The following is a 62,239-nucleotide window of genomic DNA, read 5'->3' as shown; positions in this document are numbered from 1 at the left end:
TTCCAACCTAGTGATTCTATGATCAATCTATCTGTTGAAATGGTCCAATTCCTGCAGGCTGCATCCGTTACAGGCAGCATTTTGTCAGCAGTACGAGGCCAGATGGACATGACGAACAGTGATCGGGAAGTTAAAGTGTCTGTGATGGCCATAGATTTTCAACATCACAGATTTGCCCTGCAAGTATGTAGGTCTTAGTGGATGACGAAATGCAGTTGTTAAAGTGGTCGAGGGACAAAGAAATCTAGTAATCATGTGTTTCATGGAGGTTGTGTTTTGCCTGTATTACTCTGGCATGCTTGTTTCTCCCTCTTCCCTGCTTTTCGGTTCATGTTAATGAGATGGAGGGTCAGAAAGAAGAAATTTAGCTGAAGAGATTCATTGTGTGTTCTGGTAATTTTGTGCTGATAAAATTTAGCCCTTTCGTCCTATTACCACCTAATGGTTGGTCTAGATCTACCTTAACTTTTTGTAGCTTGGATGCCTCAGTAATCTAATAACCTGAGGTGAATTTTTCATAAGGATTAGAACAGCAAGTCCCAGATCCATGGTTCCTGTTCTGTAACAGTCTTGTTTTGTGACCACAGTTTATTCAGTTGGTCTCCTTGTAATCCACTTTGTCCATCTATCTTGACATGAAGATTTATCAAGATGACTGTAATGAAGTTTGATATCATGAAGAACAGTCCAAGAGATCTCAAGAATTAGACTGCCAAAAGCCAACATTTGGCATGATTTTCATCCTAAAGAATGTGTTCTGCTGTTCATATTTGCCTTATATGAAAAACCTGAGAAGTTTTCTGGAAGACTTTCATGTTTGGCTGCAAAAGTTTGAAGGAACATCATCAGTATGTCTGTGTATTCTGCACATTCTTCTGTACTTCAATTTCACCTTAGGGGTGAACTCACTGACTCATCAGTATTTAAAATCACATTTGTTTACAGGCACATCTTAACCAGAATAAGGAATTAGTGACACCTTTTCAGGCCAAAGACAGCTTGGTATTGTTGTGCTGGTATTGTTGGAATTCCCTGACAGAACAAATGGCAGGACTTGCACAAACCAGCAAATGACTTTCCTGTGGAGGAGAAAATGTCCTTATGCTGTTATGGAAAGAACACTGTGGCCACCACTGGGCTTCCAGAATGACCTGATCAAGTTGAATCGAGTGAGTACTGAATACAAGGCTTTGGGGGTTTTATTTTTTGTTTTGTAGGTGAATGCAGTTGTCGTTTTTGCTTCAGTAAACAAATAGCGTGACTGAGCTGACTGTTCTATTTAAAGTTTATTCTAAAAATTACTGTCTTGGTCTGACTGATCTCTAACAGAGACAACTGAAAGAAAAAAATTGTATCATATACAACATAAATGTGTGATACTAAACTTGTGCTAGACCCTCCTGATGGAAATGAAGAAAGGAACAAACTTGCTACAGCTGATTTATACCAACTGATATACACAATTTCTACAGCTGCTTTGAGAGATAGCTTTTAATGTTGTCTTACTTATTTTGTCCTATTGTAATGAAGACAAAATCTAATATTTTGAAACAACAGAATTGTCAACTGACATTGTCTGGAGATAAAAATATATTGGCATATTTTACTTGGGTCAATATTACATTCGAAATTACCAGCAAGCTGTAGGTCTGATACCTTCTGATATCCAGGAAACACTTGGCTTGCAGCCTGCATAATTCAACAAAACTTTTTTGAAAATTGTTCAGACCAACTCAAACATTTTTTTTCTGTCTGTTGTGCTGCTGACCAGAGTTTATTTACTTTCCTTTTAACTTTGGCTTTTTTAAAAAAGAAATAGTTCTGCAGATGAAAAGAGAAACAACGAGGGCAAATTCAATGTTGCAAGCAATGCAGAAGTATTTCCTGAGCTATTTCATTGTGTCTGGTAATTCTTTGCATAATCTTCTCTTCAGAAATCTTACCTAACCAATGGTATCCAGGCAACATATTTTGAGCCTTTAATCTTCAAAATCCACAGTGTGTGAAACTTAAAAATTTCCTAAACAGTGGATTAGTGGTAGAATTCAATACAACTGCAAACAAAGCAGACGCTTTTCATGGCACTGACCCAGGCTCCAGGTTGGAGCCATGTCAAAAGCTTCCTGCACCCTTGGCGGAAATACCTGGATTGGCTACAGGAGAAGTGGGAATGACCATGTGTGTGTCTCCTCTACTTAACCTTAGTAGACAGTGGATGTAGACTTTGCTTTTTTTTTTTCCCCCAGTCCTACTTTTCCATTTCTGTGCTGAGGAGTTGGAATTCACCAACACTTGCAGTTCTTAAGGCTTCAAATTGCCCATAGTTGATACGTTTTTAATTTTGCAAGTTGAAACAAGGGAAAATCCAATTCAATATAAGGCAGAAAATCTTCAGAATGGGAGGTCAAACACTGGGACAAGTTGCCCGGAGAGAGCCTGTGTAATTGCCGTCCCCAGAGGAATTCAAAACTTGCCAGGGCAAGGCCCTGAGCAGCCAGCTCTTGACTTTGAAGTTGGCCCTAGTCTGAGCGGGGGCTGGACCAGGCGACCTCCAGAGATCCCTTCTACCCCTCAGCATTGTGAGTTTTTTGTTCAGTGATTAATTAAAATCTTCTGACGGCTGGTGAAATGAGTCCAGGATAAGGAAGGTAAATATGGATTCTTTGGATTTACTTATCATTACTTCTGTAAAAAAGCAAGCATCTTACTACCAGTCACAGATGATATTTTCAGAGAAGTATGCATGAAAGATGAGGAAGGCAGAAATCGGTAGAAGACAAAAGTTTTTCTTTTAGTGATTTGCTGGTAAACACAGAATATTACTGCAAAAAGTGCAAAGCCAGGGAGAAAGACTAATTATCTTCCTAGAGGAACTTGTATTTGCTGGTTTTATTCAGTCTTTTCTTGGGATTGGAAGTGTTTCTGTAGTTACATTCTGCATGTGCAGACCGTTCTTTGTCTCTGGTTTTGGTAAGCAAATCCATGCCTAGCAGGAGCCTGCCCATTGTATGTGCTAGCAAAGCTTGTATCAAGAGGATATTCAAAGTTTTTAATCTTGTAGAGAAGTAGGTTACAAATGCATGCCCAAGAATTCCTGCATGAAATGGCAGCATGTCCCTGCAGACTTGTTTGCTTCCTGGAAGCTCAGCTGAGTTCTCCTTTCAGCTCTGGCTATGACGAGGTTCTTCGTATTAGAAAAATATATGGCTATTTTGTGACCTTCTCTGGGATTAGTGGGTTTTTATCTGTGTGTACACCAGTTTCATGTGATTGCCTTTGTATAGATTCAGGGTGACTTTCTTAATCTGAAATGTTTAAGGAAGGAGTCAAAAGCAGACAGTATGGAAGTTATGGAGTTACCTATACTGTTTAATAATACCTTCTTTCTTCCACCTGGACAAGGTGATAAAGTCTTCTTCATTAACTACAGGACTGAATTTGGCTTTTCCTTCTCTCTTAAATCCCTTAAACTGACTGATCAGTCATCAAATGACAAATCCATAATCAATGACAGCTCAAATGACTACACTAATTAGCTGTGTTACTCTGGGTGGCTGTAGGAGTTGGAACAAAGTGGAATGGAACCCAGGAGCAGAGAACAGGCTGTCCATAACCAACTCCTAACAGCTGCAAAAATAAACGTGTCCCTATAAAATGACACTGCATCTGCGAGCAAAAAGGAGAGGATGAAGTAATCCTGGTTCAACCTCAGCAGCCCTACCGTGTCCTCGCAGCTAACGCTCCATCAGCCCAGCTATTGCCAGCAGGGCTTTGGGAGAGCGCACCCGGAAGGGATACACGTTTTGATTCAGCCAAGGCATGTAGCGCTCTGCTGGAGATCAGCTGTGATCTTGTTTCTGTTGTCACCAAGAGACTCTCTCTCAATAGTGGGGCTGTCTGGGCGCAGAGCACATTTTCTTCGTTGTTGTAAGAACTTTCTGCCCTTGAGTGTCTCCCCTGCAGCTACTAAATAAACTCCTTGGAGTTCTGCGTTTCTGACCATTATTTTTACCACCCATCCTTGACTGAGATTATGGCAGATAGGTCAGTGCCCTGTTTTTATTGCTGGGAAATAAAAAGGGTTTTCTATGCAAACTAAAATATCTTCCTTTGTGCTCTAGTCAGCTTAGACCTCTATATATTTTGGGGTATAGGGTTGGAAAATCTTGGCTTTTCTTTTGGTTTGATTTATGCCTTACCTGCCTTAAGGTTGGGGGTTTTTTTGTGTGTATTTTTCCTGCTGCTTCCATTTTTTAATTATTTGAACACTCATCTGTAGCTCTGACATCTGAAAACTCAAGTTCTGCTCCCTCCCTTTCTACATACACTTTTTAGCAATGGGAAATGAAGAGCCCCGAAATAACTTCTGGTTGACAATCCATATAAATGTGCACTGCTTGCAGAAAAGAAGTACTGAAAGATCTCCACACATAGCTTTAACTTTTAACTTGTACCTTGAAATTGTTTGTATCAGACTGGAAAACATGCAGCAATGTGAGCCTGGGGAATTAATGCAGTGAAAACCTTGGGCATAGGTGCTAGTTGTCTAATGTACCTGTTCAGAACAAGGTTCCCGTGTGGACACTTGAGTTTTTCAGAGGTTAAGTGAGTTGACTCTGCTTTGAGAGTACAAGTTGTTATGCTCGAATACCAATTCAGACTAAATTCTGAAATAATTGTGTTCCACACTCGTGCTTTCAGTAAATTTATAATAGCTGAAATATTTTTGAATAGGGAATAAGGCAGTTCAGTTTCTCCTGTCCAATTAAAGCTATTTATTGTCATTTTGGAGTAAGGTGGTATCTGATTCAGTGATGGAGGAGCGTTTGGAGTCCAGTTCAGGTTTTAGTTGTATAAGTAAAATCTCTATTATTTTAAAGAGTCAAAAAAAAGACTCAGACTTCCATGAGAAATTTCCAAGGAGAAGGCAGCATTAATGTAGGGCATGTATGTGACATGGTCATTCCTGGACCATCTAGATGGCTGTTAATAGTGTAGTATATTGGTTGGTGTTAGGAATATAGCATTTTGTACAATACATCTGTATGAAAAAGAATAATATATAGGGTGTTTTTCTGATGGCCATAATCTTTTAAATTTATCTCTCTATTTAGTTTTGCCTCACACAGATAGCTGCTTTAAAAGATTATTCAATTTCACACCTGATGAGGAAACTAAGAGTAAAGATTTTTTTTATCATCCATCCCTCATTGTCTGTGCAAGATGCCATCAAAATAAACCTGCCCAGAAGTTCCTGAATGTCTCTGTCCTATCTCTGCCTACCCAAGCTCCATGCTGGAAACAGGGTAATCAATACCTTTGATTTGGAATAGGTTTGGGGAGGGATGGATGGGTTCAAGCTACCTTTTTTTTAAGATCCATTGGTTGGGACTTGCAAAACATAATGAACTGCCTCACCATCTCTGATTATGGGTTGCAGTCAAAAGAATAATGTATATGCATGTGATTTGGGTATGGTAATGTAATAAAAAAAAACCTTATGGAAACTCCAGAGAATTTAATTTACTCTTATTTTCCTGTCTCCCAAGTCTTTGCAGCACCGCTTCACCATTTACAAATTATAATTGGATGATATGACCTTGGATGTAAAATACTGGATTTGATGCAAAATCAAATACCGGTTGCTCAAGCTGAGTGTCTTGGTCTTCTGGGTGCAGTTCATCCCTTCTGAACTTTAGCGGTGTGCTTGACAGCTAGCTGAGACGAGATACTGCCTCTTGCCTGTTGTTAACAGAGAAAAGGAAAAAACCTGGCAGCTCTGAAAGCTGATTTCTTCCCACTTTACAATAACTGCTGCATGAATTGCCCTCTTGAGAGGTCTATTTATCTCTGTGAACTACAGAGATTGCCAGTTTCTGAGGTAGTAATTTAAACTCAGTGGATGCCTCCCTTTATGCCACATTGTTGGCTGTTGTCTGATTTTAGATTTTAAGTTGTGTTAGATCACATTAAAGGCTGCCTCCTCCCCCCAGACTTCTCCTTTTCAGCCATTTGATTTTGCCAACTTGATCACCGAGGGAATAGCGGCAGCATGTGTCTACCAAAAGCTAACTGTGCCAAGGCAGTAGAGACAATTAAATCATCTCCTCAAGTCTTGGGAGCTCAGCCAGCACCTGGTTTCTGCTCTACAAGAAGACTTCCTTGTATCTTTTATCTTAAAAGACCAATGTCACCATGCTTGGTTAAGCATGGGGATTGATGACATTGGTGACTCGAATCCTCTAGCGTGTTAAAGCCAGCTGCTGCACTGGGTGCTTGTGATGCCCAGCTACTGCCATGCCTCTGAACTGATGGGCACTTCCAGACAGAAAAGGGTTTATAGCCTTTCAGGTGTCAGTCATCTGCTCAGCTTCCCCCAAGGGCTCAGTCTGGCCTGATCTGGAGCACTGCTAAGTGGGGAGGACACTTTCTTTATGCGCGTTTCTGGCTAGGAGTTGACACAGGCTGAAAGCAGACATGTCTCACACAACGCAGGCACTTTCCACTGTGAGGGAGAGCGGGTTCCCACTCAGACAAAATGTTTTTGGGCCTTGGACTCTCTCCATTAATCCTTTGAGGAATCAAATGTTCTAGGGTTTTTTTGCTATTCTCTTAATTGGGCTTCCTGGTTATTTGTAAGAAAAATGAGGTTTGACAGCCCCATTATTAATGGAGCCTGGTTTCCAGTGAATCCTGTTTTGAGGTTGATTGACTACTTAATTAATCAACCAGAAATATTATAAGACTCTGGTGGCAACTCATGCCTTGTAAACACTGAAGAGTCCAGGAGCAAGAGTGACATTTGTAATGTGCTAACACAGGAAAAGTTTTGCTGAGTTTCTCTTTACCAAAGAATCTTCACTGAGGAGAAAACACTTCATACCATTTCCCTGCTGTATGTCATACGGTATCTAAGGAGGGTTTGCCTCAGGTCATTTCCTTTAGCAGGCCACTGATAAATGCTCTCCAACCTGTTGTGTTAGAGGATATATTTGCCAGTCTCTGTCATCTTTCGTCAAAATTGATCAGGGAATGCTGTTATTAGGAGGGACTGATACAGAGGCACAAAGCCTTCTTCCATGCAATGCCAGCTAAAATAAACAGGTTTCTTGCCATAGACCTTCCTGGCATTGCAACAACAGCTTTTGCTTGCTTTGGGGCTGCAGTGCTTGCTGTCTTCAAGGAGGAGTGGGGCACCCCGTTGTGCCCAGCGATGGGATGCTCTCTGCCGCAGGCGTGGTCCTGCTGCTGGTTATGCGCACTGTGGCCCAGAGTCAAAAGGGGAGAGAAGAGGACCTTGGCAAGTTCAGCGTCACACAGCATAGCCGTGTGTGGCTGTTCGGTGGCAATGAGCGAACAGACTGCTGTGCTCTGCCAGGTTCTGCCGTCACCTCTGTGAAGGTTTCCAGCTTCTCTGTCATCGCTGCCCTAGCATCTCACCTGCTCTCTGCTTGTGAGATAAAACTTGTGATTTCTTGTGACAGCAGGTGGTTTGAGGGTTTTATTCAATCTTCCTACCAGCAAGTGTTCTACCAAGAGAGTATATCATAAAAAAATACTGTGCTTTCTCTGTGTTTCCCCAGGCTGGGAAATGTCCGCAATCAGCAACCAAGTTGGTTAAAATCAAACTGGAAGTTTGATTTTTACATTCATGCAGTCTCTTTTTTTGCCATAAGTCTCTGGATTTTGGGTTGTACACCTAAGACTTTCCAGTGCTCTGGTTACCTAAGACATGACTCGACTTCAGGAACAGTTTTAGAGCAAGGCTTGAGTTGCCCTGGATAATGCGTTGTTTCAGTAGCATCAGTGTTTGCAAGATTCGTCTCCAATATAACTTCTCCCATCGCTGTCACAAATCACACGTCAAACGCTTATTTTTAACTCTTAAAAATCAGGTGGCAAGCGTGCAGCTGAGCAGAAGCTGGTGCTTGTTTGCGCATGGTATACGAATTTGTAAGTGGACTGGATTTGATTTCCAGGCTGGGATTCCCACCATCCCACAGGATTTATGCTGATGTTGTTGTTGAAGTAGGAGCTCTGTCCAAGGGGGCAAGGGATGAAAGAAGTTGAAGCAGATCTTATGTTATGCTGGAACTTGACTTTGCACTGCGTGCCATGACCTCCCCTTTACTGCAAATCGTGTTTGAGGTGACCATATACGCTTGTGTGTATAGGCTTTGTTTTTAGTATAAGCACGTTGCAAGACTGTTTGCTGTTTTCAACCTCGAGGGGGGCTGTATTTTAAAATATTTTTTAAAATCACATAACAATTTTCTTTAATCCAAGTGTTTGGATGGGAAATGCAAAAGCAATTTAGGAATGAATCCCAAACCATTCCTACAAATCCACACCTCTGAATTGTAAACAGTGTCAGTACTGTTTTGAGTATCAGATTAAATTTCCCTGACAAAGTAGTCTGAATAATACATATATGCATATTTGAGCTGCATGTACTATTTTATGCACGTGGAGAGTAGGAAGAATTAAAATACTTCTCTTAGCACGGTGTCGGTTTTCTGCTTCACTTTGTGTAGATAACACAGATGCCGAATAAGCAGGGGGAACAAAACATGGGGAACTGGGTGGGAAGGGAAGGACTCCGGGCATTTCTTAAACCTGGGAATTCCTAACTTTCCACAGCAATAAAATATTGCATGTATCAGTATTTCTGACATAGAATATGCTTCATTTCTGACCTCAGAAACGGACAGTAACTCTTTCAGATGGAGATAAAGGCCTTGCCTTTCAGGATAGGAATTAGAATCTTGTCCCCACTGTCGCATGGTGTAACACAGTTCTGCTGCTGCTTCATGTAACGTTCGCTTTGCAGCACTGCGTGTTGGAGGCGTGCTGCATTGCGTTTGCGTGGCAAGGTTTTGGTAACAGGGAGGGAGGGAGGGCTACAGGAGTGGCTTCTGTGAGAACCTGCTAGAAGCTTCCCCCGTGTGTGATAGAGCCAGTGCACCAGCTGGCTCCAAGTCAGACCCACGGCTGACTGTGCCCTGCAGCCATGGAGGGTCACGGGGGAGCAGAGACCCACCGGCAGCCCAGGGAGGACCCCACGCCGGAGCAGGGGGAGGAATCGGAAGGATGCCGTGACCCTCTGGGCAGCCCATGCTGGAGCAGGCTCCTGGCAGGACTTGTGACCCTACAGGGTACCCTTGCTTGAGCTGGCTGCTCCTGAAGGACGGCACCCTGTGCAAAAGACCCATGCCAGAGCAGGGGAAGTGGGTGAGGAGTCCTCCCCCAGAGCAGCAGAGACAACGTGTGATGGACTGACGACAACCCCCGTTCCCCGTCCCCCTGCGCCGCCTGGCAGGGAGGAGGTAGAGAAATGGGGAGCAAAGCTGAGACCGGGAAGAAGGGAGGAGTTGGGGGGAAGGTGTTTTGAGATTTCTTTGTTTTTGTTTTTTCCCCCTCATTACCCTACTCTGACTTCTAATTAGCAATAAATTAAATTAATTTCCCTGAGTTGAGACTGTTTCGCCTGTGACAGTAGTTGCTGAATGGTCTCTCCGTGTCCTTACCTCGACCCATGAGCTTTTCCTTGTATTTTCCCTCCCCTGCCTGCAGTGACAGAACAGCTTTGGTGGGCACCTGCCCTCCAGCCAGGGCCAACCCACCACACGCACTGTCACGTAGAAGCTGCCGTTCTGTACTTTCTCATCTTTAAGAAGAAGGTACAGTTTGAAATAGTTTATTCCTAATAGGGAGTGCATTTACACGAATGTATTGTTTTTATATAGGCTTTTCAATTTTTTGATCTGGTTATTGTCAGGATAAAAGCTGGAGAACATGTTTTCAAAAGCTGAGATTCCAGGTTTATAAACTATGTCTAAGGTCTTTAAATATTATGGATATATTGATTGATTTATTTTGATGATGACTAGAAATACACATGTGGGAACACTTCTAGCAGAATTTGGTGGTGCAAACTTTCTCTAACCCACTGAGAAGAAACCACCTAAACTTTTTTCTGTTGCAAAATATTTGGAGCCTCTGTGTCTCTATTGGACTTCACTAACAGAAACAGGTTTTGTCATTAATACTGTGAAGAATTTGCATTTTGACATTTGTTTTTTCCTCACTGAGTCAAAACTTGAGAACATAAAAACTCACAGAAGTTTCCTCCTGTCCTTCACTTCCCCTGCTTCTCCCTCCAAATTTACTTTCATTAGATATAGGCTGGATTTTGTTCTGCTTCAGAGGGTTTCATTCACTCTGCTGGAAATTGGACCCCTTCACTAGAGGCAAACTTCATCCTCTGCTACTTACCACAGGAAGACTGTGTAGCCTAAAATTAGTAGTTTGAATTTTGTGATGGACCATGTGGCAGTTGACTTTATGATGCAGAAATGGAAATTTAATGTTATACTATTTAAGCTTCTGGTTGTTACTGTTCATTTGTATTTTGCCCAGCGATCTGGGATACACATTTTATCCCATGGAAATGCTCAAGGCAGACCATGAAGGAGCCTGGCTGGGAATAACGGTGACGGTCTTGACATCACTGGCGTTAGAGGCCGGATCATACCGTGCTGGCATTGCCTGGCGACAGGCTGACTGTAGGGCCCTTGTGCTGGAGGTCAAGCAAGGGCTGAGGAGCGTGTTTGGAGGCTGTGCTGTTTGCTGTGCAGTGCGTTGCTGTTGAATCGGACTCCTGATCACTGCTTCCTAGGAGGTACAGTATATTGTCCAGGGCTTGAGGTGTGTTTTCCTTCCTCCTGCCTCTCCAGGCGGGGTTGCTTGGACGGCTGTACTGCTTGCAACCCAAAAGCGAGACAGACTTTTTTTCATCCCAGCAAACATTGGGACCGTAGCCCTGCAGCGCTGGGAAGTGCAGGAGCAAGGCAGAGGAGGCAGTGCCTTGCTTGAAGAGATCGGCATTTAAAGATGAGGTGTGACACGTGTGTGTAACTGCTGATGGGAATAAAGTAGGAAGGAAAGGTGAGAATAATAGTGGAGGACAGTGAGCAAGCAATTACATAGACTTAGTTTTGTGGAATTACTCATCCCTGACCTACCTAATTGGTTGATCATAGAAAACAAATCAGACAGTAAAATAGAGCTAATCTCTGCTTTTAATTTCTTCATAGCGGTTACCGGCAAGGAAAGCTCTGTAGGTTTTGTGGTAGAAGCGGAGCACAGGCACAAAGGGGAATCCTTAAAAAGGAATATAGTCAGGGCATCATAAGCACAGGACAGTAGGAAAAAAACACTTAAATCAAATGCTTCTTTGATGCTGCTGAAGGATAGTAGACTAGTAAATAGTGCACCATGGGAGAATAAATAGGAAAAAAAGTCAGTGTTTGTGTCTCTGTTTTAGATCTGATATTTGTGTAGCCAATACATGACTGGTATGTGCAGTGTTGATGAACATGTTGCTGTTGTGAGAGCAGTCAGGGCTTTCCTCCGTGCATGCCCAGGGTGGTTGAGCAGGAAGGCGTGAGCGGACCCAGGAAACGGCATGCGTGTGCGCAAGCTCCCTTTCCTCCCGCTTGAGGAGCAACTGTTGAGTGTCAGGAAAAACAATGACGCTTCTAAATGTGGTAGCCCATGCCAAAGGAGCCTGCTTTTCATCACAGTGCGGATTCAGATGCTTGACTTCAGGCAGCTGTAATTACAGCAGAGGTTTGCTTCACCATGGGGTCGAGGGGGGATGGAGACAGGAGGGGCCACTCAGTCCGTGTGTGCTTGGACCTGCCTTCCTCACCTCTCCCCTGGGGGAAGAAGCAGCCCTGGTGCTACGAGAACATTTTAGGAGATTTGGGAAATGGGTTTTAGTCAGAAGTGTGGGGCTGAGGCAGTAGCGTAACCCATTTTCCCCTCAGCCATGTTGTTCAGGAGGATCTGCTCTACCACGAAAACACTGGTCACAGATTTCAAGGTAAATATACCTGCTCATTCTTGAGCCTCATGGGCATGCCAGCCACACACTTCTGAGTGTGTATTTTAAAAAACATTTATTTATAAATAGCAAGATCATTGGGGATGCCGTAGGAGCAGGGACATGCATGGCTGGGAAAGGAGCTGTTGGTGGCCTGTTGGGTTAATCTTGCTGGAAGGTGAAATGTGACTTAATTGCATGAGGTTTTCTGTTGTTTTTTATTCTCCTGAAGAATGTCTTGAGCTTTCCATCTGAGCACAGCAGGCATCTGCACAATTGCTGCGGTGTGATGCAAAGGGATGGGGGTGGGGGGGAGAAAGCATTGACTGGGGGATCCTGGCAAACATTATTTAAACCGTCGGAGAAGCGCAGCAGATTGACTCCCCGACCATCGCTGCGGATAGTGCTGCTTGTAGAGCTTGACAGCATTCCAGCTTCACATTTTTATAACCATTTAATTACTGCCTGTATTGGATATAGATGGAATTCACCACTGCAGCTAATGCACTGGAAGTGCACGATAGGCTATAAGAAAGTGGAGAATATCAAGGAGGCAGCCAGGCTGTAATGAATTTGTTCATCCTGTTGGGTAATGTCTCACTAACAGCCCCAATAACCGTTCTGTTTGCTCTGTGTTTGGGGTTGTTTTGTTTGGTTGGTTTTGAGGATTCTTTTTTTTAGGATACAGTGTCCTTCATTTGATAAAGTTTTCTTTTCCATTAAATCCACAATCCATTTCAAAAATGTAATTCAGCTGTACATTATTACATATATTTTGGCTTTAACTTTCTCCTAGCTCCCTCTGCATGTCAGAGAGGTGGTGGTGGGCCATGCAAGGGTCCAGCACAGGCACCACATTGCCCTTCTATTGGAGGCTCCTCTTTGCATGCCACAGCACAGACCTGCTGCCGCAACGTGATCTGACCGTGGTGGGTGCTGAGCCACTGTGAAGTGATCTCAAAGTACAGACGAGTAGTGAGTGCTCTGAATGCTGTGAAGAGATGTTGTCAGGGAAGCAATATTTCTGCATAATGGTAGATAGAATTTCTGGCATGAACGTGTTGGCGTCATTCGCCGTAGCTCAGCATGTAGCTCACAGGATGCTCCTGCCCTTGCTGCTGTGCTTTCCCATGGGGACAGCTGAGCAGGCTGCAGAAAGCACCCAGGAGCCTCCTGTGTCACCTGCCCCAGCACAGCATGCTGCTGGGGCTGGTGCTGCTATCCTGTGTGCACGTGTGTGTGAACTCGTGGGGGAGCAAAGGGGGTGTGGGCCAGGGCAGGCTGGCCCCCCAGCAGTGCTAATCTCCATGCCTCCTCTTTTCCAGCAGAGTTTGGAGTCTGCTCCTGTGGAGGGGAAGGGTGAAAGGGCAGGTGAGGAGTTCTGGTCAGGACAGGGGATAGATTGGAACTCGCTGGGTTGGGTGAGCGAGGGATGTGCAGAACTGCGCTCATGGAAGGGAGGTGGGGAAGGATGGGATAGATGCTGGCATGAAGGGGAGACTGCTTGTTGCTGAGCAGTTCGTGGCAGAAGAACAAATCTGAGATCAGGTAACAGCTTCTGAAGGAGTGGGGAGCCGGAAATCCCTCGACTCCCCATTCCAGCATCCTAGGTCATGATGTAAGTTGAGGAGAAGCATGTATATGTGTATTTGCAAAGGTTCATATATTACTATATTGGCTTGTGTATATATAGTTGGTCTGTTGCTACTGAATTGTCTCCCCAACACTTTTGTTGAAGAGGGCTTTCTGCTCATTGATCATAAATGTCACTGCTTGCTAAGCATAAACCCTGTAAGCCGCAAAGCATGAGCCAGGTCTAGTGGTTGTAAACTAAACTGAGGTGCAGGGATTGTGTTGTCAACCTGGATGAATTCTGTAAGTCTTCCAGTCCTGACTGCGGAGGAGACGATGATTTGGCCTTTTGTTGGGCTGAGACAAGGCAGTGCAATCTAAATGGTGTGAAAAACAGTCTTAAGGAACCTGAAGTGACCTAGAAGCGCTCTGTTTACTGTCACATGCTTCTGGTCTGCCCTCTTTGCAGTTAATAGGCTTGTACACTCTCTAATGTACCATGCTTTTAATAAAAGGGTTACAGAATAACCCTTGATTAAACAAAGAAGGTATACAGCACTCCAATATTCTCATCTCCTCACTTCTGGTAACTATTGGGCCATTGTTTACCAATCCAGGGAATAAATTTCTGGCACTTCCTAGAAGACGTGTAAATATCACAAGCATACCTCCACCATCAGCTATCTGAAAATCCTCTCCCAGCTCCCCATCTCTCAGCTCCTCTCCCAGCTCCTCCTCCAGCTCCATCATCCTCTCCCAGCTCCTCCATTGCTTAAATGCAATAACCAACCAGGCAGATTGGTCTTGGGGTTCCCCAAAAGTTTTGCTTTACTTCAGCCTCTTACGGCCTCTGCAAGGGGAGGCTTCACAAGTAGTCTTAAAAGGGTTGGAGATGAGTATGGCATAAATATTGAATTATCACTTTCTGACATTTGCTGAAATCTAGAGTTTCACAGTTGTCCTTTAAAAACTGGAGCACAAACCTACTATGGCAATAAGCCCAAAGGTCAGCTTATTTACGTGAGTGATCTCTCCAGAGACACGTTGATAACATTCTGATGGCCTTTGGTGTGCAGGATGAGAGAAGAGTCACCCTGACTGAGGGGACACAGGCAGCTGTTTGGGATCTGCGCTGCGCTATGGTCCTGTGTGGCTGAGGCCAAAGCTTTTTTCTGGTGGTTCCATTTGGGATGTCTCTTGGTGAACTGGTGCTCAACAGCTACTCATGGAGCTACCTGCCAGGATTAGTTTTCTTTCTTCCCACTTACCATTCTTTCCCTCTTTATAGCCTATTCACATCTTCAGCTTTGACCATTGGACCTGAGCTAATTCCCGCTGAAGTTGAACCCAGTGGCTTTGGCAGAAGTGATCCTTAGATCAGAAGCTTTTTGAGGCAGAAATTGTTCGTGATTCTTTTTTTTCTGTGCCCATCTGTGCTGCTGTTAAAAAAAAAAAAGAAAAAGAGAACTGATGGTCTGATTGTGCTCCCTGCAAATAGCAAGAGAGACCTGCCCTTGAACTAAATAAAGCAAACAAGCCTCAAGCAGATAGTTATTCCTGTTGTGTATCCCCAGGCCCCTGTAAAAGCATAGATGATCTGGATGGGAAAGCTGTGCTGTTGGCTCCTCTTTGCAAAGGTACTCCCACACTGGAGCATAAGGAAAACCAGTTATGCTAATGGTGAGCACGCACATACGCCATCCTTTGCTTGCAGCCTGCCTGCGCCTTGCAAGCTTGTTCACTTTTGCAACAGGATTATTCTCAGGATTTATGGGAAAAACATATAGCAAGGGTTTTTTTTCCTTTTGTGTGAATTGGCCTGAACATGTGAAGCCAAGCCTTTCAGCAGAGCTGCAGTTCATCTGCACAAGTTGGAGGACTCCTCTTTGCATTACATGTGTCTCAGGACCAGTCCCCCTGTCTCTACAGGCTCTGGTGGGTGTTCTTATCTGGCTGTTGCTTCAGACAAACCATTTTATATTTTTATCGTTATCTATATCTGCATCTATCTATCAGCAGAATTCAAGCAATGACTGCAGTGCAAAAACCTGTTAGGCCTGACATGGTGCTGAGAGTTCAAGTCTCAATGGAGTCCCTCCATGGGAAGCAGCAGTGATGACAACACAGGGAAAGTTCTCACCACTACTAATTACGAATGCACCCTAGCAACTGTATCACCCTACTCATATTTCCTTTTCTTCCTCATGTTTTTCCAGTGTTTTTACAAACAGCACCTGCTGCAGCTGTCTCCCTTACAGGCAGAGTAACTGTAACAACACGGGGAGATACACGCGTGATTTTTACCGCAGGCTCCTCTGCCTGCTTATTTCCTTGTCATGTCCCTATTGTCTCTTAACTTGATTCCTAAGCTCCTTGGAAGAGAACCAGCTTTTCGTTGTGTTTGCACAGCATCTGAGACTGTCATGCCCTGGTTCTTTGCTAATCCTGGTAAATGCTCCAGTAGTACAAGTGGCAAATAAATTTGAGATGCAAACAAATTAGCATTCTTCTCACCAATTAAACAAACAGTTTCTCTGTGATGATTTGAACCACAGTTGCATTTCATTACAGCCCTTTGAAGCTCAGCTGGGAATTGCCAGTTTCTTTTCCAACCCCTGTTATCAGCCTCCCATACTAGTTGACCAAAAAGTACTTGGCAGGCAGTTTGCAGACTCCGAAGAACAATAGGTTGTACTATTTTAACCTGGCTTTGACCTAACCTGGAACAGTCAAAACTGGCATTTGAGGTAGTGAGCAAATGTGTTTTGATGTGCCGAGTCAACTGCACTTGCTGTTCAGCAGCTGCCGAGAGCAACCTGTGTCTGTCTTGTCCTATGGAGGGGTGGGAGGGCCACACAGGCCCCAGCACTGGCCTGGTACCAGGCGAGTCTCTGTAATTCCCTGTAACAGGGCCTGAAGGAAGCAAGGAATTACTTTGCCCTTAAATTGAAGATTAATGTGATTTTTTTTTTTCTGGGACAGAAAACATTGCTTGTTTTCTGGAAGGATAATGTGTCCACTGAAACAGGATTATATTTACATTATTATTGCAGGGCCATCTGTGAAATAGGCTTTCTGTACTACAGTAAAGAGCTGTGACCCCTCACAGCGTTATCTTTTAAGCTGCATGCTAAACCCACGGGGGGCTTACAGCTCAAAGCTAATGGGGATTTAACTTCTCACTGAAAGGAATTTGAAGCCTAACCCTATTTAGATGCTCTTTACTCTCATTGATTAAATGCCCAGTCACTGCAAGGAACCTAATGGAATCATAACTATATGAATTTTCCATCTGACAAAATGGATGCTGGGGGACACTCCATGCAATATTTATTAGGAATGGTTGATCAATGAGGTTGATTTTAAAATAACATTTTAAATCAAAATGTCAATTCAAAGTACTACTTTGTTTGCAGAGGAAGAAATGAATTTGGGTGAGAACGTACTTTTCAGACCACTCTGCAAAACCATTCCATAGGAAAAAGTTCAGTTTCCTTATTGTGATCTTTAGGATTTTTATGAGGATTTTTACTGCTTCCCTTGTTCCTGTGGTCACTAATTAATTTCTGAGATCCCAAGTGCAGAACAGTTTTAAATGATGCTATTTAAAAACAATAAACCTGCCAAAACTCAAATATTTTCACCCCCAAATAGCATTATGAACTGGAGTTCCAGGAGGACCGTATTCCATTATGGATCACTGGCATTTTTTTAAGATACAGTAACTACAGCTTCTTGGAGATGAGAATAGAAAAGCTGTCATTTTGGTAAGGAGACTCTGAGCTGCAAAGAGCAGCACATGATGCCATGGTCCTATGCCAACAGTTAGGTTTCAGTCCTGAGATCTTTGGGTGCTGCAATTCTGAGAATTTCCTGTGTTCCAAGTGCTGGTGCTTTCTGAATACCTTTTAACAGGTGCTAATGACTAATGTGCTTGTTCTTTAATTGTTGTAGGGTTTTTTTTAGGGTTTTCGTGGTTTATTCCTGGAGAAAACCCTTAATCCCTAGGAGGAAGGAGCTCCATTCAAATGCAAGCCCAAGCACTGAGGCACAAGGATGTGGTGTGGAGACAAACCTGATTCCAGGTCTGCCGCTTACCTGCTGGGTCGTGTTGCAAATGTTTTCAGGTGGAGAAGAGGCAGTTTGGGACTGTATTTAGACTTCAGAACCAGAAAAAGTTGGGTTTGAGCTATCATTATGACACACAGAAATAAATAAAAGTATAGTTGCTGTGTTATGCCCATATCTGATAAAAAAACCTCATCCCACTTCCCAGTGATTGATTTAGGGACCTCATTGGATTGGTCTTTCCTTTTTTTTCTTAGTTATATAGAAGTCTTAAGGCTATTGTACAGATTTTCTAATGTCATGTTGGAGAAGCTGTTGTGCTTCTCCGGTTGAACTGTGATGGTGCAGCAGCATGGAGGTTATAGTGCTTGACAGAGAGAAGTGGTTCTTGTGGGCTGGCAGTGTAGAACTGCCTGAATGCTTCTCCAAATTTACCTACTCAGTCATTCCCAGTTTAAATGAGAAGGGGAGAGAGAGGCAGGCAGATGGGCACTCATAGGAATTTTCAGTCCAAGTTGATGAACTTGGTGGTGTTCACATTGTGTTTATCTATCTACCTACCTGTGTTTGCATGTATCTGTGTTTTGCAGGTATGTCGTTAGGCGAATGCATGCTCCGAGTTTGTTCATTTTGAAAGTTCTTGGTGTTGTTCAGTGAAGAATGAAAACAATGCTATTTGAAATTTTGGAAGCGATTGCAGCCCTGCTGTTCAAAATAAATCCTGGGGATCTTGAAAGGTCTTCAAGGTCTTCCACAGGGAGAAGACTGTAGACATTATGAATCCAGTTTCCACTGGCACTGGGATCTCTTTGGATTGTTTAAAAATAAAAAATCATAAAGGAGTAGAAATTAAGTTTAGTGCTGAGAACCCTGTCGCTGACTTACTGCGTGACTTTGAGGAAAGCATTTTAACTTGCCTGTGTCAGTTTAGCCATCTGTAAAACAGGTACAGTCATACACAGCATAATAATTTCCCTCAGTGAGTGCCATTTTCAGTCTATCCTGTACTACTTAATGATTTGTGTGACTGCTGAAATAACAGCATGCTCTAAAACCGTAATGCCCTTATGTATTTTTCACATAATCACTAGTGGTTGAAATATTTGTTCTGACACTTGAGATTACTCATGTAAATAGAAAAATTAGAGCATGCTGGTGATGCCAGACACCTTGAATTCCATCTGAGTGTGTGGGTGATTTGGAGCAGGATCTATAAATACTAACAGAGAGGGGGAAACAACAAGCATGAGCGGCATATGAGAAATTCTGATTCACCTTATTCCAGAGATTTAGATAAAAGACTTTAAAATACATCAGTCTTGAGTAGGAGATGGTCCTTAGGAAGCTGAGTACTGCAAGTCCACTGAAGAAATGTATTTTGCTCCATTTCCATGCTTTACGTGAAGCCACATTTTTCTGTTGTGCTTTGAGTAGAGTTACAAGGAATATGATGACCTAGTCCTAATACCATGGGACTAAACCCTCTTTTTTAAAAAGAAAAGTAACTTACAAAGCATTCTGCCTTGGAGAGAACCAGAAGCTCCAGTTTGATTATCAGTGAGTGACTCACAGGTCCACAATGCTTTTGTTCAAAATGTGACTGCTAATTCCCATGTTCAGCTCCCAAATTGCCTGTTTCAGATGTTTTCCACTTCCATTATGAAAGATTTGCTTAGTTCTAATTGTAGAGTTCATAATGTCACGTAACAATGTAGCAGATGAGCTGTGTCACATTTTACATAAAGATATAGTAAGTTATATAGCTGCTGCTTGCAGGTTTTGACAGTAGTCTTCCTGAATTTTTAGTCTGTTGGATAAGGGAGACTCGTGCAATATAGCTGCTCCCTGCTCTCCACTGAGTTGTGTTTCTTTCGCTCTTCAGGATAGTGCCGGTGTCTCCTTCTAGATGAAGCTGTAAGCATCTCCTTTTCAACCATACATTGTACTTCTGGGGTTTACAGAATATTTACAAGTTAAATTTGTTTTTCAAATTACGAAGAGAGACATACCTCTGCATTTAATTTGGGAAGCATGTAACGTTTTTTGAAGGCAGATGAACAGTTTATGGGACCTTGCCACTAGAATGTATGCATTTATCGTTAGTGACGTGTCAAGAACCAGAACTGAATACATCTAATTTATTGAAACAGAAACTTTGAAATTTAAAAGAAACTAAATCACTTGAAGGGAACTGTAACACATTCAGTGTAGTAGGTATAAGTAATGGAAATTATGATGGGAATATGAGGAACATCAACTGTAAAGACTCTGTCTTTAGTTTATTATGAATTTGCCAGTTTGAAATTTTTGTATACCAGATTACTGACAACCTGTGACTGGTGTTGGTCACTCCATCAGCTCAAGTGCTGGTGTGTGTCATGTATTTAGAGCTCTGAGCCAAGCAGTCATCCAGCCTAGGGTTTGACTATGATCCTGTGTGACAGAAGTTCACATTTGTTTAGTTTCTGTTAAGCTATTTTGGACAGACAGAAGATCTCACCGCAGCATTGAAACTGTCCTTGCTGCTTCCTTGGGTGTGTGTGCTGTTAGCCTCAAAGATGGACTTTGTTCATAGAACCCGGTAATGTAACTCACAGAGGAGCTGAAAGGGGATGGTGAGCAGTGACCAGCTCCAGGTGACAGCAGGGAGGAGTGGATGGGAAATGCTGGAAGTGAAGCTTTCAGGCTGTCTCATAATGACTGGAGGGGAGTAGGGTGTGTGTTTTGCTCATGCTTGTGCTATATGGAGTATAAAACCATGGCTTTGTGGAGAAATGAACATTGATTAATATTCTCTAGGTTTTGCAGTTGACAAAATTGATACGCTGTGTAAGATAAGACTCAGGAAGAGTTGAACCAAGTTCTTACTATGGGCAGGACATCAGGCCTAGGGAATCAGTGGCTGAATCAGCTCACATCACAGGCAAAGTCTCAGGAAAAGTAACTTTCTGAAGCTTTTTTGGTGTTAACGGAAGCATGGAATGGCCTGGGAATGTAGTCTCCAGCTCCATAAGTACTGAAGTCAGGGTGGAAAAAGAAGGTTCCTGGTGCAGGTGGAAAGGAGAAGACATCCGCAGGGGCTGCCCATGTCTCCTGCCAAGACTCGCCACTGAGTTTCCTCCTACAGTTTCTTGACTTCTAAGACATCTTTGGTGGCAAGTTATATTTTTGAGACCTGCAGTGGGTAACCCAGTGTGTCTGGTCACTGTGCCCTGTTGAGGTTATCAAAACCATGAGATTTCACAGACTACACCGTTGCATGGCTTCCTTAGAGCAGCCCGTTTTCTCCCATGTGATGGGGGCCTGGACATGCTGATCCCTCATTCTGCTGACTGGACCACAAGTGTCTTTACCTCATTGACAAATAAATTCCCTTAGCCATAAACTGCTGATTGCAAGGTGCTTTGACAGGAGCTGCCTTCAATTTTTTGGGTGCAAGCATGTGGTGGTGCTTGCAGCACTACCTTTTTGATACAAACAGCTGCTAACTTAAAGGAACACAATAAAGTGTTCTTTATATTTTTAAAATATGATTCCTGGTCTTTTTCACCCAGCCTTACTGAAAGCTCGTACCCAACTTAAAGACTGGTTGCTTACCAGCAGCCTTTCTGCACTAATTGCTAAGGTCATCTGTTCAGGTAAACTTTATCTGAAAGGTGTGTTTGTCTCCTGAAGTTTTTCTTTCAAAACACTCATTCATCTCTTCCAAATAAAAAGTGTATGTGCATACACTGCATGTATTTTTTAAAAGGATTTAAAAAACCCTACAGTTCAGATCCAAGACTATCTCTTTAAGGGTTGAAGCAACATACACTGAAGTCAGCCAAATTAATTTTAAACCAGCAGAAAATGGTAAATTCAACTTAGCACAGTGTGAGAAATGGCCAAAGCATAAAGTGGATTTGTATTCTCACAAGGTGTTTATTTTAACTAATTTGTATCATTTCCCAGAGGTGGAGATCCGATGCTCTTGGCAGATCAAGGGGTTTACAGTTTCAAATCCCTTTCAGCACAGAGGAAAGCAGATGATGTTAATGGATGTTAAATGTCTGATCGTAGTAACAGATGTCTCTGTAGGAAATGGAGTGGAAACACACACAAGCAGGGTTGTTGACTGGTTTTTGGTTTATGCCCACATTAAAGCTGTTGAAAGGGTCACGCAACACATCTTCATAGGTGATCTGATTTGTAAACTCTTTTCTTCAGGTATTTGGGTCTTAGTATCAATGATGGCACCAACAGCTGGACAGATTCTCACCTGATTTTTATACACGTGTCTTCACTGTGGGGTGTGAAATTTGCTTGAGTTTAGTGGGAACTTGGTCTCTAATATAAAACCTAGCAGGCAAATTCTGGTATCAGGATAGTGAATAATTTTAATACAGTAGACCTTTCTCCAGCTCTGTTAATCTTGGCTTAATTGACAGTAGTGTAAAATACTCGGGATATATGTTGGCATTGCTTGGCACAGTTTATAAATTTTATGGCAAGAGTTCTTTCAGTTACAACTAGCATTGAAATAATTTGGGGTGTTTTGGTTTGTGCCTTACCAAAACATCTAGACTGTAAATACATTGTTTTAATGTTTAATCAAGCAAAACGACATAACCATGCTGAGTGATTGATGTGCTTAGCTGATGGTCCCGTCTGAAGGCCACATAGCCAGAGTGATTACTTCTAGGATTTGCTACAATCCACTTTTTCTTGGGACAGTATCACTTCAGCAGCTGTTAGATGGCTCCGAGTTGTTAACTTGGACTTGGAGTGGTCATATCTACAACTTCAGAAGTGTTGGTCTTTGTTTGTTTTGTCCTTTCCAGGTGGGAACTGCATACTTGTAGGTTGGGTCTCCTCTAGTTCTGCATTAGCAGCTCTTCTCAAACTAACCAAGAATCATTTATGCAGAAAAAATTTTGTATGCCATGCTGCCCACCAGACCCTTGCAGCTGGTGTACTTGCTTCAGCACAGATGAGTCAAACAGCCTCTTCATGCTGAATAAGCTGATAAAAGCAATTGGCCTCTTCATGGTCAGTCTGTGGGCTGAAGCGACTCCAAAGGTGGAGTCCTACATGCAGTCTTAAAACATCTTAAGTATGGTGGAGGACTTCCCTAGCTCCTCTTCTTTGGGCCATGTTTCACCCTGGCAGAAACCAGGCCAGATGAAGATGGATTTATGGGAACTTTGGAACACTTGTCTTTTTTGGGTATAGGTAGCAGCAACTTAATGTGCATCCATTGAAAATAGCCTCAGGAAATTTCTGGGTGATGTTTTCTAATTACGTTTGGTAGTTGTATCTAAGTATGTACTTAGGAGAGAATGAATGCATAGAGGAGACTGCTTTTCCTCTGCAAAGGGGAATTCCTTGATCATCTTTCTTTGAGCAGAGTCAGGCATGTTTTCCCTTTTGCTTTCATATTGTAAACCTACGCATCCTGTCCTCATAGTAACGAAAGAGCTTTGCTCGGCAGTGCTGGCTTCTCTTCAGTGGTCTTTGTCCTCCCTCCTAGGAAACAGTTTGGATGTGTCAGAAGAGTCCCAGTTCTTCAGAACTGCGTCTGGCCAAGAACCTGACCAAGTTGGTCTGCAGGATTTCTCTTGTTAAAAGCCTGATTCTTTCCCCCCAGAAAACCAAAGTCATCCGTGAACAGTAACAAAGAATTAATTGTGGAGACTTGGGACTTGGCAGGAGTGCCTATAAATGAAGGGCTTTTTGGAAGCTACATTGCCAGTCTTGCAGATCAAAAAATAAATGCAAAGTATTTCAGCGTGTATCAGTGGATTAATTCATTTGATTGCCACTTGCCTTCCTCTTCTCTTTGCGGGGAGGGGTGCTCCGGAGATTGGAATTTTAATTGCTTGACCGCAGTTTCTAATTAGTGGTGCACCAAAAGGGCACGGATCATTAATTAGTACTGAATATAAAGATCTCTGATGTTGAGCTATAGCATCAAATGGTTGAGTTTAGACAACCCTCGACTGAAATTGCAGTCTATCAGTAAATTGAGTTATAATAATGAAATGGTTAGAAATTTTTCTCAGTTCTTGCATGTTGGTTTCTGTGTTTGCAGAGTACATTTTGGTGGTCTTAAAGTATTTTTATATAAAGAGATGTTTAGTAGTTGTATTTATATTATGCATATGTATCTATCTTGGAAGTGTATATATACATGCCTATGGAATAGTTATGTATAACTGAGTTGTTATACAATGGCATGCCTTATTTAATTTTATTAAATGTCTAGGAGTTTTAATTCATTAAGTAGTTTCATTGGCAATATATAAAAACAGTGTTCTCTACAGCCACTTTCTTTTTCAGTTGGTACATGGATTTGTGCTGCTGTATCCAAAGGCAAATCTAGCTCTTGAGTGTAATGGTCTGAGAACAGAATATTATCCACATTATTAATTTAATGTCCAAGAGTCTGTATCGTATTTTTTCTTGATGATGAAAGTGAATTGTATAACTGCAGTTATACATTAACATTGCTGCATTCAAGATTCTCAGATAGTGCAGTGTGGAATAGGAGTATGCCTATAATACATACCGGTATCAGTTTGTTTTCTACTAGGTGGATTGAGAACTGGTTAAGGGACAGACTGCAAATTGTAGACACGTGTGGGGTCACCATAAATTGTGCTGTGTTTAGTAGGGTGACTGGTGCATTTGTATAAAACAGAGTATTCTGCAGTATCCACATACAGAGGTTAGGGGTAAATAAGAAATAATTGCTGATAAAACTTGTGAATCATCTGAACATCATGTGCCTTTTTCCCTCTAAATTCATAAACTGGACTTTTTTTATGGACATGTAATTATGGATGTTGATGGGGTAAATGGAAAACAGTGGCTCTGAAATGTAAATAATACAAAAATGTATATAAGTGGATCAAATTCTGCCACCTGTTCCACTCCCATATTGCATTTGTGCATTTATGTGTATCCATTTGGGGGCTTTTAAAATACGAAACACACCTGAATATGCAAAAGCCTTAAAGTCTAGTTTGTAAAACCCAGCAGAATTCAGCAATGAATCTAGAGAGCTGTTTGTATTTAGTGGGAAGTAATTAGTAGAAAATCACTAACTTTTTTTTTTTAACAGAAAACCTGTATTCACTTTATTTTTTGATTCTCCTTTAGAATTTTGTAGGAAGATGGTGTTCAGCAGTTTAGCAGTATGTTATGGGTATTTATCCATGTAAGTCTTAGGGGCTGAGCAACCATCTCCTGTTGAGAGTCAGTAGGAACAAGATGTCTGGGAGTGCAGAAATTGGCAAGGGTTTTCGTAGGACATTTTTCCTCAAGGTAATTTTATTGGCTTTTGCTGTGTTTTGAGACTCAGTTTGTGGAAAGAGCGTTGTGTTTCTTCTCTTTCCTCCTGCTCCTGCTTCCTCTTTCACAGGAGTTTCTGAAACAGTGCAGCTGCCTGCCATGAATTCACTGGTGCGTTGCATGGAAACTTGGCTTCTTGGCACATGGAAGAGGACAGCTCTTTTCTTCTGTCGCCATCTCTGGGGAATTAAATTCACATTTTGTGTTCCTGCTTAAGTTGAGAGCCAAATTTTTCACTTCAGCTTCCTTCCTCGCTCTGCCCCTCTTTCCTTAATTAAAAGATGCTCAGGTCGAATGCATATAGCTACAGCTGGAAAAGGATGAAAATAGCACAGATGAAATAGCTACACTGGTGAGACCTGGACCTTTATTTAGCATCACATTTTCTGGCACGTCACGGTAAAGGATTTCAAAAACTTACTGGATTCATTTTTTTCAACAGATTAATTGATAATCTCTAATTTTAAAGGGAACAAAATTTTGTTTTCAGTCAAACATGACTTTACAGCTTTAACTGTTCTTCTCATCTCAGTGAATGACAAAGTCATGTTTGTTCAATATAAACAGGAATAGATTTGCCACATCTGTGTGTGTTCAGTCTCTCTGTTTCCCAAAGGCTATGAGTACACCCAAACTGAGATGCTGACTGCTAAAACCAATATCTATATGGCACTGGCTAAAACTTGTTTTTGACACCTTTGAAAGTCAGGTCATTTATGGAATGTCCAAGGATGAACATTGTTTTTGAGAGTTAGGTGACACGGGTTTTTAGAGAATGGGCTCCAGGCAGGTGTCTAGAAAAAGATCAAAAAATCAGTCTCAGTACCTTTTGCCTTAAATAGTTTTTGGAAGCCTGATAGAATCTTGTGCCAGCCCTTCCTTGAGCAGGGAATAAATTAATTTCAAAAATTACTCAGAATAGTATGGGACAAAGAAATCAAACCAGCACTGTTGGGCAGGACAGCATTTCAGACAAATTAAAAATTAACCTTCTCACAGAGGAATGTCCTGTAAAATACCTAAACACAGAAGTCCTTAGTATTGAGGTTAACAGATTTTTTTAAATAGCACAAAGGGAGAGCAATGGCAAGATGTGCACTACAGTGTTTCAGAGGAAAGAGAGCAATAGATGCTTACAGAGCCGGGACTCTAGTTTTGCAGAGGCATCTCTCGTAATAAACCCGTTACGAAGTTCCTTGAATATAGTGCTGCTGAAATTACCCACTGTATCTGTGGTTTTGACAGAAACACCGCTCCTCCAAATACTTCCCTTGCTTTCACTTTGAACTTAAAAACTTCAGTCTGCTTTCACTAACTTAACCTCCTTCACCACAATGCTCTTTTGTATTTTACCCATCTTTTTGTTATTCACTCATTCCCAGCCTCTTCAGCCTAGCTGACATGATAATCTGCACCGTTTCCTTGAAATTATTTCTTGCAGCATTTTAGTGACTTCCCCCAATGAGTTCACTGTGCTCCTGCCCTTTCGGTTGGTCTCACCGCTGTTTGCGTCACGGGTACAGTCCAGCGGGTTAGGCAGGCACTGCTGTGTACATTGGATAAGTACATTAGCCAGGGTGCTTAAATGTGAGGTCTGTTCTTGGTTGAGCTCCGTCAGGTTTGTGAGGGAGGAGGAGATGGTGGCTGGCAGATTTGCCAGACACATAAGAAGCAAGATGATGTGGGCATCCTATATTCACCTCTCCTATCCATACTGGAAAAAAAACTGAAAGAGGCTGAAAAAAGATCTCATCTGACACCTCCACTCTCACGAAAGGCTCAAACTCAATTTTATTTCCCCGTGAGAACGATAAGAGGTGAAATGTTACTTTGTTTACTCCATATATATAGATGTACAAGTAGATCAGCTAAAACTGCTTCCCAGCAAGCAGAAAGAGCTGTTGAGATCAGTGGCGGGACACTGACAAGCGTGAACTAGAAGCAAGACGTGAGCTTGCAGCCCTGGGAGCATCGCTGGAAGATTTTTAGATAGCGGAATAATAGATTCACTGTCACTTGGTCGAATGTCTTTCTTAAAAACTTCCCCATGCCTCAGCTAGCCCACGGCTTCTGTGCATAGGAATTGCTGTGCGAGGACTCACAGCCTGTTGAGCAGATGGCTCTCCTGGCCTTACACTAGCCAGATGTTATTTCTCCTATTCTGTTCTTTTCCCTCGTTCACGCATTCACTGCACTGAGGTGGACTGCAGCTGGATCTCCATCTTCTGTATTTGCACAGCTTCCAATGCCGTTATGCTGGACAAATAGAACTGATAAACAGTGCTGAGGGTTGGTACCACTTCAAAGACCTCAAATGGATGCACCTACTGAATATCCATTTATTTATTGCTTCCCTTTTTTCTTTTCTTTTTCATAGTGAAATACATGAGAGAAGCAACCCCCTATGTGAAGAAAGGCTCTCCTGTTTCAGAAATAGGGTGGGAGACGCCTCCCCCCGAATCTCCCCGATTGGGTTGCGCCTCTGCTGACCCACTGTCGCAGCTTTCGCTCTCCATCCACAGGGACAAGAAGACAATACCGCTCAAGATGTGCTACGTGACGCGCAACATGACGGTGTCAGACCCCGAAAACAGGTGAGCGGGGGATTTGCAAGGGGCTGGGATTTTGCCTTCGTGTTCAATCCTCATTGGCCTTTTCGGTGTTGGGGTTGGTGAGTAGGAGCTGGTGATGGGCTCTGCGTGCAGCAACCCAGCAAGAGGCAAGCGAGGACTGGTTTGGGAAGTGGTGGTGGTGTCTGAGCTGCGTGATGCTGGGTTTAGTGCCTAGCTATGGGGGGAGAGAGACCCCTCAGCTTTTGAGTTGTGCTAGAGAAACTCTTCAGTTTGGTCATCCAAAATTTTTATTAGAAATAGAATTACGGGTGTTTGATTTTCCCCTGAATAAGGGTCTGCTTTTGAAGGAAAAGACACTGTACACACCAGTTGCTTATATCTTCCAGACTGGCTTAATCTACTTCCACTAAGTTGCATTTTCTTTTCTTTTTTAATTAATAATATTTTAAGAATGTCCTGTTTTGTCCATTCAGTTCTGGGCATTAAAGTCAAGAACAGGAGAAAAGTTCCACTTACAAGGCATTAATGGGAGGTTTCTGTGACTTCTTGGTGGTTGGTTTTTTTTTTTTTTTGGTAAAGCTAAAAATAGGCTGCGCTTTTACCAGCCCTTATTTATAACATATGTGGAACAGCTGCACCACACCAGCACACACTCTGAACCCTGCTCCAACAGTTGCTTAATAAAAAAGGGATCAGTCAAGTCACTAATACAGACTGATTCTTCCATCCAAATAATGGCCTTTTTGTTTTTGCTGCAGTGTGCTGGCTTGCCCAGAAGCTGGGTGTAATGCTTTTCCTTCTCAGCACTTGTGTACGGGCATAAATAAAAGTTACATTTTCATTCGCAGAGAAGGAATAAGAAGATGGGAGAGCAGAGGGGAGTTTGGGGAGGATGGGTTCTCACGTAATCTCTTGCAGTGCAGACTAGAAATTCGATCAGTATCAGTGTAATTTTCCTTCTTTCTTTTTTTACATTTGTCTGCCCTTCTTTTAAGCGTTTTTTTCCCTTATGCTTTATTGTATAATATTGCTTTACTTTGCTTCTGCTTTTCATCTCAGTGGTTACCACCATAATCAGTGATAACTACCACAGCAGAAGCGCAATTGTAAACCAGCAATTACCTTAGCAGTCTGTCTTAAGTTTAAATCAAGATGGTTATTGATATCAGCCACTTTTTTTCACATATCTCTATGCAGTTGGAGATGTTGAGGTTTTGCAGCTGTATCATTAGCCTGAGAGTTTGTCATTCCCTTTGCCGTGGAATGTATTTTAAAAATACCAATGCAGGTTGTGTTGTTTGAATCGGAACAACGTGACAAAGTTTTACACGCTGGCTTAATTCTTTCAGCATTTTTCCCTTTCTTTTTTTGACCGTATTGCAGTTCTCAGCTTCTGTCACTCTCCTGGCCCTCAGTTCTGTTTGAAGGCCAGGAGGACTGGTTCAGAGGGACACACACATTGCTCGTGATACTGCTGTGATGGAGCTGACATTTTCGAAGTGTGCTACAAATGTGTGTGTTCTTAGGTGTTACTAGGAAGTAACGCGTGGGAGAGTCATATTGCTTATTATCATGGTTTTCATTTTGTGTTGGTGTCATTTCCTGTGGAAAGAGGGACTTCTGATTTTTACTGTAGTCCAACACAGTGCAGTGTACGTTCTAAGCTAGATTTTTTTCCATCCACGCACACCACCTCACCAGTGTGCTGGCTGCAGTGTAATAGTAACATCCAATGGATTTGTATCTTTACCTATTTCAGGGTGTCTTAACAATTCTCAGTACTGGAACCGCTATTTCCCAGCAGAAATGCTATTACAATGCAGAGACCCTTTCCCACTGGAATATATCTTAAGATAGCAATCTGTTTCCACAAAACCAATTGGATGTTAGTTCACAGCAGAGCCCAAACCATGTCCTTAGATGCTTATGACGCTTCTGTTTTGTAACCCAGTGACCTGACACACATAGATCTTCTAACTGATGGTGTCACTTTGCTGGATGGCTTTACAAGAGCACTGCTGGCAGGCTGCCAAAGCCTATGCTGGCCATAAGGGGCTCCTTTGGGCTATAGCTGAGCTAATTTTCAGCTAAGATCAAGCTTAGACATACAAAGCATGAGTTTTCCAGTGCAGGCTGGAGGTCATGTCACAGCAGGGTTATGGGACCAGGCTGAAGTGGTTTAACGTTCAGCATGAGAAGATACCTGTGTTAAAGAACCCAGAAGGAAATGCCTGCTTGTTGACACTGAATCTTCTCCTGTTCTGACAAAGCTGGGTTGAAATGTGAGTTTAACACACGGTTTTCCCACTAGAGCTGGTAGCCCTGCATAGGATTGCTGCTTCTCCTTGAAGACTGGCCCCAGTTAAGAGACTCCTAAGTCTGTGGCTACTCTCAGATGGTTTGTTGAACCTGTTATTTCAGAGCAGGAGTGAAGTTTGGTGCTTTTAGAGCCAGCGATTCTCAGATACCTCCTTCACCTGACCTGCTTGTGGGTTCACTCTGAAAGAGGAAGGGAATTGTCTTCTCTGTTACCTGATTATAAAAGCTGTAAGATACCAAGGAGAAGACTCTTAATACAAACCAATGCCAAACTTAGCGTATAGGGAAAAAAAAATTAATAGTACGAACATGGCAAGAGGAGAAAAGATGCAGAGCATCTTAGTGGCATTTATGTAATTCTTCTCTAGACTCAGGGGCTGTTGTTGTATTTTGTTCTGGAAGAAACTAGATTGAAATAATTACTACTTTAATCTGTTGTTAGCCTGTATTTTCACTGATGAGTGTCCTTCTTGGTGGCAGCATTATAAAGGTTAATGTCAGGCCTCACAGAGGAGCGTCCCCTCCCAATGAAGGGACATGTGGGAATGGTCACAGCTAGTAATACCAATTAATAAATGTTATTGCAGTATAAAAAGCTTTTCATCAATTTCTGTGATGATATTAAGGAGTAGGAGGGTTAAAAAAAAAAGGAAATAGGTCTTAGAGGTGAAATTTGTTCTGTTGGTGCTTTTAAAGTCTTGGGACAGACTACAAAAGAACTTCTGTACACAGCACAGGAGACACGACATTCCTGGAGATAGGAGGCCATGCTGCATGGGCTGAAAAGGCTTTCTCATCTGCTTTTGAAATCACCCTAAAATCCTGCTTGCGTTTCATTCAGCCAAACCCAGGAGGTTCAGGCCTGATCCTGATACCACTTAGGGATCTGTGGTCACATTTTTCCGGTGGCAAGAGTCCAGAGCAGTGTGATCCTTACAGGGAACTTTAGCAGGGATCCAGTCTTAGGGATCGAATTAATTCATTGGCAGGGTTTGGCCCTCTGATGGGAAAGGTTTGCTTTGGTTTTGGAGTGAGGAAGAATGAGTCAAGACAGAGTCCCAGCACCGTGGTGCCAGCTGCACAGTGGTAGCACCGCAGCAAGCACAGGAGAAGTTCTCAGACTTCACACCGAGGACATGCAGAGAAACAGATAAGGAACTTCCCTTGTCTGTTGTCCATTTCAGGGTTGGACTGAGAATTACAATCAGGAGGTAAAATTGGGCAGATATGTTTTAAATGTGGCAGACGAACTGGCTGGTGTTTATTCTTTATGGGCTCTGCAAGCTGAGCTGCATCTGGGAATTACCTGAGCTTCCGGGGACAACAGGGAGGTGCAAGACAGACTGAGTCCTCTGTACTCCAGAGGCAGCTATAGACTTACATTGCTTCATTACTTTGATTGAAATATATATATTTTTTTTTTCCCCCTTTTTTTTTTGCATTGGGAAGTACTGATTCACTGAAAGAAGTGTCTTATTGCAAAGCTGTTGTTCCCCAAACTGTTTCCTTTTGCACACATTCTTTTAAAAAAATATTTTCTTGCATTATTTAGTAACATGTCAGTTATGCACAGTAACAGGGCCAGTGAGATTTAACATTTTGAATGTAATTGGTGTATAAGCATATAGTTTATGTAAGCATGAAATATCCCTGTGTGATTCTGAAATCGCATTTCAAAATCTTAAATATAAAACAAATTCTGGTGAATTTGGATGTATTTACTTTTGTTACAATAAGGCATGAAAATGAAAGTTGAAACTTCTTTAAAATAAAAGCTGAGTTTCAATCAGATTTAATATGACATAGTAAAAACTAATTCTTACAGAAAAGAACTTGAGCCATGAATGCTGATAACAATGCCAGAAGTTAGCAGAAGAATCATAGAATCATAGAATGGTTTGGGTTGGAAGGGACCTTAAAGACCATCTAGTTCCAACCTCCCTGCCATGGGCAGGGACACCTTCCACTAGACCAGGTTGCTCAGAGCCACATCCAGCCTGGCCTTGAAGACATCCAGGGATGGGGCATCCACAACATCTCTGGGCAACCTGTTCCAGTGCCTCACCACCCTCTCCGTGAAGAATTTCTTCCTGATATCTAATCTAACCCTCCCTGCTTTCAATTTGTACCCATTACCCCTTGTCCTATCACAAGGTGAAGGGTCCTATCATCAAGAGTGTGAAGACGAAATGAAATGACAAACATCTTGAAGCAGACATCACGGATCTGTGACACTGGTCCAATAAATGGACAGCACTGTCCAGTAAATGACTTCCTGAATGTTTTTTCTGATGCATTTTCAGCTGTGAGGCTGATTGATTATTTATATAGGTGATGTCTGGAGTACTAGGAGAAAGTCCATGCCTTTTCAGTAGAACTCTACAAATGATGACATGCCAGCACTCCCAGTGACACTGCTGATCCAAAGCACAACTATTTTTCTTTAAAAGCACCACAAGACTTGACCTTTTCAAACTGGACATTAGGAATCATTTCTGTACCACGAGTGTGGTCAGACACTGAACAGGCTTCCTAGAGAGGTCGTCAGTGCCCCAAGCCTGTCAGTGTTTGAGGCATTTGGATAATAACATGCTTTAACTTTTGGTCAGCCCTGAATTGATCAGACACATGGACTAGATGATTATTGTGAGTCCTTCCAACTTAAATGTTCTGTTCCATTCTATGAAGGAATAAAAGACATTTAGATCCTGCATCTCTTCAAGTTCATGCTGGTGTAATTTAAGGGTGACCAAGGGGGTGGGGAGGCAAGTATTTAGGCAGCGGAGAAGAGTCTGGATGTCTTGTTGATGAAAGGGTGGGCTGGCTCATGCCTCCACCCTGCCTGCTGCCTTCTTGGTAAACAGGACCATACTTTGATATTGCCAGGCACCAGCAGCCACTGGTATACAAGCAAAAGCTGGATTCTCCTCGAAGGGCAGCGTGGTTTAGGTGTGCAGCTTTGCAACCTGGTTTTTTTTTCCCCGATGATGAGGGAGCGGATCCCTCGAGTCATGTACCTGCTGTGGGGCTAACAGAGGGCAGTGCAGTGCCGCAGAGAGTGACCATGGTACCCAGAACGAGTTACAGCCGCTCTTGGAGAGCGTAGGTCCCACTTACCTTGTTTTTTGCATCTTGCCTCTTAAGAGGTAGTTTGATAACATGGGGATCAGCCAGCGACCCTGGCTACTGGCAGAAGCACAATGGAGTGAGGTGCTGGGCAAAGGCTGAGCCCTGGATCTGGGGTTAAGAGGGTGCTGGACTGTATCCAGCAGCGTGCTGGCACCTCTGCAGCATGCGGGAGCTGTGTCAGCCCTGGGCAGACACCAGTGGTTCTGTGGGGCTTCCTGGGAAGTGGATATCTTCCTGTCTAAAGGGCAGTACAGATTTAGCAGGACTGGCCTCAGGTTTAGGAAACTTGGGTCTTTTTTCTGTTACCATGTGTTGTAGGTGGACCAAAGAAAGAAAAATGTATGTATGCATGGGGGATAGAGTAAAGATCGAGATACTGTAATGGGCACATTACCAGTATAAAAAAATCCCCCTCCACACCTCCCCAAGGAATTTGTGCCTTGCTCCTTGTGCTGTTATTGAGCTGCTCTCTGGCTGTAGATGAAATCTCTGTGAAATGGAGAGACCGTACTTAATTTGCAGTGTTGTTGTGAGCTACAGCTTGAGATCCTTGGATGAAAGGCATATAGCACTTAATTATCATTATTGGTACAGACATGTTTTACTATTTGAATATGAATAAGTCCTTTGAAGAAGTCATTGAGCCTGCTAGAGTCAAAGGCCTGATTTATATCAAGAAGTTTTGTTATTGTGTTTTGCTTTTTTTTTTTTCCCCTGGTGGGACTGCGTTTATTATCTGTTTAGAATACTGTTAAACTAAGGAAGAAATCAACAATCCAATATTAAAGTAAAGCAGCTTGAAAGGATGTAATTCAAATCCAGAAAAGAACAACAGTGTGAAAAAAGGTGAAACTGTGGTTGACTTTCCCCTCATCCTTAAACTACCCTGTTGTGCTGTGCTATCACAGTGTGCACACTCTGCTAGAGAAGGACAGTCTGCCACTTTGAAGCACTTTATAAACATCCTTGCCCACAAAAGGTCATGAATTAAAGATCAAAGTTAAGGTTTTTAACCTTAACTCCCAACTGTTTCACTGTTACGGATCCAAATCCTCCTTCTGTGTAAAGTGGGATGTTTCTTGTCCTGTTTGTTTATAGTACTGTAACTGCTGATCTGCTCCCAAAGTCTGCTTTTTACTGGAAGGGATGAACAAGTAGGTGGCACTTGAGATTTTTCTGCTGGTCTCTCTTTTCAAGCTGAGAGTAGTTATGTGATTTAGCTAAAAAGACATTTGCAGCATCCCCTTTAATACCCTGAGGATAAGAAAAGGAAGAAGCTGGGGTGTGGAGGGGAGAGGAGTGGAGTGGTGGGATGGATGATTGGCTGGGCAGTGGGGAAGGCCTCTTCCTTCTCCTCCTTATTGTATTAAAACGACCTCTGTAAGAGTTGCATGGCTGTGGGACCCTCCTTGGTAGCTAGGGTCACTGCATTCAGGGCTTGCGTTGTCAAATGAGAGACCCATAAGATTGCATTTTTTCTCTTATGACAGAACTTTGGGGTAAATATACTAAGTACTAGAATTAATAACTCAGGCCGGGCATTCTGGCAGTCCTCTGTCATCTACATCATCTGCTTTTGAGCAGCTCTGCAATCACAGATGCATTTTGGAAGCTGCAGTCATCTGTTTTGGTGAGGGGCAGTTTTCCAACCCTGTAGGAGCTGGAACTCTGAAGCCTCTAGGCAAAGGGTAATTTATTTTCCCCCATTATTCGGAGTAGCTGTTTTCCATCATTAGTGAAACTCCCCACCAGCCAATCAGGACACTGGTTTTGCTCTGAGTCATATGGACTTATACCTTAGCCTCAGTTTCTTCTCAGCCTTCTTGGAAGGCTACTGAGATCAGACACCTCTGTAGGACTGTCTCTTCTGCAGAGAGCAGTGTTTTGGCCTCTTTGAGTCAAACCACCAGCTGAGGCTTTTGGAAGAAAAAAGCCCCCCACCAAACAACCCAAAGGCCATTTTCTGCAGAGCAGCCTCAAGGGTATTCGTTTACACAAACACGTTGATAAACTAGGTTGAACTTTGGATGTTCATTTACTTTTATTTTCTTCACATTTAACTTTTGTTCTGTTAAATCATGTTAAAATAGCTTTTTAATGTCCTAAGGACCAGCTGTATTCTGTGGGCAATAGTTTGAGAATTCTATTGCTGGGGGAATGTGCCAGGATTTGGGTACACAGTGTAAACCCGTGATGTTTTTGGTACTAGTGTAGAACTGGATAGTTGGGGCATGTTGTGACTGACCTTCAGTCTGTGCGGGTCCTGGTGAATTGGGGATTGGTCATGTCTTATTTCTTGAAAAACAGGTCACATCTTTTCCCCTGACATAATGACGTGGGGCATTCTCCCCTACCCATCCTTCTGGGCTGGACAGGCAAGCTCCCAGTGTCCTTCCCATCTCCAGCACAAATCACATATGAATGGGCAAAGCTCCTGCACATGTTACTCAAAGAAAGTGGCTGTGCACGCATATAGTTACGTGAGTGTAAATAAAACTTTGTGTATGTGTGTGTGTCTGTGTGCAAAAGGGGCTGAATGTGACCTGGCAGGAATAAAATGTGTCACGGTGAGTGGGTGGAGAGGAAGGATGTGTGTGGTGTGGAGGTCGCAGTAACCAAGGCTGGCAGTGTGCTTTGAGCTGGATTTTTGATGAACAAACTTTTAACCAAAGTTTTGTCATCTGTGAAAATATTTAAATAATAAGTTAATCGAAAAAAGGAGATATGCTGGTGGGTTTTTGTGTTGTATTTTGATTTTTTTTCAGCCACTGCTTCAGTTAGGGGAGTTCTGAAAAAGTCAAAGAATTTAGATTTTTTCCAATCAGCTTCAACAGTAGAGGATTGGGTTAAGGAATAGAAACAGGAGCACAGGAACTGGAAATGGATCAGGGGAGGGGGAACAAGAAGAAACTGCTTGAGAAATACGTGGAGAGAAGAAAGGAGAACAAATTAGAAACAGGTAATGAAGAAAGAAGCCAATCAACAAGGCGAAGAGATGAACCAAGACAGTGAAGACTGCAGCAGACTTAGTGAACATTTTTGCAAAAAGAGAAAAATCAAAGCACTGAAGAGATGGAGAAAGAGAAATGCTGCAAGAAATGTGTCGCAGATTAAAGGGAAAGGAAGAGCAGTGTGAGTGCTGCAGGGCAGGACAGAGGAGGGCAAACAGTTAATCATGTTTTATGTGCGTCTGTATGTAAAGGTATGTAAGTGCTGACATCCAAGCTGCCACTAAATAATGTTGGAGGGCAATTTTAACACCCCTGAGATCTGCCAAACAAAGAAAGTTGATACGCAAGGGTTTCTGTTTCCTGCCTTGCTCCTTGTCCCCATGGTCTCTGTGTTCTGACACAGAGCCAGTTACAGCCTCGGAACCCTTTTTCCTGCCTGGCTGTTGTCCTGTGCTTGGTGCTGGGTTTTCCCTCACTTATCAGTGGGTCTGCAAATTGGATTTCAGTCTTACAGCTCTGATCTGGCCTGACCTGCTGTTAATCACTCAGCAGGATTTTCAGCCAGTGTATTCAAAGGCGCTCCCTCCTGCGCCGTGTGTAGTCAGTCGCCTGTACGGCAGCACATTGCACTTAGAGCCACAACGTGAGCCGCGGGCGGTGGGCTGCCATCGTAGTTGCCCCAGCTCCTGTTGGCATGTGCTGAGGCTGGGCTTTGGTGCTTAAGTTGTATGCACGGACATTGCTGTTTTAATACCCAGTGGTCACTTCTAGCTATCCCATGTGTTTCTGCTGGTGGAAACTCCTGTTTTCCTGTAGTAGGAATCAGAGAGTTATGTTGAAGTTGTTACTTCTTCTCATAATTTACAGCTTTTTTTATTGATCTCTGAGGGTGTTCAATGGGAAGATGCGTTTACTGCCAGTAGTGGAAGTGCCAGGAGGTGACCCATGCCCCCTGTCCCCAGAGAGGCCAGCAGTATCTCCAGGAGGCTCACTTCCAGGTGGTGCTCTCTCCCCAGACCTCGGAGGCCAATAACGGATCCAGAGGGAATTTGGGGTTTTGTTGTTGTGGTTGTTGAACAATCTGGCTTCTGTTTTGCTCCACTTGGCAACTAAGCAGTGATACCTGGAATTTCATGAACATGGAAGCCAAAAAGTGGATGTATAAAATAATGAGACATTGAGACACATCCTGCTAGATGAGGTGACCTGCTGTTTCTTTCTTCCAGCAAGACTTTGTCCCATGACAGTTCATCTGCAAGACAGAGCTGATCTATCAGCAGCCCTACTCATTTGTGCCATTTCCCTATGAGTTTTTATTCATGCTCATGGAACATGTCCCCTTCTTTCTCTAGGGTCCTATGGCAGCACTGCCTGCCAGTAGAGTGGTGTTCCTTCTCAGAAGACATCCAATTCTTCTCCAAGCCTGTAATTTCTTATTTCTGCAGCAGCATGAGACTCTCCACCCTCATCTCAATCTGAAGGGGTCATGGACCACTATTACCAGCTACAGTTGGGAGCACTTTGCTTAGCCCAGACGCAGCTCCATGCAGAAGGTTTGCACATGGTGCTTTGAGGTTGGCTGTGGCTTTGCTAGAGATGCAGCTTTTGTGGCTGAAACAATTTTTTTTTCCCCTAGCATTAATACGCTTTCCCTCTTGCTGTGAAAGAGTTTCTTCAGGGACCTGTGGTCAATGTTTTGACCACACCGATCACAACATCTTCTAGTTTTAAGATTTCAAGCAGCATCTTTTAAAAGTTAAATCAAATTCCTGCAATGCCTCTGAAATAATTCAGTAATTCTTCTTTTTTTTTTTTTTTCCTCCCCCAAGTAACTGACCCCACTGCTCCTTGAAACAGCACTTTTGCTATTGTTTGGGGATGAACCCAATGTGAAGAAGGCTGGACCGTGTATTCCTGTGTTACCAATATTCAGCACTATTACCAGAATATAAAAGAAAAAATCAAGAAAGAAAAAGATAAGAGGTCTTTTGGGCAATGCAGAGAAAGAGTTTTGCTCCTTAACATCCACTGACATTTAAAAACTATTAGTGGTTGTTCTGGGTAGAGCAGGCAGCGTGTGGTGTGCTTTGCAGATCTGTTGGCATTGGCACACAGCGGTGTGAGAAATCCATCACAAAACCAAATCCTTACTTGCACGCGGTGCAACTCCGCTGATATCCCTTTTATTAAAGTCCAGCTGGCGGCAAATAGGAATGAAATCAACTGTGACAGCTCATTAGTGATATATACACCCTCTGTTTGGATGTCAGTCCAGCTCCCAAGAAACGAGTATCTACATCGTTTTTACCACTGATAATACAGCGGGTACCCTTGTGACAGCGAGGGAACCAAGAGGCTTTCACATAGAAAAATTCCACTTGACTACCAAATCACGCTTGCTCGATAAAATTGCTCTCACCTTCATTTAGGTACATCAAATGAAGATGCTTCTTCAGTGTATGCTGGGGAATTTGCTCGCAGACTCTCTGTGGAATATTCTTCTTGCAGACTAAACCCAAAGTTTCCATTGCTTAATTTTAAGGTGTTTTATTCCTGGTTCATCTCCTGATGCTGCATGTAGAATTGAAAAAGAAACTTAACATCATTCTTTCTTACTTTATATTTAATTACTTAGTTGTAGCAATTAGTGTAGTTCACTTGTGTTCCTTTAAATCCCCCCTCATGCTGGAAAGGTTTCTGTGTTTTTACACTCAGAAGTAAAAAAAAAAAAAAAAAATTACCTACCATGGTTTCCTGTGTAGGCAATGATGGAAAAGATGGAGTGAGCAGTTTGGCCCTCAATCCCTTTGTGAGTTTGCAGAGTGTTTTGTTCCTGACTATGCTGGTGCAGTATCAGAGTAGGATGATGGACTCATATAACTGGCTCCAGCTTATCATTAACTTCAAGGGATTTACTCCACACTTTAATCAGTCACTGAATACATAATCTGACCCAGGAAAAGGCACAAAGTGTAAATCAGTGCCTGATTTGGCCCTGAGCCAACGCTGGTGGGAGAAGTGCTCTCAAGAGATTTAATAAAAAGTATTTCTTAGATAATGAACACTCCTGCAGAAGGAGGCCTTATCAAATGCAGAATGAGTATGATCTATCAAACATTTGCTTTCATCTTCTTCTGATCCTCTGTAAAGTAAAAGCTCTAAAGTAAAAGCTCTGGATGATGCTGTGAGGGAGGGAGTTTTGGCCTCTTACGTGCAAGGTTACGGCATTTGGAGGCACCGGGTTTTGCATCACTTCCGTGTTCTGCGGGTGGAGAAAGGGATTCTGGAAACACTCTTTAGCTCAGTGGGACTCTTTGAGGAGAGAGAAAATTGCTCTTTTATTACGAGGTTTGCCAAATGATCTCTGAGAAAATGTGATATCATTCATATGCATTGCCAAGCTGGAGAGATGCCGTGCATCTTGGCAGCCATCTAGAGCTAACATGTAATTCCTTTGGGTTGGTATGGGCTTTATCAGAAACAGCTCCATATGCAGTATTTACATAACTGTGGTGGAGTGTGAGAATAAACACAGCTGTGGCATTGCCCTAAATATTTCAATTCAGTGGCGAATTAAGGGAACTTTATCACTGAACTGCAGATAAACAGAAGTCAGTAAGCGGTGGTCAGTTTAGCCAAGGAACAAATCAAAGCTACAATGGCTGGACGGCTGGAAACATTTAAGTGCTTTAGTGTTGAAGTTTACTAAGGTCACTGGTATTTCTCTGCTTTTCAAAAAAATATGGAAATGCCATCAGTCAGCTGTTACACAAAAAGCATCATCCAGATGGACTGGTGGATCAAAGCAGGGTAGGCTGAAAGGCAGAAAAGGCAAGAGCTTACAGAGATGCAGTGCTTTCCTCATCTGATTTTGGTTGTAGCCCGTGGGTTTCTTGGAAGATTTTAAGTTTCTTTTAGTCTCTCCATCCCAATTGACTGTGGAGACAGGAATCCTGGATCTTTAGTGGAAACCTGCAAGCCCAGTTTCCTAAGGATAGTTAAGTGTCCAGATCTTACAGCAATAGCCAGGAGTTCAGGCAGTTGAGGATTTAGACTTTCGTCCTTAAGGTATGAATAAAAAAGGTGCCCTACCTAGCAGCTTGCACAGAAACAATGCTTGCAGATGTATTCCTTGGGCTGGACCAGTGCTGTGGATAAAAGGATTCAGTTTTTGGGCTGTTCAAAGCAGCATTTATTCCTGGTTTGAACTCACTTTTGAAAAGTGTAGCAAGTATTGTCCAATCTTCCTGTCATTCAACTCAGGGAACGAGGCAGACTTTCTGCAGATGTTAGTGCATCAGCATTGATGACTGACAAGCAGTCCCCAAAATAGCCGCATTAGAAGTCACTGGGAGATGATATTTTAAGAGTATTTTTGCAAGCATGGTTCAGTATGTGTGTATGCATGTGTACACTAGAATATATACATTGATATCACAGTAGAAAGTGTATATATTAAAATATACAAAGTTTATAATCACTTAAACAGAATTGTGAAGAGTGATCTAAATCTTCATTTTTTTCAGGGGCCAGAACTGTTGTAGAAGTACTTAAATTGCCACCTTGAAGGGAAATACGCTTTGATGAAGGCCCAAGGAGCAAAATACTTGTTTGTATGTTAAGCCGCTTGCTTTACGTAAGAATTTAAGCATTTTCCAAATTGAAGGGAAGTGAGTTGCTATTGGGAAGCTCTTTCAGCTCTAGATAATTTATTTTTGAATCCAAGCCTGCTACAACTCTAAGTTAAAAGAAATGGCAGGAGTTCGCTGCTGTTCCTTTGCAACTGGAAAAGGAGCACGTTCTTCTGTGTCTTTATAGTCCTTGTTCAGCGCTTTGTTTACCGCGATACAGAGCGACTTTGGAGGTGGGAGTTCCCTTACAGAAACCACAGGCTTTGTAAAGAGCATAGTTTCACACAGTCCATACAGTACATTAGCATTTGTTTCAAAAACAGCACAATACTGCTGTGCTGTCCTAATAATTTTTGTCTTTAAAAGGATGAAAATGGGAGGTAGAGTGCAGAAAATTATGAGTGCTCCTCCTGGCTTGTTCCCTGCCTCATCTGGGTTATGCAACATCTCACCTTTTCGGTGGGGAAATGGGGATGCTGTCACTGATTTCATTTGTAAAATGCTCCTGCCAAAAAGTGCTCTGTAAGTAATAAGCAACGTTTTACTGATTACCACAATGCACTTTGAAAGTCCAAGCCTTGTTTCTCTTGATAGCTGCCTAGAAGAACAAGCTCAAACTCAAGTTCCTACGGCAGTGGGAGAGCAGTGTTTCTGATGGAAAGACAGACCAGGGTGTGGTAGCTGTACACGGCCATAATGATCATCGTCCACAAATATTTAAATCATGATCATCAGGGAGATGGCTTTTTCTGGCAGCTCAGAAAAAATGAGAGTGTGATTGGGAATGTGCCTATCTACAGTTTTCTTATTTACCAGACCTGCATCATCTGACAAGGGATGTTCCTTTCGGTACCTGAGGTTTAACCCTCCGTGCATCCTAGAGTGGCTAAATAAGAGCCTTATTTTCAGACAGTGCTGAGCTTTAGCAGCTTTACGGAGGAAACACGCTTATTGTGTTGGCTCAGCACTTTGTGAAAAATCAACCCACTTCTAAGCTATCTGAACAGTGATTTAGGACCCTGAACAGTTCAGCCACAGAGATTGGAAAATCGTGACCTTTTCTATGTTTAGAGCAGTGTCTATGTGGAGACCTCCCCTTCCCAAAATGGACAAACATGAGACCAGCGCTCCTCACTCTCCCAGCCCCAGAGAGCTCTGCAGATCGAGTCACCTTCTGTTCTGGATTCTGCTCTGGTTTAACCAATTAATTAAAATCTCTTAATTGTTAGTTAAGCTGCAAATTGCAGGATTTCGTAATTGCATAACAAATATTTGTATTACAGTACTGTCTTGAACCTCAACCTGAATAAATGCCACTGGACTAATTACTTTGCTGCTACAGAAAGGAGTCGTTGTGTGTCCCAGAGATCAGGCAGCAATACGCAGGAGAGAAGTGCGTGCATAGGCTCAGATCCCAGGTCAGATCTGTGTGGGCAACGTTCAAGGACAGTCACTGTACATGTATAATGAAAAAGCACAGTTGTGATACGGCTTTGAGTGATGGGCAGTGATGGGCTGGGTTTTATAATCACTACGTAAAGGTAAACCAGTCTCTTACTTAGTGGGTTATTTAACAAATGTTCAGGTAAAAGTGGCCCACAAATCTATAAAGAGCACACAAAGCCCCAGTAGTAACTAATAACTTCACTGAGAACAGAGCTACAAGAGTTGCAGCTGCCTCTCAGAACGTTGTTGTTATTAGCAAACGTGTTGGCACAGGTCCGATAACCACGATGGACAGGATTAATTTTCCTGAAAGCTGTGTTGTCTGTGCTTTTCATACCACAGTGGTGGGGTGGAAGCCCACAGGATGGTATAATAAGCATGTTGGGTTTTTTTTAAAACCCATCTCTCTCTACAGGAGTTTGGAAAACCATGAAAGATGCCTGCCAGCAGCAATCGTATGGTTGCGGTTAACGCTTTCTTGCTGTGGCTGTTAGAAGGATCTGAATGGAGCATTGAGGATGTTGGTAACTCCTGGAAAAGGCCAATTGTGCTGGGCTTCTGGTTGATACTTTGTGGTGTCAGTGAAACCTCAGTGCCATCCTAAGAGCACTTCTCCATTTGGGATGAGGGTGGTTTTCATTTGGCTCTGTATTTGTAAAATAAGCACATTGAGAAACTCTGGGCATGCCTGATAACCAGTTGAAGAAGGCAGCAGCTTATCCCCAGCTTCTCTGCAGTCATCTCCTGTGCAGTTCTGGGTGGTTGCTGCATCAGTGAATGTTAATCCTCTTGCCTTCATATCTGAAACTTCCATTTAAATGCCCGATGTGGGGTTGCATCAGCATTGGCCAATCTCCTTCTCAAGAGTTTTACCATGATGCCAGTACAGACCTGGCTTCAGTTAAGATGATCCTACTCTATTCAAGTGTTGCAAAGGTAAGTTTTCAGTGCTAGGTCTTGATATTAGTATCCTTCTTTTTAACTCAATGCTAACACTAAGCAAGGTAATAAATTTAGCCATCTAACGGTATCTGAGTGAACATAATGTTTTTCCCCCCCATTTTTCTAGACTTATTGAAGTTCATTCACCTGATGCCAAGCACACCGTGGTGCTCAGGAGTAAGGATTCGGCTACAGCCCAGGCCTGGTTCAATGCCATCCACTCCAGTGTCAATGACCTCATCCCCAGGGTGATTGCAGAGGTCAGAGACCAGCTGGGTAAAACAGGGATTGCTGGAAGTCGAGAGATTAGGCATCTAGGCTGGCTTGCAGAAAAGGTAATGATTATTTTCATTTATAAGCTCTCTCTTTCTTGCTTGCTCTTTGTTCCTGAATTCAGCCTTGTCTGGAAGTGGAGAGGCTAAATGAGGTCTGGGTTTTGATTTAGCTTTCCATGAAGACCTTTTTTTTCTTAATGTGCCAATTTTTGTGCTTAAAAAAACCCAAACCAAACAAACTAGAAGGTCCCCTGAGTCTTCGTTTCTGTATGCCAATTAGCAAAGACTTTCCTGAGAGATCAAAAGTCTCATGCTCTGCCAAGTTTAGGAATGGGACATGTGTCACAATAACTGACACCAGCCTTGAGCTCCCTGGCTGTTATGCCTCCTGTTCACATATATGAGGTGTCACCTTCTTGCTCCCAGACTGGGAATTAAACAGTTACTTGGTTTGTGATCCACCTCCACTGCTGTGCTTGGCCACAGGAGCTGGGCATGGTCTGGAGGTGGTTTCCCCGCTGCCCCTGCGAGCTTATTCTTTAATCATAACCCTGCATTTGAGCTGATCTTTGTAGAAGGTCAAGCTTGCAATTGCAACTCATACCCCATGTCTTGCACAGCTTGAGTCTCAAATATTTTACACCACAGCTGAAACCTGGTGTTCAGTTCAAAAGTAGTTTGGGATCTATTGACTTGTGGAAAGCAACTCGTGTATGAACAGGGATGAAATCAGTGTGAGATGATCTGGTTTCGAATCAGGAGTCTCAAAATTTGTTTTAGGGACTTCACCAACTGGTGAGTGTAGTTTTGCTATGGTAACAGTGTTAGGATTGTGCCTTAGAGATACCTCCCATCCAGTTATTGTGTGGGCGGCCGTTGAGAGCATCTCTGCCTCTCCGGCTGGGGGGCATGGAAGAATGGCCACAATTGGACACACCGCCCTTGCAGCCTATGCATCCAGCACAGGTGTGGAAAGCTGGCTGCAATTGCCCTGAAAAAAACCCTGCGATTTTGTAGATGAAAATATAGGAGGTACAGGTGCCATATTTCTATCTGGTGTCCTTTAAGAAGGCACACCCTTAATTTTTAGCAAATCGTGGGTCAGTCCACAGTACTTGTAGTGAGGCAAAGATTGCATAAACTTTCAGGCAGATTTTGTATGTTTTCCTGTCTGTCCCTTCAAGCACACAAGAGTGGGGAGGATGGCAGAACTCTGTGGCCTAGTGCTGTAGAAAATGTAAAAATCTGGGGGAATAATTTGGGGTTGAAACATCAAAACATTGGTAAGTAAATGTTAACAGTATTAAACTGTACAGCCATGGGGTCTTTAATCTTGTTTCCCCTTCTGTATCTATTTCTATAAAATTATGAAAAGCTGAATATAAGAGGCTTTTTTCTGCCACGAAATCTTCTCCTCTGAAAGGATAACTGGTTTGTAGCAGATCATACAGACCTTATATGTAAAATATTCACAGGTCATTTTAAGCAGACACATGGCATGCTTCTGGTTATGAATTTCCTCTCCTTACAGTCAACACACAATATCCTGTTGTGTGTGCTTCTTTCTCCTCTCTTTCTTTGCCTTATGGACTGACATCTTATTTGATGTTACTCATTATGGACTTGTTCAAGTTCCTACTGAATTGAGTGGTCAAACCTGTGTTGCTTTTAGTAGGTCCAGGCTGCAGCTCTGTGCATGTTCCAGTGTAGTTACAGGGGCTATCATCAAGAACTAGCCTTGAGAGATTTGCAGAGAAAATTACTACATAAGGTAAAAAACAATGTGAAATTGATTTTATTTTACTGGATTGTGGGCTCTAAAGCCTGACTGAGAGAAAGATAAGGTGGGAGAGGGAGGTATATATATATGGTATTATGCAAACTCTCTGTGTAGTGTTTCAGAGGAGATGTTCAAGCCAGCTAGGTGAGGTGCTGTCTACACGGTGTTTCCTAGATGGTCCTTGTGCAAAAACGGGGTTTGCCGGTTTGGAGAGATTACATTCTGTAGTGATTTTTGGAAGCATATAAGGAATACCAGCTTTCTCTTCTGGGGTGAACTTTCTTAGCACATCCTCTGCTGGTTGGTTTCTAGACATTGGTGTTTAGAAAGGGACCTCATTATAAACATCCACAAATTCAGTGATGCGCCTTGTATTCCTCCTAATAGTACCATTATTTTTTTCCCTGTCGTATTTTGTGGCTTATCTTACTATTTTTCCATGGACTGCAGTGGGAAGAAATCTGAACTCTCATTTGAAAAACATCTTAGACTGTAACTTTTAAGACAGCTTTTATGGCATTGCATTATGTTACTTACATAACGTATCCTTACAGTGAATTCTCAGCAAAATGGAATGACGCTGAGATGAATCCCTCTGCTTGTTTGGGGAATGCAAAATGTAATCCCATAGAAATTTCACTGTAATTTGCTGTGATTACTCTCTATTTTCATTAAGCTATTTCCTGGTTTGACCTTTTTTTGTATGTGTCTGCTCTAAACTTAGCTCTAAACTTCAACCTTTATGGTACTACAAAAATAGATTCATTAGCGGAGCTTCCCTCAGGTGGGTAACGTTAAAATAAATAATAGGTTATCTAAGGTACTAAGCAATTGCATGCTGACAGGATTCTTCCACCTTCACCAAACCTTCCTGTGAAGACAACCCTACATGTGTGGTCTGCAGCCAAGAAACACACATCTCGCAGCCCCACCACCAGGTCCGTGGCTGTGTCCTGCACTGGGCAGGGAGGGTTCATCGGCAGGCAAAGCTGAGCTCCGCATCAGTTTAAGAAAGCAAACACTCACTGTGGCATTCTTATACTTAAGGAGAAAAACAGCCGGAAGCAATCATTAGGGATGCCATATTCCCTCTTTTATTAAGGCACTAACCTTGTCCTGACCTTGACCTTATGGGAAGGGTTTCTGAAGCTGGCCAAGGATTAAATTAGCCACCAGTGTCGTAAAACTTTTCTGTAACTAAGAGAAATGTCAAGTACCAGTTTGTAATGAAGTGTGTGTGCTCCCCATCACCTTTTCTTGTATTTGTCTTTCCACTTCAGCAATACCTGTGGGATTAATAAGTGTGCTAAGTGGGAGGGAACAGCTAGCTGTGCGTTTTAGTCTTTTCCTGGTCTTTCATTTTTTAATCCTCCCTGTAAAGGTGACCAAATACAAGAAAAGAAGTTAGTAGTATCATCCTAACTGAGGAGCTTTTCCATGTTCGTGTTAATTGCCCCTCTTCTTTCCAGGAATCCTTTCAATCCTTGTAGTAATGTCTTTTCCATCTCTCTTTTTCCTCTCTTTCTTATAGTTATGTACTTCTTGTGGCTTATAGAGGAGCTGAAACAGTCATTTTTGCTTTCCTCCTCATGCTTACCCACCTACTGCTGAGTTCCTTCATGAGGAGCAAATTCTGCTGTTGCACTGGAAAGTGAAAACACTTAGGAAATGGTAGTTTATCACTTCGTAGCATCTGCTCTAATAGACCAAGAAATCATAGAATCATAGAATGGTTTGGGTTGGAAGGGACCTAAAAGATCCCCTAGTCCCACCCCTCCTGCCATTAGATCATGTTGCTCATCCAACCTGGCCGTGCACACTTCCAGGGATGGGGCATCCACAACTTCTCTGTTACGGTGCCTTACCACCCTCACCATGAAGAATTTCTTCCCAATATTTAATTTAAATCTACCCTCTTTCAGTTTATCGTTGGCAAAAGCTTTATCTACCTTTTTGCCTCTTTAATGCAAACATAAAAAGGTGTTCTGGCAACAGTGGTTTTGCAAGGGGAGCTTTTGCCAGTTCAGCAACCGGCCCCACAGGCAAAAGCATGACAGGTTTCAGGGGAAGCTGAAGCTGTAGCCAGGCATCAGACTTGTAGCTGGGTCAGTTAAAAAAAAAACAAACCTCATTGAAACCCCGAGCTCTGTGTGTGTCTCTCTCCTCACTGTGCCAGTGACATTTGAAATGTAGACTTGGAGGAAAGAAAGAGTGCTTGTGCAGCCAGAGACGACTCTCATTTCTGAACGTTGTCTTACAGGCAGTGGGCTTCTTAAAATGGTCTCAAGGCTCCTCTGAGAAACGTAAAAATAGGAGTTGCTGCACGTTGTCTTTCAGAATGTTAATACCTGAAGCTGCAGCAAATGTGCCCGTATGGGCTTTTCTCAGTAGATCTTAATCCCAGTGCTTGGTTCCTGTTCTCGTTGCTCTGCCAGCGCAGGGCAGATGTGTTCCTGCTCCCGCAAATCTTTTGTGGGGATCAGTGGGGAGAAAACACCTGATGCTGGAGGGGAAATAACCAAAGCGGCACGGTGAATTGGAGTTGTTTTCAGCTCCTGACACTATCTCCAAAATGAAAAATGTGTTAATACATTACAGGCTGTTCGGTCTCCTCAAACCTTAGATAACCATATCATTGTGTTAGAGCTGAAGTGCAGGACATGTCACAGCAGAGTGATCTTCTTCGGTATCAAGCTGTATATTGCAGTATTACAGTTATCTTCCTGCTCTTGCTCTAATTCAGAGGAGGTAGTGATAACAGCAAGACTGTGAGCTGTGCAAGCTGTCCAAACAAGATTTAGGGACATGACATGAGTGTTTGAGGTTTATTCCCCAGTATGAAGTGAAAACGTTTCTGCTTTACCATTTCTTTTGGAAGTATGTTCACTAGTAGCACAACAAGTAGACAGCAACAGAGTCGCGTGGTTAGTCTCATCACAGAGAAATGAATTTTCAAAGAATGGGAGAAAAGCTTCAGTTTTAAAAATTGTGTATGATTTCCAAATTGTAAAAGCGAACTTAAAATGTCTTTGCATGAGAAAACCACCAGCCCATCACATAGTTAAAACATTCTGCCTTTATTTAACATTGTGAGTATCTTGTATTAATCACCTTCCCCTGGAGCACAGCAGCTGCTAGGCAGCATTTAAAAAACCTTGGCATGGCCATGTCCGTGGTTGGGCCTGCCGCTGCCGTCCCTCTTAGCTCTCACCGCTCGTTCATCAGGGTGGTAGCAGTGCTTGTCTGACCCTGAGCCAGATCAGATAGTTACACTGGTAGAAAACTCACTGCTTTCTGCAGGTTTTATGACGAATGCAAATCTCGGTGCAAGAGAAGTAGCAAGAGCCTGTGGCAAAGTGGCAGGGATTGGGAAACAGCACTGCCACATTAGGCAGCATGTGACTCTTCCTCTGGGCTAGCTGCCTCATCAGGCTGCACAGACGGAACCAGCGGCATGTTCAGGAGTAAAATCTGGGTTATGCTAATCCCTAGGTCTTTCTTCTGGCCCTGGAAAGTACCTCTGCATGTTTAGGCTGAAACTGCTGCGCGCTTTGGGTTGTACTGTGTCTTAACCCGCAGTGCCAATCAGTGTGTGGTTTAACCTGCTAGAAACATGGGTGTTGTCTAAGAAAACTCTAATGCTTGGTTTCTTTGCAAGGGAATTACATTCTGTAGGGTGGTCTCCTTTGCAATTTCTAGTCTCTACAGGATTGGGTTTTTGTTCTTTTCTTTCAGTCTCTGTTTTCTTTACTATTTTTCTAGGCATGTTTGGAAATACTACCCATCTATAATGCCCAAGAAGAAAAGCAAAGCAATTTGGTCCTGGCCTCCTGTTTTGAGTGGTTAGAGAAGGACCAGATTTCTCATATAGATAATATACAGCTGGTCATAATCTTAACAATGATCTGAGCTTTTGGAGATCACACATACCTCAAATCGGAAAATTTTCTGTGTCCCAAGTTATAAATTGTACTTTGAAATCCCAGCTAATTGCTCGTTGTGGAGCTCTTACATCTAAATGGAGAGTCCTGCTTTTGCCCTGTGTCACTTAACCTCGCAGCTTATTAATTCCAGAACTTATTTGTTTGCTTTGTAAAACATCACAACAGAGCGCTTAATTACATTAACAGTCTTCATTATCTGGGATAACGATCAGCCTGTTCTTAGGAAAGACGTAAACCTGAAATAGCATGAAGTGTAATTTCCTCTCCCAGCTTCAGAGAGGTTCCTCCACAGGCCACTTTTATCAGCAGTAACATCATTCTCTTCTTGCTTTAGGTGCATTCAGTAAATGGATATATTAAGGAAAATGGGCTGAAAACAGCCATTTCATTCACCACACTGTTTTAAAGACTTTGCCAGTCTTTATCCGGAACACACATGCTATTTCTTCCCATACCAGTGAGAGCTGAGTGAATGATACGTTCAGGCAGAAGTACTCAGTACAAGGGGATTGAGAAGAAGAGTAAGTTTAAATAAATCATGAAAATATTAGAGCAATATGATGGTAAATGGAAAACGTGAAGGACCTGAGCTTGAAAGTCTGTATTTCTGCAGTACAGTTTGCTTATTATAGTGAGGAAAAGCCTCTCAGTCAGATAATTACGGAGCAGAGTTAAATGGTGAGTGAGCACCATTGTGCCTGGGGTAGCTTTCAGGTGTTGAATTATTCTTGCAGAAATGAAGTGTAAAGTGGGGCCCTGCACGTCCCCTTGCCCTTCCTACAAAAGTTGCGTTAGTTCTGGCTGGATCCCAGCAGAGGTCATCACACCCTGCCTGCTCTCCCCCTCGTTTGATCCCACAGTCCTAAAATCTGACTGAAGTTTTTCCATAAAATACAGCGTATTGCTGTCGCTGTTCCTACAAACCCTAGGAACAACAAGAAAGTTCCTTTTTTATATCATCCCACCATGATGTTTTATTTAACTTCTCCCTTCCTGCATCAGGAGCTGGAGACGTGACTCCTGCTCCGGCAGCTGTGCCTGCCTGGGTAGGGGGAGCACAGAGCACTGGTGGGGTCCACGTGGGTGGCCTGTGGCTCCGCTGAGAGAGGGACCCCTGCAGATGTCCCTCTGACAAACCCGGGGCAGGGGTTGAGAGAGGAAACAACGGGCTGTAGGAGGATGCTGAAGGGAAACGGGGGGGGGTTCACTGCCTCGCCAGGGTGTGGGAGCTGTTTCTCTTGGTTCCTCAGCCACGGCAGGGTGGTGGCTGTGGGAGCACGTCCCGGCGTGGTCCTGAGCAGCAGCCACTTTGCATGGCCAGCTGTTACAGCATGGGTGCTTAACTCTTTCTTCTACAAACCTGAACTGCTGCTTGGCTGAGCTAGGCTGGGCTGGATTTTGCTGGACAAGTGACCTTCTAGATACTGGTAGATGAGAAATTTTTTTCCTAGATCTTGCTAAATTTTCAGGATATTGGGCCTCTCCATCTTTCACTTTGGCAGCTGCAGCTGGATCTGTCCAAAAGGGTCTACCTCCCCTCGTGCACGTGACAGGTCAGCTCACCTTTTGAGGTTTTGCAGGCTTGAAAGCCGATGTTTGAACATATTTGCAGTCAAGTTCACTGGGAAAAAAAAAGCAAGAAAGACACAAATATGATGTGAAGGAAGGCTTTGATCCTTTCCTTCAGAAGCAGGTGAATGCCCTTTTTCCTCTCAGCCTCTGACTACAGATATTGCAAGAAAGACAATGAAGGAGTTGGAGACAGTGATGCTCCTTGGTTTTCATGTGTGATTTTGGTGTAACATGAGCCTCTCCTTAATGAAACACATGTTGCATAAGGAAGCAGAGACCTCTACGGAACCCATATCCAGCCCTGCCGTCAATGGGGGCCGGAGTGTGCCCTTCCCAATTATTTGAAGTACTTAAGCACCAAAACAATGGTCCCCTTCTGCCCCAGTGAGTTTCTGCCTCCTTCTGCTGGTTCAAGTAGGGTGTCAGCAGTGGTGGGCAGGAGGGGGGAGTGTCTTTTCATGCCCAGCTTTGGGACGAAGGATGGGAGAAAAAGACCAGCATGTCATTTGGGGAAGGCGTGGAGCTCATCCCAGGCATTTGGAGATACTGTGGAGTGGGGAGGCTGCTATTAAGGCAGTGTTTTGGGAGAAACTCAGCTGAAACAAAGAGAAAAGCAAATGCAGAATGAGCAATATCAAAGCCCTGAGCATCTGCCCCATCAACTGTGTTGCCCTGAGCAGCACTGTGGACACCCAGTTCACCCTCCGTCCCCGAGATCCCACTTCAGTTGTACAGGACAAACAGATTTATTCTTACATCCCTGGGGCTGACCTACCCTGATTACACATTGCTGTGACGCGATGTGTGCTGAGAAAGACAAGTGTTTTGCAAGAGCTATGCCCTTGCACTGTGCCTGTCTGCTCGTTTGTCTGCATTTCTCTGCTTACTGGCGCTATGTAGGAAGTTTGAAAGGAAAGGGATTATCTATCTTAGAACATCCCAGATTTTCCAATCTTTAAGTTTCTGTTGAACTGCACTTTTTCTGTTCAAAGTTACCTTGTTCTCATTTTCGGGTTTTACCTCCTGAAGTTAAAAATCACCTTCCGCAGAATGAAGGGGCCCATTAGGGGTGTGCTGACCTTCAGGCTCTGCCCAGTATGAATTCCTCTCACCCCAGTCATCGGGGGTTTTTTTCTACCACAACAATACTACCATTTCAGCTTTTTGATTAATGGCATGAATAAATAGATTAGAAAGCAGCAGAATAGGCCATAAAAAAAAAAAATCCCTCTTCTCTCTGCCCTGCAGCCCTTCTCCCCCCTCAGCTGATCCCCGTAGAGAAAACTCCTGGCAAAAGCAGAGCCATTCCTAGTAAAAATGCCCTAATGGAGGAAAACATTTGTTTGTCCTCTACGCTTTTGCATAGTGTTACCCCATCCTGCTCACCTACTCAGCTTGCAATCAGAGGTACCTTGTTTCTACCCACAAATGCTTTTAAGACAGAGGAGCTGGTTAATGTTTTGAGGGGTGTTGCGGAAGAGCAGAGTATTGCTGCTGGTACAAGCAGAAGCAATATATGCCTTGTATCCTGTTTTGCCAAACAACTGTTAACAGAGAAAAAATAAACATTTTCTAAAAATACCTTGAGAAGAAGCTGCGTTCTCTGTTGGAAAGAGGGATTGACCTTTAGAAGAATAGGAGAGTTAAAAAAAAAATAGTGGAGAGGGAGAAGTTATATATGTGTTGTAATTTTCAGTGTGGCAAGCCATTTACTCAATGCAGACTCTACAGATACAGTCCAATTTTAATCCCTAACCTCTGTTCATGTAATAGGTTCCTAAGGCTATTAACGCCAGCCTTTTACCTTATTGTCTTACCCTGTAAAAATAAAATTATACCCATAATATCATGACAGCCCTTACAAAAATGTGCCATTAGACAATTACATTGCAACACAGCAACTCTGGAGACTGCAGAGAAGTATTTCTCATACGGTCTAATTGTTGTATCAATAGCTTTTTCAACACCCTTGGTTACTGAGGAAGAAAGTACGTGATAATACCGTATGTAAACCAGCATATTTTGAAATAGTGATTTCAAGGCCTGACTGTGGCAAGAGTGCGTGAGTTATGAGTGAAATACTTGTAAGAACTGTGCTTGAAACAAATCCACAATTGAAAAGGTTTCTTGTATCATTCCTCCCCTCTCTCCCGCTTTTAAACGAGTGTCTGTTTTATTTTAGATATTTTAAGACGGGAAATGTTTTGACACTGGAGTTTTAACTAAAAGAAATAGTAGTGCTGATTTAAAAAAAATCCTTTCGTTCCCTTCCCCCACATCCTTCAGTTTTGAAGTTTTATTTCTGCCCGCAGAGTTATCCTCTCTGCTTAATTGGTCAGTAATTGATAGTGCACATGATGGTAATTAGTCTAATGAGTATCCTAAACCCCAAGCCCCACAGCTACCTTTAAGCTCCACATTATCTTTACTGTAACGTAAATGAAAGCTTTAGGAAAGGACTGAAGAAAAAAATTGTAGTGAGGGAGCCTCTTTGCCCTCTCCAAGGGGTTTCCTCTCCTCGTTTTTAATGAGGCCCATATTAGTTGTCATTTGTACCTTCCCTGATGAATAGTTTGGAAGAAAAGCTTTCTCTGTGCACAGCAAAATTTGTGCCAAGTTGCTGACCTTTGCTTTTGGTGAGACCTCATTTGAGTCTCTGTCCCAAGCCCAAACATATTGTTGGATCAATCATGTTGATTTTTGGCTCTGATAGTAATGCGCAGCTAATGAGTTGTACGGTGTACACATTAACCTCAGCCCCGACGGCGCTAATGCCAGGCACGTAGCAAAATCGCGCTGGGGCGGCAGGAAAGACAGAGTGCTGGCATCTTAATAGAAGGAGACAATTAAAAACAGTAGAGCCCTGTCATAGGTTCACTGCTTGTGGGGTGTAGGATTTAACCAAAGCATGAAAAACAAACTGTCTTCTGACTCTTCAGGAAAAAAAAAACTCAACACCATAAAGGTGCTTTATGAACTGTGAAATAGAGAGGAAAGCCTCAATGTTCGAGCAGTAAGATAATGATTTTACTACCAAAAGGGAATCCACTTTGGGGAGTAGCCATTGAACAACATCAGAGTTAACCTTGTCAGAGATTACCATCTAATGATTATTGTGGTATTGCAAGGAATTTGGGAGCAGTGCTCTATTGTTTTGATTATTATTTAGCAATACTTCAGCAAAGTAGTTCTGTCCTCACAAGTAAAACTCCTAAGACCAATTGTATTACCACAGGCAGCATCACTCATTTTGAAAGCAGCTGTTTCTGATCACTTCCAAAAGTAAAACTTCCCTCGAAGGGCCAGATTTTGACTTCATTTTACGATTACAAGTCTAGGGAGAGACAGTATTTTACGAATCATCCCCATGGAGAGATGGCCAAAAGTCCCAACATGGACGATATCCTTCTCCTGGCTGTTTTCCTCACTTGAAGGATTAGGAAAGGAAGGAAGAATTGCACAGTGACTACGTAAGGAAGCAGCGTTTCCAGTTTGAGCCCTAAACAACAAGCTGCAGGGGAGAGAGAAATAGGGACAGAATAAATGTGAGTTCTACAGGTCGCACACAGTTTTATGTCTTTCTCTTTGTGCAATGAAAACTGATCAGTAAGGCTGAAGGACCATTACTGCTTCAAACAGAAAACCTAGTGAAATCAAATGGAAAATCCCAAAGTGTGTAGAGATGCAATCTTTGGTGTTCACGTTAGACTTCGGATGCAAGATAAAAAAAACAGCCTGAAAGGGACAGGGTGAGAAGGGGGGTCAATGGGTAGGAGAATCCAAACCAGGATCTTCTGGAAGAGCAGAGTTCTCTAGATGTATGAGAAAGTGCCCCATCCTTCATTGTTCCTGGTTGATTTACCCATACCTGCAGCATTGTCAAGGCCTGGAGAAGGGTGGACATGAAAGAAGTGAAGTGGCCTCATGCTCACATGAGGCACTGGGGACTCATCCTGTTGGACATACCACAGGGGTAGAGAAATTAGGTACTATTATATCAAACCTGCTCTCGTGGCAGACCCTGTTGGAATGACGACAGGTTTTCTCCAGCACTAGCACAGCACATTAATACAATTAATACAATTTCAATGGAGATGTGGTACGCCGTCCTTAGTAATAACCTCACAGTAGGATCCATGGAAAACTCTGCAGGCCATTTGCTGAAATGTCCCATGGAGTCACATTTTTTGCTGCTCTAATAGTGATGTTAATTATTTTCTCTTCCAACAGCTTAGTCTTTTTTTCTGAAAGGTCAGACAGCAGCAGTAGTGTCACAGGTATAACGAGCGACGGAGGTTAAACTTGCTGGAGATAGAGATTGGAAGAGTCAGAAGAAGTTGCTAAAAGTGGCAGCACTTAGATGGCACGTTGTCGTGATGCGTGGGCTATCTCGTCAGCAAGTCCACCTAGGGTAGTTTACCTCCTGCAACTTCAGCAAAAGCACCCCCATTCTTACCAACGCCTATTGCAAGACTGTTGAGGACCATCTTGGAGATCTAGATGGATATCCTGAAACATTTTTTTTAAGTTTGGGGATTTCCCCCTCTCTCCTTTGCAGAGTGTATGGCTTATACAGTGTGCCTGTTCAGTAGTCAGGGTACAAAAAGGGGCTCTGGAGCCAAAGTGGCTGTTTCTTTGGGTGTACATGAGCAGACTTCGCGTGTGTGTTTGGACCTGCTGCTGCCAACATAGTGACATTGTTGAAGACAAATAGACTTACCAAAGGTTTTCTCAGATGTTATTTGGATTCCCTGAGTTTCAGGTTGTCGTACAGTCACAGCAGCCCTGCTGGAAGGAAGCACCTGGGATTTAATCACTAGACGCTAACGACTGCTAGCCGCAGCAAAGATTCCTGAAACTGTGTGAACACATCTTGTTATTGTTGGGGCTTTTTTTTTATTTATACATTTCTGCTGAGCAGATGCTGCTGTGCAAACATTCCTTTGTTGATCTTGTGCCGAAAATAGTTTCAGACATTGGCCAGAGTAGGCTGCAGAAGTGTAGTATGGATATAGCTGCTTTTGTGTGCTTCATACTGGAAATGTCAGTGATGGTTATGGAAATGGCTCTAAAAAGTTCACTTTGAGGAGAAGCCTGCTATGGGAATAGAAGTTTACCTATTTGTTTATGGAATGAAAAGCTTCTACATTATTATGAAAATAAGTGGTTTATGATGTTGTCTCTGGCCTTGCCTCATTCCCTGAAGCTTTCTTCAGGGCCTTTCAGGGGGAAATACATTAAAACTTTAGATTTAAACACATGTACTCATTCCACTTAAGAAATGCTTATTACTGCTATGTTCTTTGGATCCCTGAATCATAAGGTTAAAGAATATGTTAGCATTTTCCCACCTAACATTTCAAAACAGAGGTTTAAATCTGAATGCCCAGAACTGCAGGCAGATGTTAACAAGGCAAAGGCAGCTGGAAGAAGTGGAAGAAGCTGGAGGTACTGCAAAGAGGAGCAGTGTGGAGAGAGATTGCACAGCTGCATGGGTAGTGTGAGAACCTTTTATGTGACATTTTTGTCCTGAGGCACCCTGCTTTCGTGTTTTTTGGAAAAGCTGCTTCTCGAGGATGAGCTGACTTACTGCTGGGTTCTTTTTTGTTGCAAGAGTTTGAAATGAGGAAGAGAGCAGCACTGATTGTGGTGGGGATTGTTGTGGTTAATAGTGTAATATTGATAATTTTGTTGGTGTGAGGGGGCCTAGGGGCTAGACTAGCCAGACCTGGAATGCCATGGTGCGAAATTGCAGTATAAACAGTACCAATAGGAGCAGACCCTGCTCCAGACTAGAACCATCTGAGTAGGCAAGGCAGAGGAAGGAGGAAACATGGAACCACACATAGACATTGTGTCTCTGCTGTGACTTTTGTTCCTGTGGGACGTAAGTCAAGTGGACAAGTGCAGAAAGATGACTAGAGTCTGGGAGAAGGGATGTGAGGGACAGCACTGGAACAGAGTGGGAGAGGAAGCTGAGTTACCGGGGTCTGCAGGAAGGTGACAGTGGAAGGAGCAGCCCACCGATGCACCACAGAGATGGATGGGTGCAAGGAGGTGTACAAGTTGTTGAGTGGGCTGGAACGTGTTGAAATATACTCTGTTGGCAAGGATAAGACCAGCCTTATGGTTTGGAACCTTTAATAACCCTATAAGATTAAGTCTTTGCAGCTGCAAGGAGACCTCGAAGTGAGGAATTTTAGCTTCTCTTTCTTCTTTCACCTCAGATTGGACAGAGGGGCTCGTTGCACTCATCAAAGATCATGTACATCATCAGTTTCCATTAGCCTGGACACCGTCAAGTGAAGCATCATTTTCTAGCTCCTTCAAATAACTTGAAACAGCTGCTTGGATATTTGCAAGCACAAGCAGAAGGAATGGGTTGTGGTTATAGGAGCCAAGCCAGAGAACAGTTCTGTAGAACAGTTACGAGGAGCCAACCACTAACTGATAATGGTTATGCACCTGTAGCCCAGTGTGGACGTGCAAAGGGGTTCAGAGTTTTGGAAGCAGCAGCGTTGCAGGCTGCTCTACTGAAAGATGAAATATAGGGATACCGATCTCGGAGCTAACACAGATCCCAGGCTGGCATTCCCCATCACGGACCACCCCTGGGCTATCTGAGCATGCATGCTGTCTGAGGACATGCTTTAGGTTTAACGGTACTTTTAAAGGGGTGCTGGTTATATGCATAAAAATGTGGCAGTAGCTAACCTGATTTCCATATGGCATAATTTAGCAGTAGATCCATTGCCATCAGTAGAACTGAATGGATATAAATACGATTGAAGTCAGGTCCTGCATTTTTAAGGTTAAGCCTAGAAAACAACACTGTAACGTACTCCACTCCCTTGCTTTCCTTTCGCTTCCAAGCCCTGCCACAAATATGAATGTCTTAATTAGGTTTTAATCTATTTCTGCCCAGTTTAATCAAAGGTCTGTCAGTAAAGAATTTTACAATATGCAGAGGTGAAGCCCTGCTGACCCGCTACCTATCTTTAGAAAAAGCTCGCTGGCTGCTGTTCTGAAAAGCCTCAGCAGCAGTTGTTCTTTTTTCCCTTGGTCAGTTATGTCAAGCAGCGTATTTTTAGCTATGTTTAGTTCTGAGCACAAACATGAGGCAGAAATGGAAGCTTTTTGGCAAGTACTGAACATGATTTTCAGCTCGTTCGCACAGAATGGTGTTAATGAATAGATTGTTTTCTGACAAATAGTTAATTGTGCTTGACTGTTTTCCATACGGCTAAGGAAATAAAAAAGCCAATGAGGACATGGTATTTAAAAATCCAAAAATTTGGTTTGAAACCACTGGTATGATATCCAATCCCATGTGCTATACTTCAAAAATGGGTTATATGACTATTTGCATATGGCAGTGTAATGGAAGTACATGATGTCTTTTTGCAGTTTAATACTGGTGTTATTCAGCCAAGTTAATTAAGACTTCTTATACCAGTATATGTAAGATGTTTAGGCCAGTACAAACTACAAATGAGATCTCAATGAAAATACAAATTTTTGTCTTCACAGGAGGAATAATACTGGAAGAAATAATGTGTAAAATATCCCAGTGACTTCTGTGCAAATGCGTTTCTGTACCAAAGGTGGAATTAGGTGTAGTCACTTTGATAATACTCATATTATTCTCTTGTTGGTCCTCTTGGGGTTTTCACTTCCTTGTAGCTGCAGAAGTAATAGCAGCTCTGTGATCTGCGTGTTACCCTCAGCCAGTTCTTACTGTACGTGGCTGGCACTGCTGGCTGGGGTGATTTTTTAGCCCGCAGCAGGAAAGAGGCTTCCACTGACGAAATCTGTTGGTTCCTGAGATCGTCTATCTCTTATGCCAAAATCATTTCTCTTTGCGTATGTGATGTGTTTGTTAAGAGATCTAAAAGTCTAATGCCATTACCAGGAAGTTCTTTATTTCATTAAATTATGTATTTCAGGGATAATTATTAAATCTGAAACCTTAGTTTCTCCATCTTGGACCCGGGACGATAACCTGTAGCATGTAATCTGTTTATACCAGCTTTGGAAATTATTCCTCCCAAGTTTTTCTTCTAGAGGAATGTTCAGTTCTCAGTAGAATTGTCATGTGAGTAGTTAAATGCTGTGATTATTGCAAAAATATGAAACACTGAGAATTAGAACCAGATAAACAGCATTAGCTTTCAAAATTGCATAGCTTCTTGTATGTAATTTGCTGATATTTGTAGGATTTGGGTCGGCAGATTGATGGCCCTAATTGTGTATCTTTTAGTAATCTAGATGAAATAACATGGCACAGCACTAAATCCATTTGTCCTGTGTGGCTGATTTAAAGCTCAGCATAGATAACTGCCGAGTAGAAGGTTCTTTATATTTGTCTTCCTCGTTGAATATTCATAGTTTCTATTAACACATGCCCTTCAATATTTGCTATGTTTTTGTCATAGATAGTAGATTAATTAAAAGAGTTGTTGCCGTGAAACCCTGGGCTGTGATCTTGTCAGATCTTGTCTGGGAAAGTGATGCCTCTCGAGAGTGGCAGCTCACATCCTGACTGTAGATCCAAAGCTTGAATTCTTTTACTTAAGGGATATTTCTTCTACTACCACCTTCTGAAAGAAAGAGGTTATATGAAAGCTGAGCTCTCATTTTTATTGTAGGTTCCTAGCTAGAGAGAAAAGCTAGAAACAACGAGATGTCAGCAAAGCAAAAAGGCTTGATGGATCAGCAAGAATTAAAAATGTATTTTAAATACCAAGCAAACCTCAGACTGATTTTAAAGCACCACTTGACATCCCCATGGGACCTCTGGCTGACTAGAGTTGGTAATACTGGTTTCCTATTGCAGCTGCCTGGTCGGTTAATCTTGCAGGTTTAGGGATGTGTGTGTGTTTCTTCATGTACCCGGTAGGTAGTGGTGACAGCTGTCCAGCAAATCACAGGACCAGTGACAAAACGGCAGTTATTCTCTGGCTCTGAACTTTCTCTTCTGCATTCTTCCCCCTTACCATTTCCTCCGTGACCATCACTGTCCTGCAAGTACCTTGGGAGGGTTAGAGTAATGACCATCCTAAAAAGACATTTCGCTAAATAAACACATCTGAGTTTTCTGTTAGTCTCCCAAGCATGTAACACAGGATACCTGACCTCACAGAATGCCTGGGACTGCAGTGAGATGTGCTCCAGCATGGGCAACAGTTTCCTAATGGTGAAAGTGGCCAAGAAGGCCTCTGGGGCCACTGGAAAGTGGCCAAGAAGGTCCCTGGAGCTGGGGACTTTTGTCAGGGAAGGTTTTACAGAACAGGCTAGACAAATCCTGGGAGCAAAGCCTGTCCTTTCCTGAGTAAAGGCTGAATGAGTTAATCTTTCAAGCCATCTTCAGCCCTCTTTCTGTACATCTAAGCATTCACATTTCTGAACCAGTTACTGGTTTAACCCTTCTTGGAAGGCAGAAGGCGGCTATTCCTGGCTTTTCAGTGGGGCACGTGGCACTTGTGAGTAGATCCTATTTCTTCTCTTTACCCATTCCTTAGAAAAATAAAAAATCCCAAATTAAAGAAAGATCTCTGAAAGGGCAAAGATGTTAAAATTAAACTTTGTCTTGGTGAAGGAATGAAAGAAAGTGATTGAATATTAAATGGAATGGGTCGTGAGGCACTGGAACAGGTTGCCCAGAGAAGCTGTGGATGCCCCATCCCTGGATGTCTTCAAGGCCAGGCTGGATGAGGCTTTGAGCAACCTGGTCTAGTGGAAGGTGTCCCTGCCCATGGCAGGGGGGTTGGAACTAGATGGTCTTTAAGGTCCCTTCCAACCCAAACCATTCTGTGATTCTAACTATTCATTTCCTACCTTTACTGGCACCCTGGGATTCACTACGACTGAGACCTACTGGATAGTCTTCCAGCTCTCCATATTGGTTGCCAAGTGTAGTAAACTGGAAAGCGGCTTGGTGGGCAGAGGTCTCCTGGAGCTCAGTTGGGTTTCTAAGTAAAAAAAAAAATTACTCCGCCCATCAGAAAAATGTGACTTTGATAAACGAATTCTAGTTAAAATTATATGTTCAAACTCCCTCTTTTCTCCAGCAAGAAAGCAGGTATATAGTTTGAGTAGCTTAGATAGCTTGTGGAGATCTGTCATTGTGCTGGTGAAGATACAGACCTTCTGTTTCTATCCATTTAAAAAAAGATGCAGTCTCGAAGAATAGAATGGCTTTGAAAATGACAACCACACAAGTAAGTAAATCATAACCAGACAAATATAGGAACCTGTTGTGATAGACATTTACTTAGGCATCTAAATAAGTAGGTTTGGATTCCAAGTTGTGATAAATTTTCTCCAAACTTTTCAGAAACCTGTGGCTGCTCTGCATTTTTTAAAAATTAAGACAAAGTATTAAGAATTCTAATTAAAGTTTTGCTTTTTCACTAAGGCTTCCAGATATTTCTCGGCGTATTCAAAATTCCAGCTGGTGAAGCATAGCTGATAGATCTTCTCGGTGTTTTTTGAAGATAATACATTTTTGTGCCAGGCATGTGGTGAATTCACTCATTTGCTTGAGGTCATTAGTTGCATTGCAGTCTATCAGTATTACTGAATATTGATCAATGACACAATAGGCTGAAATGACACAGTATTCCGGATTGTCCTTGAGACAACATAATAACAGTGGCAAAGGAACATCTTGTTCTTTCTGTATTGCTCCCCTACTATTTTTTCTTCCAGCACTTGTGATTTATAATGACCCTTGACTAAAGCAGTCAAATCTGTCGGTCTTGAAAAGGTACCTGTCATGGTGGGCCATCATTTCTGAGACTGACTGTTCAGGAAGACTGTGTGATAGAGAAAGGCACAGAACATCTTCTGGGACAGATTTCAGTCACTGTAGTTTTAATGTAGACATTGATGACTACCTGTCCTTCACCAAACAGACACCATAATGATTTCAGATGGCATTTTACATGTTTGAGCCCTCATTAAAAACTGTAAGCTGCTTTCAAATCAAAACTCCACCTCCAGCATTCATGTTTGATTGGGTGCTGTTGACAAGTGTTCTTGAGCTGATGATTAGAAATCCATGCACTTTTACTGAATTGGAAAATGAGATGTCTGTATCTTTTGAGGTAATGGGTATTATTACTCATTTATCCTAATCTGGTACCCACTTGATCAGCTGAAGGCAGATTCAGTTGTAGATTATAGACTCTTTAGAGACAGTGAGTTGAAACTATGGTGTCTTTACATTGATTCTGCTCCTGTACAATTACCATTATACTCCACTGATGATGATGAACTCCCTCTTAAAATGCTTCACCTTGGCTTGAGCAGAAAACTCTGCTCACAGCAAAACTCCAGCGTATAGCAACCTCCATGTGTAGCAGAGAATAGGGCTTGCTCTTTGTATCCTGGAGCATACCTGGGGGAAATTCTTTTTTTTATCTATGTCCCATAGATAAGCCATGCGCAGTCAAAATGCATGACCACGCAGGAGATGCAAAGGAGTCTGCTAATAGCATCTTTGCTTTTACCCTGAATGTGTGGTGTGAGTGTGCTGGAAGGGCGGGATTGCTCTGATTGCCTCCACTTTTGCATGGTTTTAGTTTTTGTAGCAGCTTTGTGCTCACCTCCACTCTTCAGGCTTTCCATTCGTTTGTTCAATCAGTATAACTGGATAGAAAAGCCCAAGGCTATTGGCCTTTCTTTCTCTTTTTCCCTTCTTCCTCTGTGACTCTTTTATAAGCAATACTTAAAATGTGCCCTCTTCCAGCACAGGCTTGTTCCCAGGCAGGCGGGCTGTTCTGACCCTCCCGCGTGTCTGACGTGCCTTCTGTCT

General features: G+C 42.7%; 1 protein-coding gene across 1 annotated transcript; it reads left to right on the top strand.

Annotated features, from left to right (window-relative positions):
- Nucleotides 1–27,236: 27,236 nt before the first annotated feature.
- LOC104508778 (beta-1-syntrophin-like) lies at nucleotides 27,237–43,185 on the top strand (the record flags this gene model as incomplete). Its single annotated transcript, XM_010150508.1, has 2 exons — nucleotides 27,237–27,453; nucleotides 42,978–43,185. Coding segments are annotated over 2 exons (425 nt in total), but the record flags the coding sequence as incomplete, so codon positions are not given.
- Nucleotides 43,186–62,239: the final 19,054 nt, after the last annotated feature.

The sequence above is a fragment of the Eurypyga helias genome, unplaced genomic scaffold (genome assembly GCF_000690775.1).
Source record: "Eurypyga helias isolate BGI_N326 unplaced genomic scaffold, ASM69077v1 scaffold7914, whole genome shotgun sequence".
NCBI classification, from domain to species: domain Eukaryota; kingdom Metazoa; phylum Chordata; class Aves; order Eurypygiformes; family Eurypygidae; genus Eurypyga; species Eurypyga helias.
This window is presented reverse-complemented; position numbering and strand designations above follow the sequence as displayed.